This window comes from Leptodactylus fuscus, chromosome 6, assembly GCF_031893055.1.
Source record: "Leptodactylus fuscus isolate aLepFus1 chromosome 6, aLepFus1.hap2, whole genome shotgun sequence".
Taxonomy (NCBI): Eukaryota; Metazoa; Chordata; class Amphibia; order Anura; family Leptodactylidae; genus Leptodactylus; species Leptodactylus fuscus.
Genome location: NC_134270.1, coordinates 166,850,833 through 166,922,921, shown reverse-complemented (window position 1 = coordinate 166,922,921; position 72,089 = coordinate 166,850,833). Strand labels below are relative to the sequence as shown.

The following is a 72,089-nucleotide window of genomic DNA, read 5'->3' as shown; positions in this document are numbered from 1 at the left end:
GGGAGCTCCGTCTTTGAAAAGATCTGCTATTTTGTAACCTTCTAATTTAGTCCAGAAATTAGAGTCTGCGAATAACTGTTTCTTTAGGATCGCAGGGACTGCAGAGGCCGGTGTAATAGGAGAAATTTGTGGCGACAGCAAGGGACCGTATTGTGACCATGTTTCACATGGACCACGTAAAAGCGTATTGAAGGATGAGTTTCTCATCAACTTTGCTTCTGGGGCCCAAAGCATTTGTTTATACGTTGAGCCAAAATGGGCTCTTTCCAACGCAGTCAAAATCTGGTCTCTTACTGGGAATGCCATGGACATCCATCTGGAAAGCTGGACAGATTTGTAGTATAATGACAGGTCTGGGAGTGATAGGCCTCCTTTGTGTTTTGGCCTTGTGAGTAATTTATAGGACATTCTAGGTGGTTTATTGGACCAGAGGTACTTATTTGTCAGGGTTTTTATAGAGTGGAAGAAGCTCTTCGGCAATGCAATAGGGAGCATCTGCATGTGGTACAAAATTTTTGGGGTAACATACGTTTGGAACAGGTTCCTTCTGCCTATCCATGAGATGCATGGTAAATCATATGTATGGAGTGATGCTTTAATTTCTTTGAGCAAAGGGACGAAATTTTTATCATATAGGTCACTTATGTTGGGAGTGATGTGTACACCTAAGTACTTAATAGAGTCGTGTCTCCATGCGTATGGAGAGCGTGTCTTAAGTTGGTCTATTAAGTGTCTCGGGACTGAGATGTTTAAGATTTCTGATTTATCTACATTTATTTTAAAGTTGGAAATCTCCCCATAGGCAGACAAGAGCTCTGACAATTGAGGGAGTCCCTCCATTGGGTTTGAGAGTAAGAAAAGTATGTCGTCAGCAAAAGCCATAGAATATATGTCATGTTGTCCAACTGTAAAGCCCGAGATTTTGGGATGTTGTCTTGTCGCTTGTAGGAGGGGTTCCAGGGAAAGGATAAATAATGTTGGAGACAATGGGCAACCCTGCCTCGTACCGTTTGTTATGGAAAAATATTCGGAGAGAGATCCATTAACTTTAATCCTCGCATGTGGTTGCGAGTTAGTAGAAAAAATGGCTTCTATAAAGGGTAATGGAAAGCCGAAGGCCTGCAATGCACTTCTCATGTATGACCAGTTTACCCGGTCAAATGCTTTTTCAGCATCCGTTCCAAGTAATAATAACGGAGAGTGTTCTTTCTTAGCTATAGCAATCGCATGAAGAAGTCTTATAGAATTGTGTTTCCCTTCTCTTCCTTTTACAAAGCCAGCTTGTTCAGCGTCGAGCAAAGAAGGGAGCAGATCACTTATTCTCAAAGCCAAAAGTTTAGCCCAAATCTTGATATCTAAATTTAAGAGAGATATCGGTCTATAGCTACTGCATGATAAAGGATCTTTTCCTTCTTTAGCTATCAACGTGATGTGGGCTTCTTGGGTCTGCTTCTGCATAGGTATACCTTGTAGAAGCGCATTGCAAAACCTGGCTATATGAGGAAGTAATTGGGTTTGGAAAGACTTAAAATAGATCAGTGGGAAGCCATCGGGTCCGGGACTTTTCCCGGTGGGAAAGGTGGCTATTGTTTTGGCAATTTCGTCCTCTGTAATCGGTTGTAGGAGTTGGGCCTTAGCTGAGTCAGGGAGAGTGGGGAGATTTACTTTCTGAAAAAAAAGGTCAATCTTTTCTTGTTGGAGTCTTTTGAAGTCTGGTGTTTTGTCAGAGTCTATATTATAGAGTGACTGGTAGTAGGAATGAAAAGCAGATGCTATGCTACAGGTGTCATGTACTACTGAGCCCTGGGCAGTTTTCAGTGCGGCTATATGAGCCCTCATTTTTTCTTTTTTGATTAAAGCTGACATTATCTTACCCCCTTTGTTGCCATGTGCGTATAATTTACATCTGGAGTAAAGTAATTGTTTCGCAGTAGAAAAATTTAAGAGGAGTTTCAATTTTTCCCTTAAATTAGCTAGGTCTGCTTGGGCCAACAGTGAAGTGGATCTTTTATGCACTCTTTCCAGCGAGGAAATTTGTGCTAAAATCGAGTCCATTTCCTTTTGTCTTTCTTTTTTCAATTTGGACGCCTTAGCAATAAGGAGTCCCCTCATAAAAGACTTATGGGATTCCCAGACAAGTGTGGGGGAGATGTCCTCCTTAGTGTTAAGTTGAAAAAAGGCTTCTAGTTCATTCGCCAACTCTGAGCGAATTTCAGGTTTATCTAAAATTGACTCATTTAGGCGCCAAGACCAATTTCTGGGCGAGGGATTGGAGATAGTAAGCACTGTAGTTACGGGTGCGTGGTCTGAGACGCATTTCGAGCCAACATGCGATTGTAAAATATTCGAGACCAAGGACTGGGAGCAAAAAATGTAGTCCAGCCTCTGGTATGTCTGGTGAGGGGTAGAGAAAAAGGTATAATCCTTAACTCTAGTGTTTACTAGTCTCCATGAATCAATTAGATGTAGTTTCTGCAAATTGAGATGTAGCGTATGAATCGCTTTTTGTGAGTGCGTCGTCTTCCCAGAAGATGTATCTAAGTGAGGGTCTAGGGTCATGTTGATATCTCCGCCTAAAACTATTTCTCCCTCAGCAAAGAGTGATAGGTCATGTAGGGCAGCCGAAAGCCAAGTAACCTGGCCATGATTTGGTGCGTAGATGCTAGCTAGAGTAATAGGTTTATTGTCTATTCTCCCCTTCAAGAACAAATATCGTCCTTCTGAGTCCACGTTTTTGCGTACACGTGAAGGGGGTTGAAACATTAATTGCAATTGCTACTCCCTTTGTCGCTGTATCTGGGTGACATGAATAAAACCACTGGTTAAATCGTGATCTAGGCATACGAGGCAGTTTTCCTTGTTTAAAATGTGTTTCTTGTAACAATAGTATGTCTGTATTCTGTGTCCTAGTGAATCTCTCCAACCATCTCCTTTTTTCAGGAGAATTTAAACCATTAATATTGTAAGAAGTGATTACTAGTTGTTGTGAGCCCGGTTTGGAGTGTGCCATTTTATCGAGGGACTAGTATCAAGTGGTCAATGAAGTCTGGGGACCCAGTGAGAAATTATAATGTGTTTATAAGTTATCTATCCAATAGAAAGAGGTGGGAAGGAAGGGGAGGGGGAAGGAGAAGGTGTAGGGGGGAAAGAAAGAGGGTATAAAGGATACGGAGTATGAAAAGGTGAAGTAAAATGAAGATGGCAGGGGGGTATGTTAGATTAGATCTAAGCAATGACTATAAATGATCCGCTGTACTGAAATAAACATATACAAGTGTCAAATAAAGTATTGGTAGTGTACCAAAATGTTCAGGTAAGTTCGTTTAAAGAATAAATGAACCAACAATAAAGGAACGAAGTTAATCCTGATCGGTAAACGAGTCAACCGTTAACCGCCTTAGAGAAGGTATAGAAAGCTAATGAGCATAATGCGGACGGCACAGCTCACTTCCAGAAGACCTGGCAGGATCAACCCGGTAAGTGGGGCTCAGGTCACTAGCCAGACCCCAGGCTTCATAGTAGACATACCGACACCCGCAGCGGGGGTGCCAGGAGGATCAGAAAAGCGCAAAACCCTTTGTTTGCGGTGGTCATGTTTGAAAAGGGTTAAAATCTCCGATTGGTAAAAGCACCGACCGGAGGTTATGGAAAAGGTAACAGCTCTCACCCGCTTCCGATTCCGCCCACTCAGCTAGTGAGCGGGCAGAATTACCATGACGTAGTATTACTTCATGGTGCACTAAGTACTTAGCGCCCATGACGTAATACTACGTCATGGGTCATTAAGGGGTTAACATTGGGATATGTAACTGAAAAATTACTGAAATGTCACTTTCTCTCCAAAGATTTCATTTTCACAAGGGGTTAAAGGAAAAAAAAGCCCCCACAGTTTGTTAGACAATTGCTCCTGAACACAGGGGGGCCACACGGTGGCTCAGTGGTTAAGTACTGCAGCCTTGCAGCGCTGGAGTCCTGGTGTTCAAATCCTGCCAAGGGCATAAAACCATCTGCAAGGAGTTTGTATGTTCTCCCTGTGTTTGCATGGATTTCCATCCCATATTCCAAAAAAAAGACATACTGATAGGAGAAAAATGTACATTGTGAGCTCTACGTGGGGCTCACAATCTACATTTGAAAAAAAAATTAAAAATTGCTCCTGAACTCAGCAATGCCCCATGTATGGTTGTAATATACTGTATGGGAACATGGTGGGGCTCAGAATGGAAAGAGCGCTATTTGCCTTTTGGAGGGCGGATTTTATTGGAATAGTTTTCAGGTGCCATGTCACATTTGCTGAGCCCCTAAAGTATCAATACAGTGGAAACCCCCTAAAAAGGGGAGTACAGGGAGACCTAATGTGTGTGATTTACTTTATGTATTCATTTTTATATTTGATCTAGAGAAAGGAGGAATAATTTATACTTTGAAATTTTAAAATTGTTATATATATATATATATATATATATATATATATATATATATTTATTTATTTATTTATTTTTTACTTTCTAAATTCCAACCTCACAGCCCTACTTGTAACACATTAGAACAGCATGGCATTGGGCTGTTCCATAAATTACAGCACATTCGGGAACCCTGGCCTGTTTTATTGCATCCCAAAGCCTGGGACATGTGTCATTGTTCGAGGAATTTTTTTGCCTCTACATTTGCAGAAGATGTTTTGGGTTGTGGTGTGATGTGGAGCAGGAGGGGATATCACAGCCGGCTCCTCCCTTTCCTGCCCCACCTTTCTCCTCTCGCCCTTCTACATCACTAGACACCCCCTCTTAGGTCTAAGTTATTGTAACCTTCCTTTTGGTTATATTACGTTCCATTCTGCAAACAGCTCACTAGACCTAATCCCATCGGGGTAGAAGATCACTAGACATTTCTCTTCTGGATATTTTAAGGTGAGCGTCACCATTGTCTTCACTTTCTTTTCTCTCCCCCGTTCTATTTCTGGGCACCTTTGATTTTTCTACAGCTGTTACCTGGGATATCAGATGGATTTCCCAGTCCTGCACAACTGTATATTCACCATAATATGCTGCATGTCCTGCCTATATCTGACACCTGTCCTGTCTATATCCGATGCTTGTCCTGCCTAAAGCCAACACCTGTCCTGCCTATATCTGACACCTGTCCTGCCTCTAGCCGACCTCCCACATGTTGTGTTTGTAGTGTTGCAGTAACTCGTGTAGTGTTGAGACATCTTGTTATCAGAAACAGTCTGTGAATTTTCGGAGGTATCTCTTGTTGGTGTTGCTGAACCAGTTGTACCTCGAGAAATTTCCTCATCATCTGTCTCCTCTGCACTTTCTCCTGGGTTGTAGTCACAAAACTTTTTAAAATGGGAGACATTTCGTGTCACTTGATGACCCTGGCGTTGAGCAGTAACCATGGTACGTTTGACGTGTGTGACTTGAAAGGGTTCTGGATGATAAGGGGATGATAACTTGTCACCGGGTCTCAGCCTTTTAACAAGGACCCAGTCTCCCACATTTAGCTGTTTGAAGCGACAACTTCTCTTATCTGCATATCTTTTCATCCTGCCTTTGGCAAGGGAATCATTGAGGACCAATGGAGTCTGGACGTGAACTACTGGGATGTTTGGAAGCTTAATGCGCAAAGGCCTGCCGAAAAGCGCAGTCGCTGGCGGAGTTCCTGTAGTAGAGTGTGGGGTGGCTCTGTACTGTCTAAGGAATCTGTACAATTCTTGCTGCAAATCCTTGTGTTCCATGGTAGCAATCCGAAGAGTTTTGTTGATTGATTGCATGAAGCGCTCCACTTCACCATTGGCTTGAGGCCAGTAAGGAGTTATTTTCCTGTGGTTAAAACCAAGATAAGTTGCAAAAGACTGAAAATCTGCACTATTGAAAGGTGGCCCATTGTCAGTCTTCACTGTTTCAGGTATGCCATATGCAGAAAATATTTTGTCCAGTTTTGGTATGACAGCTCTTGCAGAGGTGGTGGAAACGGGTTCAATGACTGGAAACCTAGAAAAATCATCCATGACAACCAGTAAATAGGAATGATCTGGCAAAGTGCAGAAATCAACACTCACAGCAGTCCATGGATTGTCTGGCAGAGGTGTCATTTGTACTGGTGCTCGGCTATGGTCCACCGTAGTTGCTTGGCAAGGTATACATGTGGCAATAAGTGCTTCCACTTGTTTATCTAGTCCGGGAAACCACACTTTCTCTCTAAGTAATTGTTTTGTTTTAACTATACCTTGATGGGCCTCATGGGCCAAATCGATCAGTCTACTCTGAAGTTTCTGAGGAATGACCAGGCGGTTGTCACGTAGTAGTATGTTTGAGTCAGCTACAGAGAGAGAGTGTCTTGCATTAAAGAAGGCCTGCAAATATGCCGTTTGGCCCTGCGGTTGAAGACGAGTCTCAGCTAGAAAAGAGTTCCAGTTCTTAGACCGAACAGTGTCAATTACCAACTGAAGTTGGGGATCAGAATCCACCGCATGTTTAATTTCTTCTAGGGTCATTGCTCTTGGCACAGAATGGGTAACAATAAAATTCACATGCTCCTCAGCTAAGACAGTGGCAGGCAAGTCGTCTTTGGTAGACTGTGGTGAAGGGTGTCTTGAAAAATAGTCTGCAGGGTTCCCAGCTCCTGCCTCATATCTCAAGTGAAAGCGATAGTTCTGCAGGCGGAGTAGCCAGCGTTCAAGTCGTGGGGGTGGCTTTGATGAATGTTTATTGAAGATTGGAATGAGTGGTTTATGATCACTGACCACTGTGAATGGACGACCAAAGAGGTAAAGATGAAAATGAAGGCATCCCCATACAACTGCGAGAGCTTCCCTCTCAGTTTGAGAATAGCGCTGTTTTGTTTCTGTTAAAGCCTTGCTTGCATAGGAGATTGTGGAGATGCTGCCAGTTTTGGACACCTGAGTTAAAATTGCACCAAGGCCTACAGGACTGGCATCCACAATAAGCTCAGTAGACTTTAGTGGGTCAAAATAGGCCATGACTGTGTCACTAGAAAGACTGGACTTTAGTGTGTCAAATGCTGATTGATGTTCAACTGTCCATGACCAAGGAGTATCCTTTTTAGTGAGTTGTCGTAGGGGTTCAGAAACAGTAGCCAGATCAGGTATGAATCGTCCACAGTATGTGACCAGACCAAGAAAACTTCGAACATCTGAGACATTTTGTGGCTGGCTAGCAGAGGTTATGGCAGCTACTTTCTCGAGGTCTGCAGAAACACCATTTTCAGAAAAAGTATAGCCCAAAAAATTCAATGACGTCTGGTTGAACTCACATTTCGACGGATTCATGGTTAAATTGCAGGTTTGCAGCCTCTGAAAGACTTGTTCTAGGTGATTGTCATGTTCCTCTTGGGTTGTGCCAAAGATAAGGATGTCATCACTGACATTGAGGACTCCAGGTATTCCTGAAAGAACCTGCCTGATAACATTCTGAAAGATTTCTGCAGCTGATGAAATGCCAAAATTCAGCCTCTTGAACCTTCTTAGACCGACATGAGTGCCAAAAGTTGTGATATATCTGGAGTCTGGATGCAATTCAAGCTGATGATAACCAGATTTTAGATCAATTTTTAAGAATACTTTTGCACCATTTAGATCTGTGAGAATATCATCAATGGTAGGCGTAATGTGCCTTTCTCTTTGAATGACTCGATTGGCATGTCGCATATCCACACATAACCTGATTTTACCGGGCTGCTTAGGTTTAGGCGCAACAACAATTGGTGAGACCCAGGGAGTTGGGCCCTCGACACGTTCAATAACATCATCTGTCTCCAGGTCTTGTAGCTCTTTCTCCACTAGCTTGCGGACATGGAATGGGATGCGCCTGTGAGGTTGAACTGACGGCTGGACTGACTGGTCAATGTGTAATTTCACTTGAAAGTCTTTCAGCTTTCCTAGGCCTTGAAAGTGTTGAGGATATTTCTGCATAATAGTTTGGACAGAAGAGTGTGTTACGCTGTTTTCCCAGTTTCACTAGGCCCAGAGATACCGCACTACTGCAGCTGAGAAGAGTCTGCAGAACACTCCACTACATAGAAAGTGTCCGGGATGGATTTCCCATCAGCCGTTAGTAATGCCTGAAATTTGCCACATAGGGGTAATGCAGTAGCTAAACCATAAGGATATATCTTCAGGTTAGTACATTGCAAAGCAGGTTTGTTCTTTAGCTGGCTATAAGTGGCATGACTAATAACATTGACAGACGCCCCTGTATCTACCAGTGTCTCCACCGGATTGCCATGTATTAAGATGACTTGTTTGGGATTAGACATTGCATGCACATTGTGAGACCCCTCAGTCACTGAGAATAAGCAGGTGCTGCTGGGCTCGTCCGCAGGGGACACTGACTGCACTGTCTGAACTTTCTGTGGCCAGGCTTGTTTAGCAGAGAGAGAAGATTGTGATTTTGATCTGCAGACTTTTGCAAAGTGATTTTGCTTCCCACAATTATGACAAGTTACTCCCTTTGCTGGGCAGGGTTTCTGATGAGGATAAGGACCTCCACAGTTGTAGCAGGCTGCAGCCTGTGTGTGAGGCACATGTGGCTTCTGAGTGAGCTTTGCTACAGAAGATGGCTGCTCTGGTATACAGTCTGTGTTCTTTATGAGTTTAGCTTGATTCTCTGCTGCATCATGACTTTGGATATGGGATGTCCCTCACTCCTACCTAAAACCACCCAAACTACGGTAAATAATGACTTTGGAATAAATGCACAAAACACTTTATTTTGGTTGTAAAAATGGCCACAGCTTTATTAAACTCACAGAAGTAAAATAATGACAGAAGGAGTCAGGTGAAGTGCTAGACCATTGGGATTCACGAATACTGTGAGATCCCCAGCTGTCTGACATACAGCACCCGGCCAGACAGCAATAAATAAATAAAGGGGGGCAGCACGCTCCGGCTTGCAATTCTAGCAGAGCCAGTACACTTTAAGGGCACCAACGACCCTGTGCTTAACCACTGTGCCCGCCTCTGGATGACGTTACTATTACGACATCCTTCAGGCTGGCCATTTCTAAAGCTCAGCCTGTTCACCACCATGAGGTTTAACCTCCTCTATTAGTTAAAATAAGTCTACAATAACTTGCCTGCAACTTCCACCTGACTCCTCAACCGCCACAGAAGAGGCCATTTGACACCTTAAATGGACTCGACCGCCACCAAACTGAGTAGGAATGCACTAGCCTCTAGAAACCTTACATACTACAAGCCCCCATACTACCTGCCCGACAATACCAAGCTATGAATGTGGCTGAAAATGCAACAAAAGTGATCTGGCTGTAGTCAGAAACTAGTAAAGAGAAATAGACTATAACACTGAAATTGCCATAAATCAGTATACATGGCGATACCGCCATACCACAAACATGTAATTGCCAACCATATATGCACAGAAGTACCTACATCCCACTTATGAGGTGTGAGGTTCCACTTATGGTGGTAACTGTATACACATGATACAGATGTATATACCATGTACAAGATAACACCTCTTCAAGGAATACCTCTCCCACTAAAAACTAGAACTGTCGATTTACATACATTGGCAACCCTATACCCACTGATACTGCAAGGAAAGACATAGAGAGTATAAAGAAGGGAAGAGAGAAGTACTTGTGGTGCTGCGGCTTCTCCAGATACTACAGCAACCCCAGGTCACTTACTGGAGTGAAATAACCCTCCATTGTTGCTTGATGGGTCATAACCACATTAACAGCAAAACAAGCCATTGAATGATGCTTAGCATGATGAGAAGAAGCCCATGATCCGCTTGAGATACCGTAGTCTCTGAAGGAAGTGAGAAGGCTGTAATGTCATCTCTCAATCATTTTCAGAGCACTTGATGACCTTTACCCTTAGCCGCATGCACCGACCCAAGGGCACCAAGACTGAAAGTAGAAGCTGAAATTTTCGTCTTTGCTGGACATGGAACAGCACCATGCTGATGCTGCCCGTTCCGCAAGGAAGGGGGGGGGGGGGGGGGCATAGACCTATATAACTCCCGCACACAGAGCATGGGGTTATCATGGTAAGCAGTGCTGGGCTCCATTCACTAGCTGGCTGCGATAGACACTGTACGGCACTGGCCGTATCACGCTGTCAGCAACATGAAGAGAAACATGAGTTGGTCAATATAAGTGGTCATATATCTTCACTAAGAAAAGTACAAATCATCAGAAAAGGTCCTTGAAGCCATTAGATTTTTATTAAAACATGTTTTGTTTTGTTGTTTTTTGTTTTTTTAATTTAAACATTTTAAATAAAATGTTTTTCTCTCCCTCCAGCCGCAACCAGCTCCAGCTCGGAGGGTCCTTGAAGCCATTAGATTTTTATTAAAACATGTTGGGTTTTTTTTGTTTTTTTTTTTAATTTAAACATTTTAAATAAAATGTTTTTCTCTACCTCCAGCCGCAACCAGCTCCAGCTCGGAGGGCTCAATTTAGTGCACAGGCATGTGAAAAATGACAGCCATGACCCTAGGGACTTACCCTAACAGGGTCTTCTTAAATTTAATTAGTTTGGCGTAACCAGGGGGTCTGTTACTCTGACGGTTATCCCTCCACACCCAGGGGGCCATACCTCCGATGGTCACCCCTCTACACCAGGGGGCCATACCTCCGATGGTTACCCTTCCACACTAGGGGGCCATACCTCCGATGGTCACCCCTCCCCACCAGGGGGGTCATACCTCCGATGGTTACCCCTGCACTGGGCTACACCCAAGGTGGTTGCCAATTAAAAGTAACTTCAAGGACCCAGTAAAAAACTTATTTAATGTCAATAGTACGAATTATGATGCACAACAATAGCTATAGTTTAGGATTACATTTAGTATTAAGAAAACCCATTAGTAAATAACTATATTACATTCTGTTATACACGTTTGAAGAAGTGGCAACCCCCCCCCCAAAAAAAAAAAAAAAGCAAAACAACTTGTTAGTGTATCGCAAACCACCTGTTACATAGTGGCTTGGAAGCACTTGTATGCATCCCACTCCTAAGCAATCATGTCATTTAGGGTTACATAATAAGGCAAGGCCAGTGACAGTAACAAAGTACAACACTGGCCTAAAAATTGGAGCCCCAGACACACCAGGTCCTCTCTTCTACTCGTACTAGATCACTCAGCTAGTTAGACATTTGTGTACAGTATTGTACTTATGTTGGGACTATGCATGAAAATCCCTTTATATATATATATGTAACAGCATGAAATTAAAGGTGCTCTAAAAGAAACAATAACTTACATGGCTCACCCTAAATACTGTACAAGCAATAATACTAAGTCATACCAGCTCCAGAATAATCCAGAGTCGGTAATAAGGAAAGACCTAGCAGCTGAATTATACTGTTATAGGACCCCACTGAGAAATATCCCATCATATAGTATATACCATAGTAATGGGACCGGCTGCAGTGTATGATGTAACATAACATAATGGTGATACATATACTTATCTGAATACAGACTGTAAATGCTCTTAAGACACCGGCTACATGAAGACTAAGAAATACAATAATCCGGTGCAGTATTTGTCTGATATCCATTGTCTAAGTGTGTTGGGCCCTAATACAGAGGTCATAAATAGAGCAGTAGGAATAACAACACAAGCAAAAATCTGTCTGCCAATCTGTTCCATCACACCAAATTACCCCCAGCCGCAAGCACTGGCTCAGGGGAAACTAACCACCATGTTCCCCACTGTTTACAATTTCAACCAGCTCCAAGAACCCCCCACCAATTATAAATGACCTGTATACAGTATGGCCAGTATATACAGTATGACCTGTATACAAGCCTGAGAAAGTACATAGAAATGATCAACTTTAACTTATCCCCAGCATGGCCAGTATTAGCAGAGCTGGAGACATATACAGGGAGTATCAGTGCGGCCTCCATTACCCTCACCACACTGTACCAGGCTGTCTCTCTCTCACCACAGGACCTCCATTACATGTGTCCTCTCAGCTCCACCATAGACAGACCCTCAGTCCCCAGTACTCATGAACATCCTGTATTATATAGTAGTATATATGAGATATCAGCCATGTCTGCAGTGTCTATGGTAAATACATGTATGGACATGTGTGACTGTATATATCCTGAGGCAATATTGCAGTATATATATATAACAGCAGTGTCTATGGTAAATACATGTGTGGACATGTGTGACTACACATATCCTGAGGTAATATTGCAGTATATATATATATATATATATATATATATATATATATATATAACAGCAGTGTCTATGGTAAATACATGTGTGGACATGTGTGACTGCACATATCCTGAGGTAATATTGCAGTACATATACATACACATATACACACATATATAAATATATACACACATATACACATCAGCAGTGTGCAGTAAATACATGAGGGGACGCTGTAGCTGTATATATGAAATTTCCCCAATGTGGGACTATTAAAGGATTATCTTATCCTGAGAAATATAGTAATATACATATGATATATCAGCCATGTCTCCAGTGTGTGGTAACTACAGGAGGAGACTCAGCCATGTCTCCAGTGTGGTAAATACTGTACATGAGAGGATTCTGTGACTGCAGACATCTTGTGGTAATACTGCAGTATATACAGTATAGTTGGTGATACTACACTAGTAGTGCTGTGTAATGTGGTGACACCAGCGCTGTGTGAGGTGATAAATCTCAGTCTTATACTCCCTGATACAGCAGACATGCTTCATCCAGGTCTTGTGATGAGAAAGAGGATGAAGATGGAGGAGACAGGAAGTGACATCTATTCCTAACTCCTCCCTCCCTACAGTAACACACTAAGCACCATATACTAAAGCAGAACATACACAGATATATACTCCTACTACAGATATATACTCCTACTACAGATATATACTCCTACACAGAACATACAGATATACACTCCTACAGCAGAACATACACAGATATATACTCCTACAGCTGTATATACACTAAAGCTGAATATACACCGATATATTCTTAAAGCTGACCCAGTCTGTATAAATCTACTCAACTACTGCACAAAGAAGAAACTGCAGGAGTTATTGGTTCCCCCATCCCAAAGTCAAGTCCCCCTTTGCTGATGGCTCCGGGGGTGTCTTGAATACGTGCAATGTCCAGTAGCTTTGCTAAAGTCATGGTGGGATCTCTGAGTGCTTGTCTCCTTAACTTAGAGGACACACAACCTTGTATGATTTGCATCAGAATTTCCTTGTCTATATCTGCAAATTCACAGTAAGCTGCAAGTTGTCTTAAGCGGACTTGATATTCATCAATGGTTTCCGTTGCTGACTGTTTTGACTGTCCAAACTTGAAAATTGCAAAAGCTGCCTTTATGTCTGGAGAGAAATGCTTAGTTAGTGCTGCTGTGCATAACTCATAGTCACTGTCCTCCCCTGTATTGGGCAGAGTTGTGAAGATATCATAGACTTGCTCCCTTGCATAGTGTAATAACATGGCTTTTTTTCTTGCATTGTCAGTAATGTTCATTGCTTGCAGGAATATCTCAAAGCGTTTCAGCCATTTATTCCAGCATGCTGCCAAGATTGCTTGGGGCTGGTGCACATCAAATACAGCAAAGGAGGGTAAGCAGGCCATGGCTGGTGCTAGGATTGCAGTCTTGAACACAGTTTTCTGTAGCTGTGAAATAGCTGTAGCTGATGATCCTTAATCCTTGTCGCCAATTGTAGTGTTGTAGTGAGCATGCAGGTCTTCTGGAATAAGTCCACTATGAGTTGGTGACTTTTATAGATCAGAACACTTTATTCCATGCTTCCATCATGGCTCCCTGTCTAACAACTCCTCCCCCTAAACTCAGCTCCTCCATTACTACCTCACTGTTGTTAGGCAGACAAAGCAGAATAAGTAACATACAGAACATACTTATAACAACGCCACAGTGTTACTACTCAAAATTACAGCATTTGTGTGTTTTGTGTCTTTGCCCCCTGCTGAGTCTGTCTGATAACATAGTAAATCTTACAGAAGGAGATGGCACCTTATACTAGCAGCTGTTCAGCAAAAGCTCCTTCTGCCGTGAGAACTCTTGGTCCAAAATCAGACATCCATCTGCAAGGTCAGCAAATGTAATCCAAAGGAGTCAATAACAGCAAATAGATAGAAAGCAAAGACTGTAATTGTAGCTAATACTGAATCATATGAACAAAGTAAGACACGGAACAATCCTGCACAGAATATCTGTCTGTATCTACTGAATAAGCATCTGCAGCTAATAAAAGAGAAAAGTAATCATACAAAGTAAATAAAGGCACAGAGCGTAAGAGCAGATCTTGGCGAGCTTATATTACATGTATGGCAGATAACAGAGAGAGAGAGAGAGAATAACAGGAACCAAGAAATGTCTTACTGATTATCTTATCCTTTGGGAGTCATTGCAGAGATACATTACATTACTTATCCTGTATTATACTCCAGAGCTGCGCTCACTATTCTGCTGGTGCAGTCACTGTGTACATACATTACATTACTTATCCTGTACTGATCCTGAGTTATATCATGTATTATATTATACTCCAGAGCTTCAATTCTCTGTAATGTTACCACATGTCTGATCTCAGAAATCTCCAATGATCAGCTGTTTCTGTTTGGAGCAGCTTTAATGGCCCCAGCACACAGTATTATGCCCCATAGTGGCCCCTGCACACAGTATTATGCCCCATAGTGGCTCCTGCACACAGTATTATGTCCCATAGTGGCCCCTGCACACAGTATTATGTCCCATAGTGGCCCCAGCACACAGTATTATCCCCCATAGTGGCCCCTGCACACAATATTATGCCCTATAGTGGCCCCTGCACACAGTATTATGTCCCATAGTGGCCCCTGCACACAGTATTATGTCCCATAGTGGTCCTTGCACACAGTATTATGCCCCATAGTGGCCCCTGCACACAGTATTATCCCCTATAGTGGTCCTTGCACACAGTATTATGCCCCATTGTGGACCACCCATGAACAATTATTATACTCTGTTATACTTACACCTCCTGGGTTCCAGCACACTCCCCACAGATCTCTTCAACATTGGACCAGAAATCAATTGACCCAGGCTAGCGTTACAAGGCCCTGGCCTGTGCCACGTGACGTCACCACCAGGCCCAAAGCCTGTTTTTTTTTTGTTCCCCAACCTATAGAGATGAGCGAACAGTAAAATATTTGATGTTTGTTATTCATTTCAAATAGCCATTCAATATTCGACTATTTGATCGAATATTGAATACCATTATAGTCTATGGGAGAAAATGCTTCGTTTCAGGCGATCCCACCATTCAACTCAGGAGGGTCACCAAGTCCACTATGACACCCCAGGAAATGATGCCAACACCTCTGGAATGACACTGGGACAGCAGGGGAAGCATGTCTGGGGGCATCTAACACACCAAAGACCCTCTATTACCCCACTATCACAGACTAACAACTACACACTTTCCACATTCAAAAAAACTCTATCAAAGTGGGAAAATACCTGGAAACCTTCTTTCTTCCCCAAATGGATGGACACAAACCCAAATTTAGGCTCAACAAACATTAACAAGCACCCTTTTAAATCACGTTCCCCATGACAACCACGGATGGAATAGGCAATGGGAAATCCTTCAGTCCCCACCCTGAACTGTCATTGTGGGTGTGTGTGTGTGTGTGTGTGTGTGTGTGTGTGTGTGTGTGTGTGTGTGTGTGTGTGTGTGTGTGTGTGTGGTAAGACCTTCCAAAATTCACTTTTCTGGCCCTTAACAGGAGCCCTTCCAAACAAAGTTCCAGGCCCTTAAGCTGAACTACCAGCAGAGATTGAGGCCCTTCAGGTGACTTCAGCCTCTACCTGCAGAGTTTTAGGCCCTTGGAGTGAGTAGAGCCTTGCACCAGCAGAGTGTTAGCCCCTTTAAAACTCTTTGCCCCTAAAACAGCGGTTCCAGAACCATCACTCTCATTGTGTTGGATTGATGCAGTGGATTGGACTGAGGACCCAGACATTGACCTTGATTTTAACTGTCAAATTGATAACGTTTTGGCATCAAGTCCTGGGGGTAACTTTTATTTAGAGGACCGCAAAGGGGGAGAATTGGCTGAAACCACTACTAGCGGTAATGGTTCTCTAATATCGGACTCTACATTACCTCTACAGGGTTCTGATCAGGTGCTAATTGTCCAAACAACATGCTCCAGTACTTTACATGTAGATCAGAAACCACTTTCCCTTCCGAGAGACTGTAAATGGACCCGAAAAGAGGTCCTGGGAGGGCGGAGAAGTAATGGCTGCAGTTGTACTACATTTATATAGCAGTTTTCAGTGTTCTAGTACCAGTGTCCGGTGCTTGTACTGCTTGAGTTATTGGTTGAAATAATGTCACAGAAATAAATGAAAAATCTTGCAGTTTGGGACTTTGGTGTGAGCTGCGACTCCGCCTTCTTCCCAAGTTTGATTTCATTGCTATCTGTTGTTATCTTTGCTTTTGTTCAATAAACTTTGAATTAAAAAAAAAAAAAAAGAAATAAATTAAAAATAAAAGGGGTAGACCCTTAAAAATTGGATTGAGCTGATATAGCCTGACTGAATTTCTGTCTCTCCCAGCTAGGTTTTGGGGTTACACATCCTGGATAGAGATGAGCGAACACTGTTTGGATCAGCCGTTCCGAACAGCTCGCTCCCATAGAAATGAATGGAAGCACCTGGCACACAGACTTTGCCGGCGGCCGGCCGCTTAACCCCCTGCGTGCTGGCCGCTTCCATTCATTTCTATGGGAGCAGGCTGTGAGCGTGCTGTTCGGAACGGCTGTTCTGAACAGTGTTCGCTCATCTCTAATCCTGGATATCTGGATTGAGCGGACATAGCCTGACCTAATTGCTCTGTATCCTTGTTTTGGGGTTACACAGCCTGAAAAGCTGGTTTGCACGTATATAGCAAGAAGTAACTGCAGTGGATTGCTGCAATTTTGAGTGCGGACACCCGTAATAAAAGCTGGTTGGAACGTATATAGCAAGATCTATATACTCCTCTCCCTTTAGTATATAGCTTTGAGAAGAGCTGTTGTTGTTCGGTTTTTCCCTGCCTATCTGAAGCTAATCGCTATCTAGCCCTCAGCAGATCTTTCTCTCCCTATCTCTCACCGGCAAATGACGAATATTGGGCTGGACTATTCTTATAAATTGGAGGTCACATGTTTTCGGCAGCCAATTGGTTTTTACAATTTTTTTCACTGCCTCCATTGTCATAGTTCCTGTCCCTCCTCCCCTGCACAATAATTGGTGCAAAAAACGCGCCAGGGAAGGTGGGAGGAGATACGAATTTTTACTGCGTATGCGGCCTGGTATTCGATTGGGAACGAATAGCTCGAATGGCCCGATATTCTATCGAATATGTATTCGATCGAACGGTGTTCGCTCATCTCTACTAACCTCCCCTGGCCCAAAGATCATTGTACTCTGAGGTCTGAAAGGACCCCAGAGTATAACGCTAACAGTGTTTGTGGTGTTCGCGGTCCCGCAGCCTCACTTACTGATCCCCCCTCCTGATCACAATCGCAGAAGGGGAAGCGCAGGCAGCCATGAGCAGGAGTGGGGATTGGAAAGTAAATAGGGCCCCTTACCTGCTGGGGTTAGTACAACAGGTAACGGCCTATTAAAAAATATATAAATAAAAATCAGGGGCCCTCATCTGTAATGCTGAAAGCTCCACAGTAGATTTTGGGCCCTGGGTTAGAAGATGTTTAAGGCTGTGCCCTTAACTGGCCTGCTCATCAATGGAGGAGAACGGGGACTACAAGTGCCACCCATCGCCCCATGTGAATTGAGTGGTGTCCACCATTCTGTTAACCGTTATGAGACTTTGAGGACAGAAATCTCTGGCAGTCCCATAGAAGTGACTGGAGAGTTGGCCATGTATGTGAACCACTGCTCCATTCACAAGGGGCACTCAGGGCTACTTGTAATCCCCCATTCTCCTGATCACATATAGGATGTGATCTATAAGTTCCTCTATGTGTGACTATCACCTCTGTTTTGCAAACATTAAGCTACAAGACACCCCCAACATCTCAGGATCCATCCCCTTATTGTAGACACCGGCTGCCATATGCCTCAGCCTTATATAAGATGTAGCTGTGATGGGTATTTCACAGACCCCACTTCATCATTTGGTGTAATTCATTATAATATTTGGGGGAATTTTCTAAGTAAAACTGCCCAGAAAAATAAGATCAAAACTTGTATTTTATAACTTTTCCTGGTTCTCATTTCCAATTCTACTAATTCAGCACCATAAGTAGCGGACAGCACCACAGCCTCCAATATAGGGCGTGTGCAGTATACAGACACTATACAATGTATGGCGCTATGAAGACGCCACAACACTCACCCCAATGCTGCAGTCTCTATATACAGCTGACAGTCGGGGAGCGGTTCCAGGTTTCGGGTCACCACCGATCTTCAATCAATGTCTTATTCTAAGGATAGGTCATCAATTTATAAGCCTGGAAAGCCCATTTACTGTGAGTGTCAGCAATGATGCTGTTACCTATAGTCCTCTGTACAGTGATGTTACATCACAGGACCGGGCAGTATGACACCACAGCACAACTGTCAATCATACGGCTGAAGCTCCGCCCACTGGGTCAATATCACACAGCAGAGGTAAGTACGAGATAAGTGAAGATTTTATGATTTCTGATACATGGATGTACTTTCTTTTATTAGAAGACACCGTCATGTAGTGTTTCATTCATACATCTTATACCAGAGGACAACCTCTACAAGACAGAGTAAGGCAGAGGCCGACGACGTCCCAGAGTTACACATCAGATATACAGACAGTAAGACAATTGGTGTTTTTGCCAGCAAGACAGGGACGACACTGAGGTCCACATGAGGTTCCGTTGCATGCTCTGATAATGATAGGATTTCCTAGAGACAAAGGAAACATATTATTAAACAAGGTGCAGAATATTATAGGACTTGTAGGGATCCAGGAGGTGACCTGCCAAGAGCCAAGATGTCTATGGTAGAGTAAAACCATCCTGGCTCACAAGTAGAACAATTAGGAAATACGGAAGGTCAGGAAGACCTCAGCCCAGAAGATTGGGGACAGTGGGCTAAGATGTATTGGGCATAACCATATCTGAGAGTAAGGTTTAAAACGATACCATTATATATGTTACAATTTATGGTACATAGCCCTTTGCAGCCGCACATGGTAGTAAGTCTCTAAGGGGCACACACAAAAGTACAAAAAAAAATTCAGAATTGCTTAAGCGCTTGTCGGAGAACCAGTTACTTCTAGGACCTTGCTCTGTTTGGAAGGAAGTAGGACCGGCACTGGTCCCGTTGCCATCTAAAATTCTCCCCGCGAACCTCCTCCCTTACCTCTCCAGTCAGACCTTGGAACTGTATGAAACTTTTTGGTCTCATCTCCGGCATAAAACGCTAAATGACATTTTCCAGAACGGCAAACCCATCTCTGAGGACTCACTCCGTGCCCTTTGCCCTAACTCAAATCTCACTTTTCTGCATTACATGCATTACAGCCGACTTGCCTCCTCCCTGACCACAGCTCCAAGATTGTATAGAGACCTCACTGTCTTTGAGAAATCCTTGGTGATTGGCACAAGACTCAACAGGAAATTATCCAGCTGTAGATCATACTTAGATTCTCTTACTCCCACATCCGTACCTGGTTACATCCGTTCATGGGAAAAGGAACTTCAAACAACTTTCACGGCCTCAGATATAGCCTTTATTCTTAAACATTCCCAAGGCTTTTCGACATGTGTACGACTACGTGAGATGCATTATAAACTTCTCTCGAGATGGTACAAGACTCCCGAGTGGCTCTTTGCATATAACTTGTCGCCCTCTGATACCTGCTGGAGATGTCAGAAATCTAAAGGCTCCTTCCTTCACTTATGGTGGCATTGCGAACTGATTCAACCTTTTTGGAGAGAAGTTCAAAGCATCATCAGACGGATTACTTCTCAAAAAATCACGCTCTCCCCATCTTTGATCTGTTTGTCGGCACCCCAATCTAATTTCGTGCCTTCAAAAAATAACCTAACGACTCATCTGCTAGAGACAGCCAAGTCCCTTATCCCTCTACACTGGCGTCAATCTGCTCCTCTTTCTATACCGGAATGGCTGAATAAAACTGATCAGATTGCGAGATTCGAAGAACTCTTGAGTTGGAGCACGTTCTCACACGAGAAGTTTCTTTGCACCTGGAGCCCAAGGATCGCGTACCGCAATTCCCATATTTCCACTGACATAGTGCCTTGAATCAGTTGTTTTTTCCTCCTGAATTCAGTACCTACCTCATTTACTCTTTCCTTAGTCACGCAGTTTAATAGTTATCTTCCCCCCCTTCCTTTTTTTCCATATCATTCTACACTTGTCTTCCTTTCCCTTATATCCTGCCTACTACCTTCCTCCCCCCTTCTCCCTTCATTCCTCATCCTTACCATTCAATAGCTGATTGTACCTTATCCATAATCCCCCTTGGTTTCCCCTCCACCTCTCCCCTTTTCTATTGTACACCACTCCAAGAATACTTACCTACTTTCTTACATTGTACTCTGGTTTACTTATTGTATTTCTCCTATGTTTGCAATCTTCCTAATTTGTTTCCAGCACTTATATTTATCCTACCTTTTCAGTATTTCTCTGTATTGTATAAACTTGTTGAAAATGTTCAATAAAAATTGATTTACAAAAAAAAAAAAAAAAATTCAGAATGAGAATTAGCCCCAATAATATTCACTCTAAGGGCTCATTGGCCGTCTACTAGCCCTTGTATTATCATCCAGCACACGGCCCCATAGACCACACGAGCATTGTTATATTAATGGTCCATGAGAACGATCTATCGAAAAATAGAACAAGCTACTTCACGGGCCAAGTTCATGGATCCCTCAATGGACTGATGTCCGGTATACACTCGGCCATGAAAAAAGTCTTCTATCATGGCCGAGTGCAGGGCTTCGCAGTGTGCATGCCCCTCAATGATGTCCTAGCAAGTATAGGAGCGGTAGGATCCCAGTACCTTGGTATATGTGCCCCACTTTATTTACAGGGTTTGGGTTCTGTATTTGTGCGTGAACTAGAGAATGATGTGCATTTAAGAATATTTAAAGAGAACTTGTCACCAGGTGTGAACATCACAATGACATGGAGGATTAAATAGACACTGCCACCTATCGAAATCCATTCAGCCATTCCAAAGATATAAGTCCTTTTGGTGTTGGACCAAGTACATTGGTCCCTACGCTGTGGACAGGTGGATTTTTTTTTCTACATCAATAAAATATCTTGGACAACCCCTTTAAGGCTAAGGCCCTATGAAGAAGCAGATTTTCTTCTGCTCTTTTCTCCCCAAATGTGTGGTTTCTAAAAGTCTCATTCACTGGTTATGGTAAGGGCAGAACATTTGTATGGAGGGATATTTTAGTATAAGGCAGTTACATATAGTCTTTATACATTATGGCAGATTCTCACCTGTGGTGACGCCAAACTCCTGGAAGCACAAAACAGCGAGAACTAAAACATAAAAAACATCATTACACTATTAAGGAAATAATTCCCAATCTGTAACACAATATAACATACAATGGAGTCTACGATGTCCCATCATAGTAACTAGCTAGATACATTTGTATCCCCTTGTCATATGACTAGTTATTGATCTGTATTATCATCCCGTATACTGTCTAACCTGTAAGAATATACAGTATACACTTATACATAATATAAGTACAGCATCGGGCAAAATTTTAAGGACGATGTGGAAAACAATGTTGCGCAGGGAGAACACTTTCAGAAAAAAAATAGTTAATAGATTATTTTTGTTCATTAGCAAAATGAAATGAATGAAGGAAAGAGAAATGTAAATCCCATTAATATTCGGTGTGACCTTTGCCCTTTGCCTTCCATCAGTTCTTCTCGGAACTTGCAGGCAGTTTTTGGCTAGTTGTTCCCGCCATCTTGGAGAACTAAGCCCATCTGTAGATGTAGACTTGCTCCAATCCTTCTGTCTATTCATGTCATCCCAGACAGACTGGATGATGTTGAGATCGGGGCTATATCTGTGGGGGCCGATTCATCACTTCCAGGACTCCTCCTCCAATGGGCAAAGGTCACACCAAATATTGATGGGGTTTGCATTTCTCTTTTCTTCCTTCACTTCATTGTGTTCATTGACTAAAAACAAACTATTAACCCTTCTATTTCTGAAAACATTCTTACCTTGAGGTATCTTTACACACCTGCCGGAAACGTTTCCAGTCCTGATAACCATCTTACTGTTCATAAAATGCATTGTCACCAGGACTAACACTATTGTCCCTGTTCTGCCCATTTAGACACCTTTCATTTTTGTAAGACTTGGACATTGTGGTCTAGTCCCAAGACTGATCCAAGTACAACAGTTGTACATATAAGTATGGAGGTTACAACTCACCCAAAGTCAAAGCGATTGCTAGTCGAAGGCCCATCTTTTCACAAAATTTTCTTTTTCTGAAGAAAAAATTTCAAAAACAACTCATTAGACTTGATATAAGAATTTTATGTGATATGTGAAAAGATTATATACTCAATATCTGGAAGTCAAGACAACTCTGATCAAGTCACCTCTTCTACTTGAGGAAGAATAACCAGTGTATGCCAAGAATATTACAATAAGACCCTGTCTACTGAAGGAGCTTTAATACTTTGAAGAAGCTAAGGTAACAATAGGAGGAGGATGACCAACAAACAGGGTCAATATAGATAATAAAAGGAACTATGAAATGTCTTCAAGAAGTAGGAAGACAACTGGAGACTCAGGATGTTCTTAACATTGTAAGAGATGATAAGAGGAGAATATAGACCATTGTGGAAAAGTGCAATAAGAATAAAGATCTGGGAAGAGTCAAGGAGAAGAAAAGATGATATTCGGTAGAAAAACTCTAAGACCAGTTGCGGAAAGTGTTTATGAAAAGATGAGAAAGTCTTCAAGAATAATGACCTCAGTGAGAAGACAGGATATTCTGAAGAAAAGCTCCAAGAACAATGTCCTGGGAAGGGAAAATATAAGAAATGTATTGGGAAGAACCAAGGAGGAAACTCCACAATCATAGGTATATCTAAGACAACTTCTGTGCACTTTAGTCCTTATCTGCCTTTGTGCTCCTCTGCGCTCCTGATAGGGTTCTGGAGACCCAATGTCTGTTTAGTGCCTTATAAAGAGAAGATGTGTCATGTGGTTGATGATATCTCCTAAGATCATCATGTTATCTGCATTATATCTCATTTAATTAATCTATTAAATTTGCATAATTTGTACAAATGAGTCACTAAGTGAAGAAATATTCCTTGCACCCAATATAGACTGTACCTAGTCTATAGCATATAATTCATTGTAAATGTCCTGAAATTTAGAATTTCATAAAATCACCAATGACACCGGGGGTTGTGGTCACCTAACTACAGCTGTGGGACTTTCCTAAGATTATTGTCTATGTGGCTTCCCTAGTCTTTACCCTTACACAGAGGTCTGGCTTTCACTGTAGTGAGGCCACCTGGTTGCTGCCAAGGGACACCAATTTGAAGAACCAGGATCAGGCAGTGATATATTTAGGTAAAGTCAGGGCTGGCAGAGTTGGTGCACAGTCATGGTACAAGTAGGAGGTCGAGATAGGTAGCGTAGGTTCAGTAATCAGAAACAGAGCGTGGACAGCAATAGAGATGTATGAAGCTCAACAGTCAGATAAATAAGCTGAAGTCAAATACAAAGTGGAACAAACCAGAAACAAACCAGATACCTTTAGACAGGAACTTGCAGGATAATGTGTCCTGAAATGTGTGAGATCATCTAATATAACCAGGGAAAGGCTTGGATTGGTTAGGAACAGGTGGTAGGGTGGGTGGGTGGATGTAGGATGGGTGTAGGGTGGATGCACTGTGGGTGGATGTAGGGTGGGTGGATGCAGGGTGGGTGGGTGTAGGGTGGATGCAGGGTGGGTGGATGTAGGGTGGGTGGATGCAGGGTGGGTGGATGTAGGGTGGATGTAGGGTGGGTGTTTGTGCACCCAGGGAGGAGGATGCAGAGCACAAGGGCCATAACTGAGCAGGCAGCTGTGACCAAAAGCAAAAACAGGCAGCTAGTAGACACAAGCCATCAGTGCAACCCAGCTACAGGGTCGACCGCTATGATATGTATGCCCTTGATAACCTCTAGCAAATAACAAGAGGTTGCCTAAACGAGACCAAGCCTATAATTCTCTCTTATGAACAATTAGTAATTAGTGTATTCTTTATAGTGGAGTTGAGAACTTCCATCGTTGCTACAGGACTACAGACCAGGAAATGGACAGGTTATTGCTCTAGTTTCACGATATTAATCAAGTTTTGTTATCACTTACATCACTTATATCATTTACATAAATTCTATCACCTACATCACTGCAGCCTGATCCATTACACTTATATACCTGCTATTACCAGACCTGCCTATTGTGCACAAGTATGTGCAATACCGTACATTGTAATGGCAGATACAGGATACAAGTCCTGGTATATAATATAACTACAAGACCCCATAGATCAACTTTTTGAAGAAACTACAGCTTGCAAGTGAGTGTAGCAGTCTCTTCAATACTTAGCAAGCCTAGCACCGAGCATTGTATAGTGACTGTGCTTAGTAATTTGAAAGTCCCTTCAATTGAAAGAGGCCATTTAATAAATGAGCAGTGAGTCACTTAGCTAGAGAAGATTTAGCTCCAGCACCAAAACCTCGATGGCGATTATCTGATCACTATGACAATTCTCATATTAAAGGGTTTACAGGTCCCTATAATTGCCATATGGGTTACCAAAATACATGTTATTTGATCCGATCAATGTCAAACCCTCCATGTTCGACTCTAGAACTTAAGAGTAGTCCAAGACTTGGAGTTGGATTATAGGTGTCCGATACCAACCATATGGTTCAGAAAATCGATGGGTAAATAATGGGCTTTGGAATGATCAAATCTACAGAAATACTAAAAAGTGAAAGTATTACATGATACCATTAAGTAAATAATAAAAATGTTGCTTCCTCTCTCTCTCTCGAGACAAATGTTGGTCCCCTTTAAGACGTTCCCTGCTCTATACAGTACAGAAGTGCAACACGACCCTCGATGCTGCAACACAACACCTACAGGGGGAGTGACCCAGACCTCCAATAGCACCATAGCACCCCTATAACCGAGCTAAACCTCCTTGACTTTCATCCACATTCTCCTAAACTTACACCACAGCGGCCAAGACCACCATTTAGCACAAAACCAAGAAAAAAGATTACGAAATTCCTACCTCTTCTTGTGGTCTGTAGGTTACGGTCCTGCGGAGCTAAACAACTCAAGGACGTGGAGGTCAGAGAAATAGTCAAAGTGATTGTGAACAATTGCAGAGAGTTATACAGGAATAGTCTGCCCCTGGTGTATGCTGTGTATGGCTGTATAGAGGGGGGAGGGGTGTACTTTTACTTGTGACATTTTTTAGCATCATAAACTTCCTATTGTGTCGCTGCCTCCATCCTGCCGCACACAATAACCTCTAACAAGATCTTCGGAGTTATGTAACCGGAACAATTACAATGGACGTGATTTATACTGTTGCTTAATGTGGTGAGGACAGAAGTTACATTCATTGTATAGCACAGGGAAGGCAGACAGAGGAACATCATATGTCACGTAGAAGAAATGGAGAAGAGACTGATAGGAATCCAGCAACGTGCAACCGACCGGAGTAATCTGTAGAAGTGGAGGCGGTTAATCTAATCCTCAAAGATTTATCTCAGATTAACCATAAACCAAACCAAACACAACAGAAAGTAGAATATAGTAATAAAAGTGACAGATAAGGACAAGTGTAACTTTGGAACTCATCGACGTCCAAAGGAGGTGAAGATGGGGCAGTCCAGGACAGCGAGACAGCAAATGCAGGACTGTCCAATTGTCCCAAGGAGGCCCCCAATACCATAGGACCGAGTTAACCATTGCCCCATTTAACTATGGTTAAAGTAGCTCTGCATACATACAGAAATAAAATAAAATAGCATTATAAATGATCAAAAGCTATCATAAACTTTGTGATATAAAGGAATAGCATTTACTGATTTTTTATAAACACCAAGCATCCACATTTTTTGTTTATTTACTGTCTACCAAAAATTCACAAAAACGTAATGTTCCTTAAAGCTCCTTGGCCTAAAAGTCTCTTGGTTCCCTTACAGCCAAAGTGGAAAAGTATGTAAATTCATCAGAGTTGATAAGATATCTTATATGTTTTGGGGGCAACACGGAGACTCAGTGGTTAGTACTGCAGCCTTGCAGTGCTGGAGTATTGGGTTTGAATCCCACCAGAAACAGCATCTGCAAGGAGTTTGTATGTTCTCCCCCATGTTTGTGTGGATTTCCTCTCATTCTACAAAAAGATATATTAATAGGAAAAAAAAATGTACATTGTGATTCCTATATGGGGCTCACAAGCTACATAAAAAAAAAGATGCCCTATTGGTCTTTCTGCTGCTATTAGCCCCATTATGGCTGCAGAATATTTTAAATTTTGCTCTGAGGCTGTGGGCATGTACAATACATAACAGTCTGCCTTCACCATAGCCATTATTATTACTACTGGTTTCTTTAAATGTAATTCTCACAGGAGTAACTGTACAATAACTAAGAAAGAGAACCAGGACAGTGTACTCAAAATACAGGTTATGATGCAGCTAAAAAGATACCTGATACAGAAAAAGAGAGTTTTGAATATAATCTAGACAGTTTCTTACCATATACGACTAACATCCCATCAGCTATAACACAAGCAGTTAGTCAGAAGTAGATAGATCCTCCATACACTGACTGTGAGCTGTGAGAAGTTGCAGAATCCTCTCTGAGCAGTGTACAAGGAGGGAGCAGTACACACACACACATATATATATATATATATATATATATATATATATATATAAATTTTGTAACATATAGAGGCTGTAAAGAGAGATCTCCCGTCCCTTTCACTTTCTGCGTTTCAGTCTGTAGGTTTCTAAAGACAGACCTTCCCTAGTAACACTACATTACATTACTCCAGAATAACCAGATCTATTAAATATGAGCAATTTATCTGAAAAGTTAGTGATCATTGATGATGATGCAACTACTGTGTACAGCAGATGTGACATCTCTATATTATGTGATCTGACACAAGGTGAGTGTTAGGACGGGAGCCAGCTCCTCGGCGGTGGTGTGCTGAGGTGCCGCTGTGGTCCTTGTATGTGCCAGCACTGCCCCCAGTCCTGCGGGGGTTAATTCTTCTTCACTTACTAGTCTATATCTGGGTGTGTCCGTCTCCTCCTGCCTTGCTGGCTATTCACTGGCTATTCAGGTCTTCTGGGTGTTAGCTCCACTCAGCGTTCTTGGTGTTTTTTGCTGTTTGACTCTCTGCTTCTGAGTTCCTGACTCTGTTACCTGCCTGCCTTCTGTTGAGACCTCCACCTGCCTCCTAGACCACTTCTCCTTGATCAACAATTCTGTGTTCCGTGACATCCTGTCTTGTTTTGACTTTGCTAACATCTCATCCTTTGGTGACTGTGTGACCTCTTGATACCGACTTGGCTTGTACGACTATTCTACGGTATTGCTGCCATCAATTGAAGAATTCCTGCTACTTCATCCTTATCTGCTTTCAAGCCACCACCTACCTCCACACTTGCTCAGGTGAGTGTTTTTTGGGTTACTGGGTTCTGCTGTGACTTGAGGTACAGTGTGCATTCGGCGCTCTTTGGGCGGTTGCAGTTCTGGCCAAAAGTAACAGCCAAGTTCATCTCCACCATCCGGAGCTCTGGTGAAGACTTCTGGAGGCTTCTTCCACGGCGGTCCAGAGGGTGTTGGACGTTCCGCACTGTTTTACCTCAGTGTGCAGGGGAAACTGGTTTCCCGGGACTAATTATCTGTTTTGCACTGCATTTGGTTCAAAATAGTGAGGACGTGACTTGGCATAGAGACCACTTATCATATATGTGGCAGATGGAAGGAGTGTCACCTGCTTGTGAATCTCCTTGGCCTCCATTGCCAAGATGTTTTTGTCAATACATGAATGAGCTCTCACATTGAAGGCATTGCCATTGCTCCAAAAAGGAGTTCATTTGCATATTGACAGAGGTTCAGCAGACTCTATCCTATGTATCAGACTCCTTTTAAAGGAGTTATGTATAGAGATGAGCGAGTAGTACTCGATCGAGTATCACTCGCTGTTTGAATGTAAAAGTTCGATGCAGAACCAGCATTGATTGGCTGAATGCTATACAGTCGGCCAATCAACGCTGGTTCTTCTCCTACCTTTAGAAGTCTTCTCCGTGCAGCTTCCCCGCGGCGTCTTCTGGCTCTTCATTCACTCTGCCAGGCATCGGGCCTGGGCAGAGCCTACTGCGCATGTCCGCTTGTAGTGCGGGCATGCGCAGTCGGCTCTGCCCAGGCCCGATGCCTGGCAGAGTGAGTGAAGAGCCAGAAGACGCCGTGAGGACACTGCAAGGAGAAGACTGCTTGGAGGATCCAGCCCGACCCTCACTCGTGGACTTGGTAAGTATAATTTGATCGAATGTTGCCTACCCCTGAAACGAGCATTTTCCCCCCATAGACTATAATAGGGTTCGATATTCGATTCCAGTAGTCGAATATTGAGGGGCTACTCGAAACGAATATCGAACCTGGAACATTTTGCTGTTCGCTCATCTCTAGTTATGTACAGTAATATGACCATGCATATTTCAGTGGTCAGTTCCCCTTTTGATAACTCAATCTTTGGGGTTCTTCTCTCTGACCGCTCATAGATGTCAATGATACTCCGCACTGAGAGCTGCTCTTTGTAATGGCTCTATGCTATGTATAATAGAATAGGATCCCCCTAATATGAAGATCCCGTTCTTGCCTAATGGGTGATTTGGACAAATGTTGACTATTGCAGACAATCCCTTTAAGAAATCACATTGCTGTAGATGTTAGTGCTCAAAAATATTCGATGGTCAAGTGTGAAGAACATGTTTTGTGGAAATTATCGGATAAATTAGGCAAAGTAACTTCCTCCTCTATGACATGTTATGGAATACAAAGAATGGTCTAAATATAAATATTATTGTTCTAAACTTCTTCCTATTAATTATTTGGGTTTTTTGTCTCCCATAAATGCTTATAAAACCTGCACTAGAAAGGTGGGTAGTCCAGATCACCACCGATAGGCGTGTTTGGCTCACTTTACAGGTGCCCATAAATTTGTCTAGTTATACAACAGTTTGCAACATTGTGTTCTGAAACTCAAGATTGTAATTGAGCGTGACTGTGTCACAAGACTTTCCATGACCTCAGGCAGAGATCTTCTTCTATTCTCCTGTCATGTAGCTAGAACTTGTAGTTGATTGATTATTCCTTAACTAAATTGTCTTTCTTATATCGCTTCCATCATTTATGAGGCCATCTGGTATAAACAAGTCTATGAAGGTCATTTTGAGATAACAGGTTGGGCGCTCTTGATCCAAATCTCGTTTTCCAGTCAGAGAAGAAGGCTTCCTACTCTAAAGTGTTCCCCGTTCTTGGTGAAATGTCCACCTCTTCGCCTCTCGTGTTCCGTTTGGCTCTCCGGTCGTTCCCAACATTTCTGTGCTATGGAAGTAAAGATACTTGCTCTCAAACTCATTGGGTGGTCATCTGTCCATGACAACCTCATCCAATTGACACGGACATGTCAAAAATTTGAAGTAAAGCCTATCGACGGAAACAAGACAAGAACAATTACTAATCCTATAACTTCAAGCACCTTCTAATTTGGGATCCTTGCCAGGAAATATTTGATGTAATTTTATAATCTAGCTATTTAGATCTGGATCTTAATTTAGATCTGGATCAACCCATTTAAGATCATGGATCTTAAATGGGTTGGAGAAACTGATAACAAATCCTGAAACATGACCCATTGACAATACTTAAGGAATTCTTCTAAAGACGTTTATTGTTAGGATAGGTCAATCATATAAAATTGGTGGTGGTCCTACAATCTGCACCCCTGCTAATATAGTCAATAGGATGGTGCCATATCCTGCTACTAAGTAGACAAGGTAAATGGACCAGTGGGTCAATCCAGTATTCATGGCCTATCCTAACAATTGACAAATAATATGCTAGTCCAAGTAAACTCCTTCAAGAAAGGCTCTTCTAAATAATGCAATAGACGTGAAGATAAGACAGACCACACCAGTGAAGAATCAGGGCTTAACAAAATAAATACCATCAGTAAGAATAAGGAGTTGGAATCCTCGGCTCTTCATCTTAAAGGGTGTGAGTAGATATGAATTCTTGGAATGAGATTTGGATGGAGGAGTCTATTACATTTCAGATAATATCTAACGGTCTGTGTTGGTCTTTGACAAACCTTTACATATTTCAGGGTTCAATGAGATAAGGGGATCCTTAATGATCATCATAAACATGCTGTTAGGATGGGGTCCCGCAGGTTTTACTTCCGGCGCACAGCGCCACCTGCGGGTCGATCCAGCTCTCGCCCTAAGCGTCGGACGGTTTGTGGAGTCTAAGTCCAGCGTTTGGCCTACTGAGCATGCTCGGACTTTTTGAAGACGCTCTGAGGCTAAGTCTCATTCTCCCCCTACTGAGCATGTTCAGACTTTTTGGAGACGCTCTGAGGCTAAATCTCATTCTCCCCCTACTGAGCATGCTCAGAAATTTTGGAGGCACTCAGAGGCTAAGTCCCATTCTCTCCCTAATGAGCATGCTCAGACTTTTTGGAGATGCTCTGAGGCTAAGTCCCATTTGGCCCATACTGGGCATGCCCAGTGAGGTTATGGCCACTGCCCTGTGGGCGGGGACTTGCCTTTATATGGTGTGAGCCGATGTCCGCCAGGTGCTCACACTTTGACTATTAACTTTGAGACAGGAGGTCAGGGCTAAGTTCCTGTGAAAGGCAGGTTGTCAGTTCTGGGATTCTAGATAGGATTCCTGGATACTGCCAGTAGGGAACTATTAGCCTGATTGAACTGTCCAGTAGGATTGTAGCTCCAAAGCTGTTTGTGGAGCCTTTGTGTTGCTGACCAGGGGTGACATTTAACCCTTGGCAGCCTTTGTTGCAGCCAGTTCACATTGGAAGTTTGCTAAACTCACTTGCCAGTGAAGACAACTGGTGTAAGCCTCATTGCAGCTGTTTCACATTAAAGTTGCACAAATACACTTGCCCAGTGAAGCCAACTGGTGTAGGCCTCCTTGCAGTCTGTTCACATTGGGAGCTGCACAGACACATTCACCCAGTGAAGTTAACTGGTGAACGTGTGTTGCTCCCTGTTCACACTAGAGCCGCACAGACATACTGCTGCCCTGCTTAGGCAGACGGCCGCCCTCCTGGGGGTTGTGGACCTCGGCTGCAGCCACTACTGCAGTCAAGAGGTTCTGTTAAGTTATAATTTATGTATATAGACAGATCCTTAACACGTGCTCTCAACTTGTAATGCCTGAGGTGAGATAGAGTCTAAGTGAATAGAGATATCTATCGCCCAAAATCTCACAACCATCGGGAGCAAAGTCTGCTAAAAAGAATGATGTGGTATTGACGAGACTGCGATGATGTTGGCAAAGGTCCTGGTGACGCTAGTTTTATTAGACACCTTCATGGTTATCATGGTCCTAGCTTGGGCATGGTCATTGATAAGGCTACATTCACATGACAGAGATTTTTTAATGGACAGCCAATAGCATTGAATGAGACAATTAACATGAATATTATATTGAAGGCCCATTGTCACGGAGTGTCAAAATATAGGTCATGTTCTATTTCTGGCCATTTCCATGGACTCCTTTATACATGTATGGGGGAGCAGTGGAAATGGTTTTTCTTGGGTATAAGATGGCCATGAAAAATTGATGATTTTTATTACTGTTTTGCACCTTGGCCTTGTACATCAAAACTGGTGCATGGTGCAGATTGTTACTGTCAGCCTCTCCTCCGATGAGGATCATGGTGTCACTAGATGTCCCCACTTTGACAGAAGTTTCCTCAGGTTATGGAATACATAAACAAAACAGCAAACAGGAAAGTCATTTACATATCAGGACATTGAGTAACGTCAAGGAGTAAAGACAATGAAAGACTTATTTACTGGGAAGTGTCTTCAGCAAGATGGATGACCTGAGATATTGGGAAACTGCACCGTGTACATAGTGATTATATAGAGGACGTGAGTCGTGTGTCATGGATATTGTATTTGAGTTTATTCTTGGCTCAACTCACATTTAGATTTTTTTTTCTGCGTGATTTTTTTCTGTTATATATTTTGTTGTTATGTCCCAATCCCCACAATTGGTAAAATTGTAAAATTACATAGCAATATGTCCCTTTCAGCCACATGGTCTACCTCTATGATATGTATATCCTTAATACGCTCTATATTCTGGACCTTCTCTGTATTATTAACATATACATGACATTAGCACATAGCAAGAGGCTGCCTAGACTAAACCAATCCTATAAATCTCTCTCATTAACCATAATTCATTATTGCAATATTTATAGCATCGAGGACTTTCATCATTGCTACAGGACTGCAGAGCAGGAGATGGACAGGTTATTGCTCATGTTTCACAATATTAATCTGATATGCAAAGTACAAGCTTATATCAATTATATGACTTATGTCACATATATCACTTACATCACTGCAGCCTAATTTATTACACTTATATACCTGGCACTAACACACCTGCCTATTATACACAAGTATGCGGAATACGGTACATTGTAGTGGCTGATAAAAGATGTTCCATGATATGCCTTATTCTCTCTAGCATATACCCTAGAATATTCTGAGAACTTTTCTGTCGCCCCTGTATTCTACTGTATGTTACTGCCTGTATAGTTCCTGAGCCAACCACAAAACAAGATATTGTGAAAACCCGGGAGATGAACATATTGGGTGAGCAAATAAAACTCCCTTAAATATAGAGATTTTCAGAGTAGCGCAGGCTGTGACATTATTCATTGGGTGAGCAACAAAAAAAAAATCTTTAGGTTAAGGCCTCATGTGGCGTCCCACTGCAGAAACATGTGTGCAGGAAAAACCGCGGCGGCAACGCATCACAGCGCTGTTTACAGAAAGTTCGTAGAGCTTTTCTCTTTGGAATTCCTGCTTTAGTTATATCTATTAGGAAACAGTCTTTTACAAGAAGGTGTGAATGAGATCAGGGAACATACGTGCAGAAATAACTATATATGTAAGGAACACGGGAGTTTCCTGATTGAGTGCATTTAGTTGCAGTGTTGTGCAAAAGTTTGACAGGTGCGGCCAAGTAAGAATGCTCTCAGAAATAGATGAGTTAATAGTTTATTTTTGTCCATTAAAAATTTTAAACCTAATTTCTATCCATATTTGATTTGAGCCCCCTATGGAAAAGAAGTCCTGGAAGTGATGATGTATACAGAAGGCTGTATTCACACAGAGTAACGCCAGCCGTTTTTTGTGTGCTTTTTGCACATAGCGCCGCGTGTACGTCGCGTTAACGCCGCGCTATTTAGCGGTGGCGTTGCCCGCCGTATATGCGGCGTTAACGCGGCGCTATGTGCAAAAAGCACACAAAAAACGGCTGGCGTTACTCTGTGTAAATACAGCCAAACCCTGATCTCCGCATCATCCAGTCTGTCTGGGATGACCTGAAGAGACAGACGTATTGTGGATATTGTAGACAATTTCCATTTGTGCTACCAAAGGAGGTGTTTTTTTGTATAATATTTCATATCATAAACATCTTGGCTTTGGTATCTCCATTATAGACACTCCTGTGAGTTACATAATGGATGAAACCATGATGGGAGCGATTTACACGGGTTATAATGTGGGTGATGCTATAAGCCTTGGTGGAGCCGTAGTCAGTGCCGAGGAGCAGTAAGGGCAGATAAGTACAAAAGGAACGAGATACATTTCATGTAGATGTACAATGAAAAAAACAAAAAAATCGATAAATAAATAATTGGGCAATTTTCAAGAAATGTTTTGGACTCGGTGGAGGAGCAGTAAGATTCTATACAGTGACAATAATGATTCTTATATGTTGTTCTTTACATCAATAGGGAAAGAAAACATCTCCAAAAAATCTATTTCCACAGGAATCAAAAATAGAAGGAAGAATGTGTCTTCAATTCACAACCGTGGCTTTGGGTAAGATCAAATGTTTACTGTACTTACAAAATTTGGATTGGCGTAAATAGTGAACAAACAGCAGATTAGTATCTAGGAACCGAACTACAACTGAGATGAGGACAGAGAAGGGGCAAAGGGGCTTAGCAGTCTTCATGCCGAATGTTTTCCTGGCTCTTATTTTCATACTAATCATACTTTGATATGAAATATTATCCTATAGTGATCTAAATTAGTTTAGTGGAAATGGGACCTGTTGTTGCACCCACAAGAAAGCTAAGAATAGGGGCAGCATGGTGACTCACGGTGACTCAGCCTTGCAGCGCTGGGGTCCTGGGTTCAAATCCCACCAGGAACAACATCTGCAAGAAGTTTGTATGTTCTCCCTGTGTTTGCATGGATTTCTTCCCAGTCCACAAAGACATACTGATGGGGTGGGGGGAGTACATTGTGATGCCTATATGCCTATATAATAAAAATATTCATTAGTTCTCTCCAGAGTTCTGTAAGATGCTATAGGACTGGTGACTCCAGGGCACTGACGTTCCATTCCTCCTGATGGCTGCCAACTTACTTATTGTTCCCACCGAGCTCTGTGTCCTCTTCATTGCTCAGGTTCCAATCTTCTATCTGTCTGTAGGGAGCATGTGCTAGTCCTTTCTATTTCTTAAAACCTGCACCAGCTAATCTCCACTAACTATATAAGTCTTACAGACAGTATGGTGACCAAGCAAAGGTTTCTACAGTAGATTACTAGTTCCCTGACAAGTTTAAGTTCCTGATTCTGATCTGCTACTGTTTTTGACCTTGACTTGATATCTGACCTTTTCTTTGCCTTCTGTGCTACACTCTGCCGATACCTTGTCTGACATTGGCCTGTTCCTGACCTGTTCTTGATCTGTGCTGCCTACCATGTCTACTTGCCTGACCAATGGGTGCACATAAACTCTTCCTGCCCTGACTTCAGCCTGTTACTTTACTCCTGCTTGGTTGAAACATTCCTTGATGGAGTGTCCGGTGTCCTCCTGCAGAAAAGTCCAGATCACTGTATAGGGGTTAACGGGTGAAAACAAGGGGGAGCGCATAGACAATACTCTCAAGTGTCACACAAAGTCAAACACCGACTGGTTGCTACAGATGTGACCCACAAAGCCTGTAATTAAAGTAATCAAAGAAGGAGGGAGAAGAAGGAGAAAGATAGGTCAGTGATTCCTACGTGTCTACATCTGTCCCCAAGTGGAACTATGGGTTAAATTTACATTAAAGTATAAACTGCTTCATAAATAAACTTAGATTTTTTCTTAATTATCTACTATGTCAATATTCCATGTACTTTATGTTATTTTTATGGTGAATTGTATAATTTTATTTTCCCACCATAATCATTGTGTTACTTGTTTCTTTCCCAGTTCTCAGTGTTTGGTGTTTCATTGACTTTGGCATCACTCCAGGTAACTAATTGTTCTAATGACAGTGAATAAAAATCTACTGATCCAGTCACCACACCATAGATCTTATAGCTGTCAGTATTATTGTCCTTGCCTTTACCTGGTAGGCGTCACTTAAAGGGGTTGTCCAGGCAGAAATGGAAAACCCTTATAACTTTTAAATCAGCTGGGTGCATTGAAAAAAAAAAAAAAAAAAAAGCATACTCATCTGATTCCGATGTTCCGGTGTCCTCCCGCTGCGTCCCAGTTCTTCTGCTCTGGCGGCTTCTACCGAGTCTCTTCTAGAGTTCTGCTGAAGCCACCGATTGGTCTCAACGGTCACACGACAACTGAGGCCAGTCAGCGGCCTCAGGAAGAGAAACTGTTATGTTACAGGTAGTGACATTGCATGCCCTTTTCTGATTGGCCTCAGGGATCATGTGACTGCTGACACCAATCAGCGGTTTCAGCGGAACTCTCAGCAGAGCATTGGGAATAGGTGAGTATGATAGTATGATTTTTTTTTTTTTTTTTTTTTCAATGCACCCGGCTGAGTTAAAAGTATTAGCCATTTTTGCCTGGACAACTCCTTTAAAGGAACAAGACCCAATCCCAGATCTGTACAAGGCACTCATGTACCATTTATAATAGTGGTGTCTTTGCATGTGGTTGCATCCTGTGTAATAAGATAAGAGATAAGATAAGATATTCCTTTAATAGTCCCACAATGGGGAAATTTCAGTGATACAGTTTCATAGACGGTACAGTAGTATATAACAAGAGAGAAACGCATAGAAGCTCATGGCAGATAGAGAAATCCTAGGAATCATAGCAACTAAAATGAAAGAAACAGACACACTGCAGGATCATTTAGTTCTCTGTGCGGAGTGATGTTAATAATAATACAGCCGAATGTGGTTGGAGGACACAAGGAGGGGTCACAGCATGTAGATATAACAGGCAGAAACAGACTTCCATTAATTTGTTTAATTCTATTAAGGGTTTATATCATATATATTGTAGGTTTTACCAAAGGAAATTGTCAGTAGACCTAGACCTCAAGGTGCATATTATCAATTGTACTAAACTTCTTCCCATTAATTATTTGTTTTCTTTGGCTCTAGCAAATGCTTATGGGAACTGCACTGAGAGAGAATGTGCATCTTCCTGTTTTCCAACGTGTTCCCGGGTTATACCGCAATCCACAAATTGTATTACTCTCTGCAGAGACCGTTGTGTGTGTGACACTGGCTATTTATACAACAGTACGGGACATTGTGTTTTACGTAAAGATTGCAATTAGGAGGGATTGTGTCACCAGCGAGACAAGGCTTTCCAGTGCCTCAGGCCAAGATGTTCCTCTAGGCTCCAGTCCCTTGGTTAGAAGTTAGAACTAACCTGTCTTTACCATATTACTTGCATCACAAGTCACTCTTTAGCTGTTGCAAAATTACAGTTACCAACATATTCTGACAGTCTAAAATGGAAATTGAAGTTCTCAACCCTAAATTGAGGACTAGTGCCCAACAGCAACAGTGCAAGGGAAACAGGAGATGGCATGGTGCCCAATGGAGTCAGTAATGTTCCTTGAGTAGCAATCCCCAACCTGTGGCTCTCGAGCTCATACAAAACCACAATCCCTAGCATGACATGATGGAAGCCATACATCTACAACAGCTGGACAACCACAAGTTGAACTTGTCATCGGAGGACTCAGGTCTAGAAACTGGACAACCCAATTAATATTAGCTTTGCCTATTCTTTATTCTGTACTGAAAATTCATCTTATCGATATTTATATGAATTGTACCCAATAAACTTCTGAACCAAATGTTTTACTTGTTTATTGTGAAATACAAGTATGTGGACCCCCAGTTTGGTGTATCAAGTATGGGGCAAGTAACATAAGGACTTCCATTAAATTTTTAAAATTCTATTAAGGGTTTATATCAGATATATTGTAGGTTTTACCAAAGGAAATTGTCAGTAGACCTAGACCTCAAGGTACATATTATACTCATATAGAACATAAGGGCATTTGGGAAATGAAGACATTAACAAACTGGAATACTTGGGAATAAACGTAACAAAATTGGTTCACCATAGAGTAGTAGGTTTAAATGAAGAATGAAGCGCTGCTAGATATAGAGTCACCCCAAAAAGTAAGGCTATATATGTATAACAAGCTACATGGGTTGTATCAGGAGAACTTAGCTCTCTAAGGTTACCTAGATGTCTGAAGACATGGCATCAAAGTATCTCGGCATTAGTATTATGTATAGACAAAATCTTTTGTCTGAGTCTCCTCTACTCATGTTAAAGATGAGATTCTATGGAATTTTTTGAGCACAAAAATTCTACCGAAGCAACAGCAGACAATATATGATTCTTCTTGCATTGTACTTCTTTAGACACACAGTACAAGGAGAGTCATAAATGTCTAAAGCAGGGGTCCTCAAACTTTTTAAACAGTGGGCCGGAGGCAGAGCAGGTCGCACAGACATCGGGAGCGGTGCCCTCCAATAGGTAAAGTGAAGTGCGCTCCATGGCCTGGCCCGAGCTCCCCAGGAGCTTCATTATAAATGCATGCCTGCCGGCGTTGTCGGCGGGGCCAGACAGAAGTGCTTGGTGGGCCGCATGTGGCCCACGGGCTGCAGTTTGAGGACCCCTGGTCTAAAGGAATAGACTAACCTTAGAACGTAGAATTATGCTGGCCAAACCTTTGATGGGAATGACAGACCATCTATATCGGTATTGTGGCCTCTGAACTCTCTTTTGGTTCAGGTTGGGGAAGGTCAGGGTGGGGGTTGTTGAATTTCAACATAAGCTATTATTTTGTTCCAAGAGAGATTGGTCACCACCTATCTGGCAGTAGTTTACTCCTCTCTCTATATGACAAAGGAATTGGACTAAAGGGTTTATTTGTCAGAGTAGATCATCAATATCAGATCAGTGGGACTCCTACTTCTGGTAGCTGTCATATCCTGATACTAAGAATACGAAGAATAGGATTCTGGTCCAAACTATGGAAGTGAAGATAAAACTGCACCACTGGAGTTTTGGAACTAACAAATGATATATCAGCCATCTTCAAGAAAAGGAATTGGAGTCTCTTGGTCTTGAGTTTAAAGGGTGGGTGTAGACGTGAATGCTTGGTCATTTTTCATGAAATGAAACTTGGAGTGTCTATTATGCTTCCAGTGATATTAAGGAGAGTCTGATCTGGCCTTAGGTAAAGATTTACAGATTTCAGGGTCCAATAAGCAAAAGGTCATTGTAAACATTCTCTATGCAATTTATACACTTGTAAAGCTCAAGGTTGGGTAGATGCCTCCATCCACAATGCCGCTGGGATTCCATCATACAAGATCCCACATGTACCTGGAGCAAGGTGCCACCAAGAATGATGAGTGGTATCAATGACACCTCGATGATATTAGTAAGAGTCCTGGTGAAACTAGTTTTAATGGTCACCTTTGCCCATTTCATTGTCCTAGTTGTACATGGTGATTGGTAAGGAAACCCTAAGGCTGAGGAAAGTTTAGCCTGTCACCATCAGCCTCTCCTCAGATGACCATCAAGGCGCTTCCAGTTGTTTCCTCTTTGTCAGGCGACTTCTGAGGTTACAATAAAGAAATTTACATATGAGGGCATTGAGTAACATCGAGGAATAATGATAATGACTGACATAATTAATGAGAAGTGTTTTTGGCAAAATAAACTTACCTGAGATATTGGGAAACTGCACCGCGCACATGGTGATTATGTAGAGGACGTGACCTTGTGTGTCAGGAATATTTCATTATATAGATGAGATGATCTCAAAGTCTGTCCCTCCTCTTATACAAGTCCTAGAGTGACCCGTCGGTTACCAGCTACTCCACACGCTCTGTCACAACCAAGACGGACATTACCCTGTATACCCATTCCTGGTCAACATGGTACAGAATTAGGACTTGCTCTGGCTTCCCCTAACTTATACTTCTTTGTGAGACCTACGGTTACACCGTTGCAAAGAGAGACTCCTTCTGTGTCAAGGGAAACAAGTGACTCCATTTCCTTAGAGGACTTTGTACCAGAGACTCCAGACACTCAGGTACTCCCTATTGACAGAGAGGAGGCCTCAAAGCCTGAAACAATTTCTCAAAGGAGATCCCAAAGGGTAAACAAGGGTTAACCCTCAGTTTGCTACAGCCCTTAAAAGAACTTGCCAAGATCAGCCATAGTAGACTGTGCATTTCAGCTGATCATCTGCCTTGGAAACTTTTGTTTATCTTCAATTCAACAAATAAGCCATATACCTGGTGCCATAGTGGCGACACCATGCTTGGACCGCCCAAAGTTCTACCTCTGTTTTTCTTGTTTGGTTCTAACCCATTTAACGTTTATTCCGTTTACTTTGGACTATGGAATATTTAAGCCATTGACTGTTTTCTGTGTTATTGGTAGCCCGAGGACGTGCTACATTCAAGAAGGGAGGGATGTAACCCCCTCACAGGAGTTACTAATGGTTATTTGGCCATAGAAGTGCCTTACATGTTATGATAGTTTGTGTATATGTCGCCATGTTCATTCTGTATTCATTTGTGTAATATTGTTAAGCTATTGTTCTCTGGTTTCACTTGTCCTAGTGAGCTGTGGTCTCCATCGCAACACACGCTATAGTGGGTGGATCTGTAGCTGGAACAGGAAATAGTCATAGCAGAGAAAGGAAGTAGTATTCTGTAAGCAGCCAGTAGTAGTGTGGCAGTGGCCATCTTGTGTGTCAGACACTGTGTGCTGTGAGGATTGCCACAGCAGCAGCAGGGCAGAGAAGCTGTGACAGCGCCCCCATCACTATCAGTAAGAGGACTGGATTACATCAGGCTAAGCAGAGCTATAACCCTGGCAGCCTGCACCGACCTCTACAAGGTAACTGAACTGTCTGCAGTAAACCAGAATCTGGATCTGCAGCCATCTTAGACTCTCTGCTAATACATGGGAAGGTGTCAGCCAGCTACAAGCCACTGTGCCACAGCTCACTGCTACAGGACAAGTGACCAGCAGATGCCTGTTACAATAAAGCAGTGAGGACTTCTACTGATCCTGGCCTGGACATTGCCTTCCTTGCAGCTAAGCCCTGGGCTAAAGCTCTTTGTTGGAGGGAGCACTGGCACCCACATCACCATCTCAGCCCAGGGACCAGCGGGTGTCCCAATACTCCAACTGGCGTCACATCTAACTGACTCTGCCTATTTCCCTGTGCACCTCTCCTGGGAGTTCTGGTGCCTATAAGGTCACCGTGACAGTCCAGCCTCCTGCACGGTTCTCCCGGGGTGGTCGCATATATATATGTATATATGTGTGTGTCTTTTTTCTGTAATATATTTTGGCATATTGTCGTTCCATATTCTGTGCGGTATTTTACACTCCCCTAAAATATAACAAAACTTCTGACTCCCTATTTAGCCGCCCTCTTAGTGCCCCATATACACTCCTAATGACTATGATCATGCAAAAAACAAACAGGGTTGGGGGATGGGGTTATGTTATATACTGCTTACCCAATAGTGTGTGTTATATGTATCATGGTCAGCATACACCCATGTATAATATCACCACCAATGCCCCCAATAATAACATCCTGGTCCCTAAACTACGGCCATACTGCCCCCATGACACCAGCCATAATGTTATACAATACACAGCTGCACATGAAACGTTCTCTGTAAATACGAGAGTGTGATTTACCTCCTAGCACAAACCAGTTTGTAATTTGTTCTTTGGGTGACGTTGTTGGCACCAACCTCTGCGATCTGCCCTGAGGATAACCAGAAGTCTTTTGTAAGATTTGGCCCGATATTAATGCCGCTATTGTGTGCAGGTTACATCCGTGATATAACATAGTAACACACAGTGCATAAGACACAGGCAAGAACTGTTGTACTGGCCTGGCTAATGATGTGAAATATATATATATATATATATATATATATATATATATATATATAAAAAAAAGGGGGTCCAACCCGTTACTAGCATGGTGTACCTAATAAAGTGGCTGGTGTGTGTGTGTGTATATATATATATATATATATATATATATATATATATATATATATATATATATATATATACACTCACCGGCCACTTTATTAGGTACACCATGCTAGTAACGGGTTGGACCCCCTTTTGCCTTCAGAACTGCCTCAATTCTTCGTGGCATAGATTCAACAAGGTGCTGGAAGCATTCCTCAGAGATTTTGGTCCATATTGACATGATGGCATCACACAGTTGCCGCAGATTTGTCGGCTGCACATCCATGATGCGAATCTCCCGTTCCACCACATCCCAAAGATGCTCCTCTATTGGATTGAGATCTGGTGACTGTGGAGGCCATTGGAGTACAGTGAACTCATTGTCATGTTCAAGAAACCAGTCTGAGATGATTCCAGCTTTATGACATGGCATTGCATTATCCTGCTGAAAGTAGCCATCAGATGTTGGGTACATTGTGGTCATAAAGGGATGGACATGGTCAGCAACAATACTCAGGTAGGCTTTGGCGTTGCAACGATGCTCAATTGGTACCAAGGGGCCCAAAGAGTGCCAAGAAAATATTCCCCACACCATGACACCACCACCACCAGCCTGAACCGTTGATACAAGGCAGGATGGATCCATGCTTTCATGTTGTTGACACCAAATTCTGACCCTACCATCCGAATGTCGCAGCAGAAATCGAGACTCATCAGACCAGGCAACGTTTTTCCAATCTTCAATTGTCCAATTTCGATGAGCTTGTGCAAATTGTAGCCTCAGTTTCCTGTTCTTAGCTGAAAGGAGTGGCACCCGGTGTGGTCTTCTGCTGCTGTAGCCCATCTGTAGCCTCAAAGTTCGACGTACTGTGCGGCGTTCAGAGATGCTCTTCTGGCTACCTTGGTTGTAACGGGTGGCTATTTGAGTCACTGTTGCCTTTCTATCAGCTCGAACCAGTCTGGCCATTCTCCTCTGACCTCTGGCATCAACAACGCATTTCCGCCCACAGAACTGCCGCTCACTGGATGTTTTTTCTTTTTCGGACCATTCTCTGTAAACCCTAGAGATGGTTGTGCGTGAAAATCCCAGTAGATCAGCAGTTTCTGAAATACTCAGACCAGCCCTTCTGGCACCAACAACCATGCCACGTTCAAAGGCACTCAAATCACCTTTCTTCCCCATACTGATGCTCGGTTTGAACTGCAGGAGATTGTCTTGAACATGTCTACATGCCTAAATGCACTGAGTTGCTGCCATGTGATTGGCTGATTAGAAATTAAGTGTTAACGAGCAGTTGGACAGGTGTACCTAATAAAGTGGCCGGTGAGTGTATATATATATATATATATATATATATATATATATATATATATACACACACACACACGTGATCACAGTACTACAGCCAACAGTGAAGGTTATTGGGTAAAACTGCACAACTGGACAAAGGTTATAAGACCCTGTTGACACCTCTAGCCTGGACATAAGATGATATACGGTTCGGCATGGAAGTATACAGGTTCTCAGTGGCGTAACTACCATAGAGGCTGCGGAGGCGGCTGTCACAGGGCCCGAGCTATTAGGGAGCCTGGTGACAGCCGCTACCGCTGCGTTTTTTTTTTTTTTCTAATAAGCCGTAACGGGCCCTATTCACTTGCCGATCCTGGCTGGGCCGGAATCGGTAAGTGACACCACGGGCCCCACAAACACTATCATTATACTCGGGGGTCTTTGCAGACCCCTGATGTATAATGATCGGCGGACCGGGAGAGGTAATAAACATAAAAAAAAACACTGTTACTCACCTCTCCACGAGCCTCATGCACTGTTTTGCAATGGTCTCTTCCACCCACCAGTAACCCTTTAATGCCACCCACTTCCTTGTCTTGGCCACCTTAAGTCAATGAAAGAAGAGACAGAAGAATTGGAGTAACACATGGCTGCCTGATCAGACTACACACAGTTTCCTTGAAGTCTCTAACCATGGATACACATAGATCTGCACAGAAGCTATATACATATATATACACTGAATAGTCAAATATATATTTTAAAGATTATTTGCAAATTTGCTTCATCTTCTATTTTTATTTCTGCAGTGAAGCAATGGAAAAACACGGTTGCAAACTTTACACAGGCATTGGATCATTTTTGCATTTCCAAAAATTACTGAAGAAACAGGATATTTATTAATTTTAGAATTTTTGTGTAATTATTAATGTCTTTACATTTCCAGTTCTTTTTCTGTCCCCTGTAGCTATGACTAAAACGTCAGTCCCATTGGCTGCCTGGGGTCATGTGATTATGATGTCACGCACGCTGTGCCGTGCAGAGTGACATCTACTGACTCTCACAGGATAATACATCACTATGGAGGAAATCTTACTCCGGATTCATAGCGCTAGTAGGATGGCTGAGATGATGGAGTCACTGCTCCCTCTAGTGTAGTGAGTGGGGGTAACACATAGGGTGTAAGAACTTCTGACACACACACTAATAGTCCTTACTCGAGATGAGCAAGTACTTTTCGGATCAGCCGATCCGAACAGCACGCTCGCATAGAAATGAATGGATGTAGCCAGCATGCGGGGGGTTAAGCGGCCGGCCGACGTCAAAGCAGAAGTACCAGGTGCATCCATTCATTTCTATGGAGCGTGCTGTTCGGATCGGCTGATCCGAAAAGTACTTGCTCATCTCTAGTCCTTACCAGACAACTTAACTTTTATTATTTTTTAATTAAAAAGTGACTAAATGTCAGTCCCTATATAGCAACAATGAAGTCCCTATGGACAATTCAACGCCCAGGGAAGGCGGAAAGAGACAGTTTCTGTTAGGGGGAATGATGCCAATATTACCCTCTTTAAGTGGCTGCTTACAAACAATGCCCCTTCTATATAGCAACAATGGCCGCACGCTGCCTCAACAATAAATCTATTTAGGATTCGCTGCACAGTGCCTCACTAGAGCTGAGGTAAACCTCATACGGCACAGCTTAGCGACTGTATGGTCAGCTATCTATGTTGGGTCAATATGTTCAGTGTAATCAATGCACTGGCTTTGTGTCGGAGACCCCTTTCCTTTCTAAGTAGACCTGCATTCATTTAGCGTCACTCCTAACTCCTCATTCCAACTCCTCAACGCGTTTCCCTCAGTAGTTCATCAGGAGGATTGGTTAAAAGACAAAGCGTCCTAATAGTAAGAAGTTGTGCGGTTAAAACCGCAGTTCACGGGGCCACGGTGCTTGCTTTGGGGACGGTATCCCTGACGAGGGCAGGGCGCAGGTGTGAACCTGCACCAAGTTCTGTTGTTTTCTCAAGGAGACAAGTCTACAGAACATTTAAGTTGCCATATTAAAAAAAAATTGTAGCACACTCAATTTGTCACAAACTGGTTTGCACATCCCTTTTAGTAGGTTCTCCTACATCCATGTTGGACCAGTCATCCTTACATACACTGACTCACTAAATCAACAAAAAATTCAAAAACACTTTGGCAACCATTTTATTTCCATTAGACTCGTCTCCATATCATTGGACAAGGTCAGTTTACATGTTGCCAGTTGTTATAGGACATACAGTCCTATGAAAAAGTTTGGGCACCCCTATTAATCTTAATCATTTTTAGTTCTAAATATTTTGGTGTTTATAACAGCCATTTCAGTTTGATATATCTAATAACTGATGGACACAGTAATATTTCAGGATTGAAATGAGGTTTATTGTACTAACAGAAAATGCGCAATATGCATTAAACCAAAATTTGACCGGTGCAAAAGTATGGGCACCTCAACAGAAAAGTGACATTAATATTTAGTAGATCCTCCTTTTGCAAAGATAACAGCCTCTAGTCGCTTCCTGTAGCTTTTAATCAGTTCCTGGATCCTGGATGAAGGTATTTTGGACAAACAATTCAAGTTCAGTTAAGTTAGATGGTCGCCGAGCATGGACAGCCCGCTTCAAATCATCCCACAGATGTTCAATGATATTCAGGTCTGGGGACTGGGATGGCCATTCCAGAACATTGTAATTGTTCCTCTGCATGAATGCCTGAGGATTTGGAGCGGTGTTTGGACATTGTCTTGCTGAAATATCCATCCCCGGCGTAACTTCAACTTCGTCACTGATTCTTGAACATTATTCTCAAGAATCTGCTGATACTGAGTGGAATCCATGCAACCCTCAACTGTAACAAGATTCCCGATGCCGGCATTGGCCACACAGCCCCAAAGCATGATGGAACCTCCACCAAATTTTACAGTGGGTAGCAAGTGTTTTTCTTGGAATGCTGTTTCTTTTTGGACGCCATGCATAACGCCTTTTTTTATAACCAAACAACTCAATTTTTGTTTCCAAAATGAAGCTGCCTTGTCCAAATGTGCTTTTTCATACCTCAGGCAACTCTATTTGTGGCGTACGTGCAGAAACGGCTTCTTTCTCATCACTCTCCCATACAGCTTCTATTTGTGCAAAGTGCGCTGTATAGTTGACCGATGCACAGTGACACCATCTGCAGCAAGATGATGCTGCAGCTCTTTGGAGGTGGTCTGTGGATTGTCCTTGACTGTTCTCACCATTCTTCTTCTCTGCCTTTCTGATATTTTTCTTGGCCTGCCACTTCTGGGCTTAACAAGAACTGTCCCTGTGGTCTTCCATTTCCTTACTATGTTCCTCACAGTGGAAACTGACAGGTTAAATCTCTGAGACAGCTTTTTGTATCCTTCCCCTGAACAACTATGTTGAACAATCTTTGTTTTCAGATCATTTGAGAGTTGTTTTGAGTAGCCCATGATGCCACTCTTCAGAGGAGATTCAAATAGTAGAACAACTTGCAATTGGCCACCTTAAATACCTTTTCTTATGATTGGATACACCTGGCTATGAAGTTCAAAGCTCACTGAGGTTACAAAACCAATTTTGTGCTTCAGTAAGTCAGTAAAAAGTAGTTAGGAGTATTCAAATCAATAAAATGATAAGGGTGCCCATACTTTTGCACCGGTCAAATTTTGGTTTAATGCATATTGCGCATTTTCTGTTAGTACAATAAACCTCATTTCAATCCTGAAATATTACTGTGTCCATCAGTTATTAGATATATCAAACTGAAATGGCTGTTGCAAACACCAAAATATTTAGAACTAAAAATGATTAAGATTAATAGGGGTGCCCAAACTTTTTCATAGGACTGTATATAGGGCGGATTAGCCACTTTTGGGGCAGTCCTGAGGAAGGACACATTTCTTGGTGTCACACGGGATCCAGTATCCTTCTTTACAGTGGCAGCCAGGTTGACATTCTTTGGTGCATGTTATATTCGGATTGAAGTATCTGGCACAGGATTGTGTACATGTATTGGCACATCCTTCCTTTGTTTTGTTCCTGCCACAGCAGTCTTCCGGGTTCACACACTTTCCAGAACCATCGTCCAAAGTGCTGTTCTGGCAGAAACATCCTTTTTCACATTCATAAGAACATTTAATATAAAGGGAATTACAGCTTTGTAGACCGGGGTTACCACAAGTTGTATATTCTTTGCCTATTACACAAAGTTCATTGGTGACTGCAGAAAAGAAAAAGATTAATGATCATTTCCATTGGTATAACTAAAGTCTTTTGGAGCCCAATACAAATTTTGACTACAGCCACCGACCCCATCCCTACAGTGTATTCTTGTTAGCGGAGGTTATAAGGGATACAAGGCGTACATCTCAATGATAGGCCATCTATTAGGTGGATAGTCTCTTTAACCCTTTCACGGCATCCAACATACTATTACTCAGGAGCTGAGTGGCCTTCATAGCTGCCGGGTCTCCGCTGTATTATATGGTGGACGCCCATCGGCAATGCCCATGATCAGCTCCTAAATTGATCGAGGACATTATCCCTCTCAAAGTGGACCAAGGCACCATTATACTGGCAGCACATGGGCACCCGCCATTTTGGTGTGGATCACCATCCCTTGGAATGAGATCTGGAGGCAGCGCTCAATTACCATGACAGCCGAGAGCCTATTAAAGGCTCTCATGTTTGATATAATATTACTCCTATTACAGGCTGCACTAGGCAGCTTGTAATAGAAATATAGGAATTCTACAGAGCATTGTATTAGTGAAGAGACTACTGGGGTTCAAAACCACTAGGGAGTTTAATAAAAAAAAGTTGGACCCCACTGATCTCTAATTGATAACCCCTATTTGGGATTATTCATTGAGCTGTCCACACTCCAGCCTCATGACAACAGTCGGAGAAGTCTACTACACCTCCGGCAGTAGGGATCGGCACTGATCTCTGCTGAATGTGGAATCCTGGATAACCTCTTTAAGAAATATATTTTAGACCCATTTTGCTGAGTGGAGTAAGGTAAATGTGACAACATTTCGGAGTCCGTTTTACGTTGTTAGTAGCAGTCACTTTAACCCTTGACACAGTCTGCTCATTGGAGGAGTCTAGACTCTGTAGGGACTAAGTAGAATCGCATATATAGGAAATGTCATAGTATAATGTAGAATATCACACAGAACATAAGTGAAATACAATGAATATGACTTGTGGGGTTTAATCCTTACAGCCTGTGTATGGTGTCGTTGTTATGATGAGGAGCAGGCCTGCAAAATAAGAAACACATTCTTAGTATAGACGGCATGAAATCCACAGAAGATCTACAATGGAAGGGGGTGTAAATAGTAACCGGAGAAATAGGATATAATGGGGTCAGCAGTCCAACCAGATGAAAGGTATGAGAGGGGTCTAATGACATTATTATACCCCTCCAATCTGAAATTTGTAATCCTTAGTATTAATCCATAAGTAGTGTATATGAGAAAGAAAAGAGTCTTATTGACATTGCCCACCCAGCAGACGTTGAGTGACCATCACCCATTTAGACTCAGAAATAGCACGGCAAGTCTTCAAGGGATTGTCTGTCTGCAAATCAAATTTTTTGATACTGATGACTTGTCCACAGATCATTATGTGATCTGATACAGTCTGACACCCAGACCCCACACAGATCAGCTTTTCTAGCAGCCTTCATCTACCTGAAGCTTCTAGTGGATGGGTGGTTCATATAGAAACTTCCGGTAGATGAAGGCTGCCAGAACAGCTGATCTGTGTGGGGTCTGTGTGCCAGATCCTGACAGATCGCATACTGTTGACCTTCCCTGTGAATAGGTCATCAGTATGAAAATTCAAATTGGTGCTGGACAACCACTTCAGGGGACCTTATTTTGTCTATGATGTCGCTATAGAAGTAGCATTGACCTATGTGGAATTGTTACAGGTGATATGATTAAATTCCTCTATTTGAGATGAATTTGTTGGTTCCACTTTATCAGAGAAGCAAGGAATTGGTTAAAAGCAGCGTGAACTTGTGCTATAGATCATGCTGAGATTTCCTGCTCTGATAGAGGGAGAGAGAGCTGCTAGAGTGTGAGATCTGAACTGTTCACTGCACAGACCTCATGTATGATAGACATTATGATAGATAATATATTTGTGTATGTGTATACGTACAGATATATAGTAGTAGTATACAGATATATAATATATATAACTCACCCAGGGATGACAGCAGGATGACAGATGGTTGCGCCATCTTTTGCTGTAAGTTTCAGACGTTTTCCTGTAAATTCCAAGTTGATTTCTATATAGTGAGATCATTTCTTACAGCTGAAGCTTTGCTATATCTGACATTAGATCTATCCTCCACCATAGAGGTAAATAGAGATAATAATTCTTCTAAGCGTTGACCCATATGGGCTTTCAGTATACTATAGGATGTAACTCAGGGTCATACAGAATAAGCCATTACATGTCTCTACATTACATACTTCAAAAATCAAAGGAGCCCAGAAATAGAAAAGTAGAGAGAAAAGGGGGCAACACGGTGGCTCAGTGGTTAGCACTGCAGCCTTGCAGCACTGGAGTCCTGGGTTCAAATACTGCCAGGAACAACATCTGCAAGGAGTTTGTATGTTCTCCCCATGTTTGCATGGATTTCCTCCTATTCTACAAAGACATATTGATAGGGGGAAAAAATGTATATTGTGAGCCCTATATGGGGCTCACAATCTACATAAAAATATAAAAAAGTAGAGAGAAAAGAGCAGAGCGAGCCAAGAAAGCAGAGGCAATGGCAGCACATGTCTTCAAGCACCTCCACTGCACCACACCCCGGTCATGGAAAGACTTCCTTATATGCCGAGTTAGAAGAGTTGTTTCAGCTCTCGGGGTTGGGTCCATGCTCCCAAGGGTATAATAAATTGTATTGTAAGGGATGGAAAAGCCCACTCCCCTGTTCTTGGTGTCATCTCCATAAGTTATGAGCAGCTTCAACAACAGAGAAGAGGACGTTCCACCAGTCCATGGTTGGGTATCAGGCAGTAATGTCCAATATGTTTGGAAGAAGGCGTAGACTGGATCCACATGGTCTGGTGTTGCCCTACTTGCAAGGTTGGGATTATAATCTCACTATCTATGGGAACGTGTATATTAGGTGACCTATTGGATATTTCTGGGCGTCCTGCTGTCAAGGTCTTACTTATAGTTTTTTTCTTTTTGTTTGTAAGCTTGTTTTTATGCTGTTATGGCATAGGTCAGTGTGACATCAAAGTGTGCAGACCAGGAGAATGTAATAGACTGTCATCCAACATCCGTAATTCTCATCTTACCCTGTCTTCCATCTTCTATCCACAGGTATGTTTCTGCCTTTTGGACCCATTATCTAAATTCCCTCCTGCTTCAACCATTACTCCACCTCTGCCTTCTGTTATCAATCACTTCTTTGGTATGATGTTATCCACTTTGTTGTAACTATATTAGCTTGGAACACGCTGTCTCTTTTCCCTGCTGTGTCCCCCATTTTCTCACCTGTGTTCGATTCGGTCCTGATTCTATCTGCATGTATCCACACCCCTATTCACACCTGATACACATAGTTTGTATAACTGGAAGTACCTAGGTCAGTTTGACCGTGATCAGTGTGAGATCAGAGTGTACAGACTAGAATTAAACAATGAAACAACGAGTAAAAATTTTTAAAGAGGTCTGAATACTTTCCGTATCCACTGTAGGGCAGAATGGGACCAGAAGGGATCTGAAGGTAACAAAAATGAAATGTATCTATTTTGTAACAGAAATGCTTCTCACTATAATCACTGTTGTTCTTCCCATACTTGTAAAACTCACTTTTCCACCCTAAACCATCCTTGTCACTAAGAAAATCTTGATCTTTCCAACCCTCCTACCCCACCTTTTGACTTTCTCTGCACAGCTACTCACAGACCTGCAGACTTTCCGCCCCAGACACAAACAACCCCACCCCGAACCCTCTCCTACCTACACCTGCTGTCCCTCTCCTTGCTACTCCTTACTTCTGGTGACAAGTCTCCTAATCCTGGAACACCCCAGTAAATCTCCACTGTTGGTTCTTCCCACTCAACCTGGCATCACCGCACGGAAACCCCTAAATCTTAAACCCTCTCCTGCCCTTCCCCCTGTGCTCTCCAGTTCACTATGGAACGCTCGCTCCACACACAATAAACTCGACTACATCCACAACCTTTTCATTTCTAATGAATTTACATTTCTCTTTATCACAGAAACATGGCCGACACCCTCAAACACCGCCTCCCCTGCTGCCCTCTCCTATAGAGGTCTGCAATTCTCGCACACTCCCCGCCCTAACAATAAACCTGGTGGAGGTGTAGGCCTTGGCCCCAATCCAACTGCTATCTGCTCTCCCCCCCCCCTTTGATTTGCACTCTGTTCACATCTACTCACCCTCCAACCTCCAACTGGCTATCATATATCGACCACCATGACCTACCGCCGCCTTCATCGACCACTTCACCACCTGGCTAATGCACTTCCTATATACAGACACCCCCACCATCATCATGGGTGACTTCAACATCCCCACTAACACAAGCCACCGGCTTTCAGTCTCCTGTCCCTCACGGCTTCCTTTGGTCTCTTCCAATGGTCCTCCTCTGCCACCCACACAAAGGGGCACATGCTAGACCTCATATTCACCCACCTCTGCTCCATATGCGGCCTCTCTAACTCTCCGTCCACACTCTCTGATCACATCCATGACTTTCTCTGCCCTCTCCTCTGTAATAGACCCCCAACCCCAAAACTAACATGCCCCCACAGGAACCTCAACTGTCTTGACATCCACACGCTCTAAGACTCTCTCCTACCACTTGCTAACATATCCTCACTCAGGATGCAGATGCTGCTGCTGCCTTCTATAATGCCACCATTACTTCAGCCCTTGACTCTGTGGTCCCCTTCACAAACATCAGTGCCTGACTGATCAATAGGTAACCCTGGCACACTGACCTGACTAAAAAACTGAGACATTTCTTAGATGGGATAACCTTGGACTCTGACCTATCCTTCAAGTCACACATCCAAACCCTCAACACCTCCTGCCACCTCCAACTCAAGAACATCCATTGAATCCGCTCTTTCCTCACCACTGAAGCTACAAAGATGCTTGTCCATGCCTTCATTATCTCCTGATTAGATTACTGTAATGCCCTTCTCCTTGGCTTCCCAGCAAATACTCTCGCCCCCCTCCAGTCCACCTTAAACTGTGTTGTTCGCTTAATACACATCTCCCCCTGTTCATCGGCCAATCCTCTCTGCTAATCCTTTCACTGGTTACCCATTGCCCAGCAAACAGATTTGAAGTTCCTAACGCTGACATACAAAGCCATCCACAACCTGTCCCCTCCATATATCTCCAACCTAATCCCCCACTACCTGCCCACACGTAACTTCAGATCCCCCAATGACCTCCTACTCCGCTCTACTCTCATCCGCTCCTCACACAACCGTCTCCAAGATTTCTCCCGTGCATCCCCCATACTCTGGAACTCCTTACCAAGACACATAAGACTGATCCCCACAATCACAGGCTTCAAGAAGGTCCTGAAGACTCCCCTATTCAGGAAGGCCTACAACCCCCAATAACACTACTGTCACCACATCAGAGATGGTCTGATCTACTAAAAGAGGAGTCTTCGGAGCAAGGTAAAAATGGGAGATGAGAATACACAGTCTAGTTTACACCAAATATTACAACCAAGACTAGGAAATAAGTAACATAATATAAGAAAGGAAGAATGGAGGATGGTACTGCCTTTGGTGATGGATTTCCAGTTGTCGAGGAGTGGAAATTGCCCCTATGGTGGACACTGTGATGTCCCTGATAACAGCTGTAGGAAAATCAAAGTTGTCTAGAAATAGAAGTGTAGAGAGAAAAGAGCAGAAGAAGTCAATAGAGGAAGGAACATGGCAGCACTCACCCTCAATATCAAGAATGTTTTGTGATCTTCTAACCAACAAATCTCAATAAGATAAGATAAGATAAGATAATCCTTTAATAGTCCCACCTTGGGGAAATTTCAGGTCTAGTGATCTGTAAGCAGGGTGGAAGGAAATGATGGAAAAAGGGAGACTGCAAACACTTAGACCCAAGAGGGTGGTGACTGGTGATAGAGGGAGGAAGAGCAATACAAGGAGGTGCGTGCTGTGATGTACCAACAGTGACTGCCCCTTCCATTCCTTCCCTACCACACCACACCATTCTCGCGGACAGACTTTCTTGTAGGCAAAGCCAAAAGGTTTGCTGGGATAATGAATGTCTCAGCTGTTTGGATGAAAGTTGCCAAGTTCCCAAATGTGCTAGCCTAAGGAGCTGCTAAGAGGAGGTACAAGAAGCCTAAGCAAAGGCACAGTAGATGAGATCAGGACACGCATTTTAGGATATAAAGATGAGGCAATATGTGAGGGACAAAGGAGTCTCCTCTTCCACATACACCCCACCAAAGAGACAGAATAGTGACCATGTCCAATGCAAAGTAGCCCCAACACTAACAGATGGCTGAGCTGGCTGAGAAAGCTGTGGCACAAAACAGGTAGACAGTTCTAACATCTACGGCCTGTACATCAGCACCTGATGGCCACTGTACAGTGCACAGATCCTCCTAGTATACAAGCTGCAACAGAACAGAAAACCACAGAGCCAGGAAGCCATCAAATCAAACAAGCTTTATTGGCACATCCAAATAGATATTTGGTGGGTATGGGGGGGTGGGGGGGTTGATTTGGGGTATAACAGTCCGTGGAGTTCATCTTCCTCTTAGTTGGTGACCGCTATATGGGGAGGTGGGGTGGGGTGGGTTGTTTGGGCTATAACAGTCCGTGGGGTCTCATCTTCCTCTTGTTTGCTGCAGCTGGACACGTATTGGTGGCTGCCAGTAGCAGAAGTATGTATTGAAAACATATTTCAATGACTTTTCATTGGTTTTTGTTCATCAGTTTAGCCCATTGAAGGCGTTCGGGTTAAATCCGCTCCATCTGTATTACATGATTTCCTAATCCTTACAGTTCTATTCTATTGTTATCTTTTAGTCTACTGCGCCCAAATCCTGTTGGAGATTCGGACCTGACCCTCCATATTGTACATCCTACAGCTTTCTATTAGGGAACCACAAGACATTTTACTATGTGATGGGCCTTATTGTCTCCTGGTCATTTATAGATCATCTGCTGGAGATCAAAGGCTCCATACAAGTCTTGCGATATCCTGGAGATTGTTCCATAATATTTCTGTATGAATTATTAATATCAGACCATGCAATGGAACATTATGTGTATTGCCCAATATCTGGATGGATCTATACTGGCCTAGAAAACTATCCATAAAAATAGAGAAAAAGAACTTCCGTCAGCCATTTTATTGCTATTAGATACATCAGAATACCATTGGACAAGGTCACTTTAGATCTTCCCAATTATTGATAAGACATATCTGCAGTGGTTTAGCCACTTTTGGGACAGTCCTGAAGAAGGACACCTTCCACTCGGGGGGCCAGTATTCTTCTCTACAGCCAGTTACACTTTCTTGGGTCCATACTTGCAGTCTTCAACCCTCACACATTTCCCATACTCGTTTTCTAAAGTGCCTTCTATGCAGTAACATCCCGGCTCACACATCGGCAAGCATCTGGAATAAATGGCCTTGCAGTTTCGTAGACAGGGGTTCCCACATTTGTCATATATTTTCCATGGTTCACAAGTTGTAGAGCCACTGGTGACTGCAAATAGAAATAAAGAAATGAAAACTAAACATCATTTATCTACTTCGAAGTTCATAATATAAGAATGTTTAGGTTCCATCTCTCTAAACTGAACATGAATCCCCTATAAAAATTTAAAAAATTTACATTTTGTAGTTCCATTTTATGATGAAAGCTCGATCCAAACAGGGCCGCTTTAACCATAGGGCCAAAGGTGCAGTTGCACAGGGCCCAATGGTTACGAGGGGCCCCATTTAGACAGCTGGACAGTCATGCAGTGGGTCTGATGCTGCCGAACTCAAACTCATCGGCATCCAGAGGACGCCAATGGAGTTGAAAACAATGGTAATAAATGAGCCATCTACTCCATGTATCTACATCTGGTCACTATCTTTGCTCCTGGTGTCTTGATGACTCTGGGACCAGAGAGAGAGAGTAGAGAAAAGGGGAGATGTGAGTTAAACTGGAGAGGGTCATGGAACTATGGTGGCAACCTGGGGGAACATGAAGCTGTGGGGGCAACCTGGGGGGCGACTTCAAATGGTGAGGGCAACTGCAGGGAACATGAAACTGTGGAGGCAACCTGGGGGGACACAAAGCTGTGGGAGCAACCTGGGGGGGGGACATGACACTGTGGAGACAATCTAAAGGTGGACTTTAAACTATGGGGAAACTGGAAGATGACATTCTAATACAATATCTGAGGGGCCACAAAGAAGTATGACAGGTTAATGCTTGAGGGGCCACAGGGGGCAAGTTAAAGTGTGATACAGGGTCAATTGACTTTGTGTTGGGCATTATTTTGCATGGGGCCACTATGGAGGCATTATAGTGTGCGAGGGCCACTAAGAGTCAGTATACCATGTTGGGGCCACTGAGGGCGCAGTGGGGGGTAGAGGGGTGGGGGCATCCAAACATTTCACACCCTGGGAAGTGCTCTACATACACAATTCTACTGAGAGGGGGAAGGGAAGTGACAACAATTGTGATTCTATTTTATGGCCTGAGTAGTGGTCAGTTTAACCCTTTGTCTTTTACCTGGGGGAGTACAGACTCTGTAGGGATAGGTAATATCACTTATATAGTAAATCACATGATGTAATGCAGAATATCACACACAACAAAGGCTGAATACAATGATCACATCAGTAGAGGAGATCAGGGGCTCCATTTTAGGATCTGAAGAGGAGACAATATGTGAGGGACAAAGGTAGACACCCTTCCACATACACCCCACCAAACAGACAGAATAGTGACCATGTCCAATGCAAATTAGTCCCAATGCTAACAGATGGCTGAGCTGGCTGAGAAAGCTGTGGCACAAAACAGGTAGACAGTTCTAACAGCTACGGCCTGTACATCAGCACCCGATGGCCACTGTACAGTGCACAGATCCTCCTAGTATACAAGCTGCAACAGAACAGAACACCACAGAGCCAGGAAGCCATCTATTACCATGCCCATGTACAGGGAGGTTCTCCTTAGGACTTATATGGATTGTGATAAATGGACTTATAATGGACTACAATATCCAAGAAAAGGATGAACTCTGAGCCCTCAAGACTCCCATGTAGTAATAGCAGAAATCATGTAACACTAGGTAAGGACCCAAACACAATAGGTATATAGGGTTGCTGAGGCAGAGGCTATAGAGGCCGGCACCCAAGTCCTATGGATCCCATCATCGTAGGGTGCCCAACACTCCTTTACTGGGTGAGACACCACCATAGAGGTTATCTGGAGCCACCACTAGGTGAAATGTATCTTCTACAGATTTATATTCCTGTCACTAGCTGTATAATGTGTATTATATTAGCTCCCCCTATTGGTGGCTGCCAGTAGCAGAAGTATGTATTGAAAACATATTTCAATGACTTTTTATTGGTTTTTGTTCATCAGTTTAGCCAATTGAAGGAGTTCTGGTTAAATCCTCTCCATCTGTAATACATGATTTCCCAATTCTTACAGTTCTATTCTATTGTTATCTTTTATTCTATTGCGCCCAAATCCTTTTGGAAATTTGGACCTGACCCTCCATATTGTATATCCTACTTTCTACTAGGGAACTGTGAGAGATTTTACTATGTGATGGGCCTTATTGTCTCCTGGTCATTGATAGGTCATCTGCTGGAGATCAAAGGGTCCATACAAGTCCTGTAATATCCTGCAGATTGTTCCATAATATATCTGTATCAATTATTAATATCAGACCATGCAATGGAACATTATGTGTATCGCCCAATATCTGGACTTAGCTAGACTAGATGAAAAAGAAACAATACTATTCAGCTCACCATATGTTCAAGATAAATCAGTCCTGGAGAGCACGGCATACAGGTGGACTTGGACCCGTCTAGATGAAGATATTGCAAAAGTAAATGAAGCCAGCTACGTCCAGAGTAATGATGAAAAAATTTCCGCAATAAATTAAAATTTAACTTTTATTCCATCGTTTGAATAAAAAGGTTACAAAGCAACCATGGTGTAAAGTCAGGTATACAAAAGCTTTTGTATACCTTACTTTACACCATGGTTGCTTTGTAACCTTTTTATTCAAACGATGGAATAAAAGTTAAATTTTAATTTATTGCGGAAATTTTTTCATCATTACTCTGAACGTAGCTGGCTTCATTTACTTTTGCAATATCTTAGCTAGACTAGCCTAGAAAATCTATCAATAAAAATGCAGAAAAGAACTTCCGTCATCCATTTTATTTCTATTAGATACATCAGAATATTATTAGACGAGGTCTCTTTAGATCTTCCCAATTATTGATAAGACATATATGCGGTGGTTTAGCCACTTTTGGGACAGTCCTGAAGAAGGACACACCTTCCACTCGGGGGCCAGTATTCTTCTCTACAGCCAGTTACACTTTCTTGGGTCCGTACTTGCATTCTTCAACCCTCACACATTTCCCATACTCGTTTTCTAAAGTGCCTTCTATGCAGTAACATCCCGGCTCACACATCGGCAAGCATCTGGAATAAATGGCCTTGCAGTTTCGTAGACAGGGGTTCCCACATTTGTCATATATTTTCCACGGTTCACAAGTTGTAGAGCCACTGGTGACTGCAAATAGAAATAAAGAAATGAAAACTAAAGATCATTTCTATACGAAGTTCATAATATAAGAATGTTTAGGTTCCATCTCTCTAAACTGAACATGAAATCCTTATAAAAATTAAAAAAAATTGACATTTTGTAGTTCCATTTTATGATGAAAGCTCCATCCAAACAGGGCCACTTTAACCATAGGGCCAAAGGTGCAGTTGCACAGGGCCCAATGGTTGCGGGGGGCCCGAATTGGACAACAGGACAGTCGTGCAGTGGGTCTGATGCTGCCCGAACTCCAACTCATTGGCATCCAGAAGACGCCAATGGAGTTGAAAACAATGGTAATAAATTAGCCGTCTACTACATGAATTTACAACGGGTCACTGTCTTTGCTCCCGCTGTCTTGATGACTCCGGGACCAGAGAGAGAGAAGAGAAAAGGGGAACGGGGAAATGTGAGTTAAACTGGAGAGGGTCATGGAACTATGGGGGTAACCTAGAGAGGGTCATGGAACTATGGGGGCAACCTGGAGAGGGTCATGGAACTATGGTGGCAACCTGGGGGAACATGAAGTTGTGGGAGCAACCTGGGGGGGACTTCAAATGAGTTAAACTGGAGAGGGTCATGGATCTATGGGGGCAACCTGAAGAGGGTCATGGAACTATGGGGACAACCTGGAGAGGCTCATGGAACTATGGTGGCAACCTCGGGGAACATGAAGCTGTGGGAGCAACCTGGGTGGGACTTCAAATAATAAGGGAAACTGGAGGGAACATGAAGCTGTGGGAGCAACCTGGGGGGGGGACATGACACTGTGGAGGCAATCTAAAGGTGGACTTTAAACTATGGGGAAACTGGAAGAGGACATTATAACACAATAGCTGAGGGGCCACAAAGAAGTATGACAGGTTAATGCTTGAGGGGCCACAGGGGGCAAGTTAAAGTGTGATACAGGGTCAATTGACTTTGTGATTGGCAACTGAGGGGCATTATTTTGTATGGGGCCACTATGGAGGCATTATAGTGTGCGAGGGCCACTAAGAGTCATTATACCATGTTGGGGCCACTGAGGGCGCATTGATTTGTCCGTGATCAGGAATTTCTAAGTGGTGGGGGGTAGGCATCCAAACATTTCCCACCCTGGGCAGTGCTCTACATATACAGTTCTACTGAGAGGGGGAAGGGAAGTGACAACAATTGTGATTCTATTTTATGGTCTGAGTAGTGGTCAGTTTAACCCTTTGTCTTTTACCTGGGGGAGTACAGACTCTGTAGGGATAGGTAACATCGCTTATATAGTAAATGACATGATGTAATGCAGAATATCACACACAACAAAGGCTGAATACAATGGTCACATCTTATGGGGTTAATCCTTACTGTATTTGCATTGTACGGTTATCAGCAAGAAGAGCAGGCCTGCAAAATAAGAACACAAATTATTGGTATAGACGGAGTGAAGTCCATAGAACAACGAGAGGGGAAGTAAATAGGGTATAATGGTGAAAGGTATGAGAGGGAATAGTCAGGGTAGGTAAGTATCCAGAATATTACACCCCCTCCCACCTACAGTCATGGACATAAGTATTGGCACCCCGGGGGTTGTTTTGGGTGCCTTAGAGGTGTGAAAAGGGATCATGAAATCTGAAGATTACCAAAAAATGTGGGGTCTCAATGTCAGAAGGCTGAATTTGTGTCCTAGGCCGCGGGTCTTCCGGCAGGACAATGACCCCAAACATATTTCAAAAAGCCCCCAAAAATGGATGGAAACAAAACACTGGAGTGGCCCTCAATGAGTCCAGATCTAAATCCCAATGATCACCTGTGGAGAGATCATGGAGAGAAGAGAAGGCGCCCCCCAAATATGAGAGACCTGGAGTAGTTTGCCTAAGAAGAGGGGTCCAAAATTCCATTTGCTTGTTGATGGTTATAGGAAGCAATTGTTTGGTTTTTTTTTTCCAAAGGGTGGGCGACCGAATATTAAGTTGAGGGTACCAGTAATTTTTTTCAGACCAATTTTGGAGAATGGCATAAAATTATATGTATTATATTATATATGCTGTCTCTTCTTGCTACTGAAAGGGCCAGCTTGTGTCTTCCCCAGTCTTCACATATAAAAGTCTGATTCACCTGCCACACCCTTCCTGAGCAACATGATGTAGAGTTTGCTGCAGTCTAGCTAAGGTATGTGGGTGTCTACTGTTGGATTTTCTGTGTTTGACATTGGTATGTTACATATACATATATGTATACATATAATATATATACACAGTATATCTATAAATATAAAACTCACCCAGAGATGACAGCAGTATGACAGATGTCCGCGCCATCGTTAGCTTTAAGATTCAGGCAATTTCCTGTAAATTATTTTGTTACAGATAAAGCTTTGCTATTCTTTGCGATGCCAGTTTTTGCTCCTAGCATACACAATATAGCGGTACAGTATACAACACCCCACAGCAATGTTCTCTATAGTCCCTCTGTATTATATGGATTTATCACACACACTGGGACATTGATATACTTTGGTGTAATCTGCAGCTTTAGTACATACCTCGAGAGTGCACAGAGTCTGATCTTCTGGTGGAGATCCTACCAGCGTACTAGTCTATATACATGGTAGTCTGGGTGTTTTCAGGATGTCACCTATATATGAGACTTATGATATGTCATGGACGTCACCAGGTATTGTGACATAGTCATTCTGCTGAAGACAAATGAATTGCTCACAAACTACATCCTGGTTACAAAAGTCCTGTTTTACTTCATCACCTCTCGATCCAGCGACTGATGTGTTACAAGCACTGTCATCCCATTGAATGTCCTCCGTGTAATATCACGTTTCTCCTGTAGTGGACGCTGTAAGAGTAAAATATAACTCACCAGCAATACCAGCTGCTCATGGGAAGGCTAGATTAAGGTGATATTGTCACTCCATAGGGAGAGACCACCATGTAGGTGTGTGGAGTCTTATAAAGCCATTTACGCTCCACTGTGGGGGATTATGGGAAGAAAATGCAAATATATTTCCCAGGATGTAAATAGGGAAACAGTGCCTCTGTATGCTGTCCTCTATGGGAAGCAGCTCCCTTGAACATCATACCCGGCTTTCTAACAAGCCTTTATTGCAATGATGTGGGGTTTTGCCAAGTCAGTATCATCCCAACTGTGGACGGCGCCGTTTCGATCTGATTGGATCTCATCAGCACAGTCTAGGGAGAACTGACTTGGCAGAGGTGAGAGACTTCCAGACCAGATTATGGGGATATGAATGCAGTTTTTTTTATCCATTTTTATCCACTTCTAGAATTTTATTTTATTAAATTTGATGTAGTTTTAGGTCAAATGTTTGCAAAATTATAGAATATTCTATCACTTTATTTACTTTGTGACTGTACCAGCAGAATAGTGAGTTCAGCTCTGGAGTATAATGTGGAAGGTACTGTATCCTTGGGCTCATTTTTATCTACTGAAACTTAAAATAGAAATAGAAATTTATTATTAGTTGTTATTTGTTCCTTTCACCTTTTTTTTGTCCTATTGACCTCTGTATACTCTGGATTACGAGACTTACACTCAATAGACGTTCCGGTACACAGTGTATACCAATATGAGTACATCCTATTATTATACCAGGAACTAGAAAGTCCATGTTCTACAACAACAATGTGATGTGTAAAGTACAATGATGACTTCATTACTGATTATTATATTGTTACGAGTTTTGCATCTTACAACAGAAGTCGTACAACAAGATTTTGCTTTTGCTAGGGTGGTGAGAGTCAACAAATGACTGATGTGATGACTTATGGAATATTTCTTTTACACAATGATAAGACAGGGAAAGTGTTGCAAGCTCATGACGGCCCCTACCACAATTGTAGAGGTTATTACTGTTATCCTATTGACCCATTACGTATTGCTCTGTGCGACAAACCAGGTACAATAACTGTCCACCGAAGTTGACATCCCATGTTATGGAGAGTTTCAACAGACCATGCACTTTTTGGGTGAACTGCGGCAGTTCTTTTCATACATTTATTGAGACTGTCCACTGTGTATCCAGCCAAGCCCCTGTGCTCTGGTTTACTGAGCCTATTCCTAGTTAAAGGGGTATTCCCACGTCGCATACTCACCAGTCTTCGCTGCTGTAAAATCTTCTCTCTTCCTGGTTTCTTGCGTCATTGGTGGGCGGGGTTTCATATGCAAAGCCATACTGTCCAACTACCGCCAGTTTAGCTCCGCCCCAAATTAGTGTGTAGCTCCGCCCACCACATAGCGTGATCCTATGGGACGACTGAAGGACCTGTGATGTCATCAAAGGTCCTATAACACTTGTAAATCCTAGTGAGCTAAGGGACCCGGTCCTTGTGCCCACCAGCCTCCAGCCTGCTCCACATAAGAAAGCCAAATCCTAGTGAGCAGAGGGACCAGGTCCTTTAGCCCACTAGGATTTAGACTGTTCTATGTAAGAAAGCAGCTCTCATTTCCCCCCTCCTTTATCTGAGAGCAGATAGCTAGGTCACGTGGTGTAGACATAAGGAATAGCTAGAAACACAGGCTCGCTCCCGTGCACTTAGCCCCTCCTCCCTCCCCCCTGAGAGCAGGCAGCTACATCAGTTGACTTTTGAGCAGATAAGTCAAGGGCCGTGTCAACAATGAATTGAATAAATTAAGATAGTGGACAAACAAAGCAGTTTTGCTGAAGCAGTGTATTTAGGAAAAATCTTAAATCCACATTAACAAGCAGTATAGATAGGATCCTTGTGATGGGACGACCCCTTTAAGGATAAAGCCCCATGTAGCGAAACATAGCAAAAAAAAAACATGGTGTTCTAGTACCAGGGTTCCTTCCTCGTATTGTATCAGATCTTCTGACCTTGCCTTCTTACAGAAATTATTGTATGATTACTTACTTATTGCTTACTTCTACCCATTTGACCTTCATCTTACTGGGTTACTACTACAGATGGGTGAACGGATTTTGATGGCAGACTGATTTTGTTAAGCCAAACCTGAAGTGCTATTATTTTACTCTGGGTTCTCTTCAGGTCTTGTTCTGGATCAACATCGTGAGATTTTAGCTTGTATCTGTAACTCTTTTCAACCTTATCTATTATGTAAGCAGTTGGAATAAGAGATTAGGTTTGTAAGGATATGGGTCCGTTATGAATTTTTCAAAAATGCTGAGTGCTGAAAAACCCTTTCAAACCCCAGAAAAGAGTAAACTGAAGCCCAGGGGAGGTGTGGAAAAATAAATGCTCACTTTTCCTCAACTCTAGGCTCCCTCCTGGTCTTCTATGGGCCTCTCCTGGGTGATGACAGTGGCCTCATAGGACTGATCGTGGGGGGATTCCTTTGGAAGATACTATGTCTGATACTACAGTCATGGCCAAAAGTTTTGAGAATGATACAAATATTAATTTTTACAAAGTCTACTGCTTCAGTTTTCCTAATGGCAATTTGCATATACTCCAGAATGTTATAAAGAGTGATCAGCTTAACAGCAATTACTTGCAAAGTCAATATTTGCCTAGAAAATGAACTTTATTACCCAAAACACATTTCAACATCATCGCAGCCCTGCCTTAAAAGGACCAGCTAACATCGTTTCAGTGATTGCTCCATTAACACAGGTGTGGGTGTTGATGAGGACAGGGCTGGAGATCAATCTGTCATGATTAAGTAAGAATGACACCACTGGATACTTTAAAAGGAGGCTGGTGCTTGGCATCATTGTTTCTCTTCTGTTAACCATGGTTATCTCTAAAGAAACACGTGCAGTCATCATTGCACTGCACAAAAATGGCCTAACAGGGAAGAGTATTGCAGCTAGAGAGATTGCACCTCAGTCAACAATCTATCGCATCATCAAGAACTTCAAGAAGAGAGGTTCCATTGTTGCCAAAAAGGCTCCAGGGCGCCAAAGAAAGACCAGCAAGTGCCAGGACCGTCTCTTAAAAGTGTTTCAGCTGCGGGATTGGCCTACCAGCAGTGCAGAGCTTGCTCAGGAATGGCAGCAGGCAGGTGTGTGCATCTGCATGCACTGTGAGGCAGAGACTCTTGGAGCAAGGCCTGGTCTCAAGGAGGGCAGCAAAGAAGCCACTTCTCTCCAGAAATAACATCAGGGACAGACTGATATTCTGCAAAAGGTACAGGGAGTGGACTGCTGAGGACTGGGGTAAAGTCATTTTCTCTGATGAATCCCCTTTTCGAATGTTTGGGACATCTGGAAAACAGCTTATTCGGAGAAGACGAGGTGAGCGCTACCACCAGTCTTGTCTCATGCCAACTGTAAAGCATCCTGAAACCATTCATGTGTGGGGTTGCTTCTCAGCCAAGGGAATCGGCTCTCTCACAGTCTTGCCTAAAAACACAGCCATGAATAAAGAATGGTACCAGAATGTCCTCCAAGATCAACTTCTCCCAACCGTCCAAGAGCAGTTTGGCCATCAACAATGCCTTTTCCAGCATGATGGAGCACCTTGCCATAAAGCAAAGGTGATAACTAAATGGCTCAGGGAACAAAACAGAGAGATTTTGGGTCCATGGCCTGGAAACTCCCCAGATCTCAATCCCATTGAGAACTTGTGGTCAATCATCAAGAGACGGGTGGACAAACAAAAACCTACAAATTCTGACAAAATGCAAGCATTGATTGTGCAAGAATGGACGGCTATCAGTCAGGATTTGGTCCAGAAGTTGATTGAGAGCATGCCAGGGAGAATTGCAGAGGTCCTGAAGAAGAAGGGGCAACACTGCAAATATTGCAACGCTGCATTAACTCATTCTGTCACTATAAGCTTTTATTACTCATAATAGGACTGTAATTATATTTCTGTATGTGATAAAAACATCTGATAAACACATATAAAAACCAGAGGGCAGCAGATCATGTGAAAATATAAGATTCGTGTCATTTTCAAAACTTTTGGCCATGACTGTATGTATCACTGACTTAGAGGCACTACAACTAGCCGCTGAAGGCACCACAAATATAAAAGCAAGATATTGGAAGTGTGAAGAGTTTGAAGCCCAAAATTTTCTCTGGAACCAATAGGAGTATTGTGTCATCCATGAATAGTTCTGTATTGTAGGCAATGATCCATCCATGATGGACTGGTCATCCTTGTACATAGAGGAATCTCGATCTCTCTAGATGTCTTAGTACATTCATAAAAACTATCAATAAAAAATAGATGAAAGGAACATTTGCCAAATATTTTATTTCCATTACACATCTCTATATCATTGGACAAGGTCACTTTACATTTGTCAATGAATAATGAGTTGTTAATGAGAGGATATACAGTAAATGGGATGGTTTAGGGACTTTTGGAGGAATCCTGAAGAAGGACATGTTTCTTGCTGTCACTCAGGTGACGGTATCTTTCTTTACAGCGGCTGATACTTAGAACTACGCGGGTGTTTTCTTGCAGTCTTCGCTTTTCACACAATTCCCTTTCTCGTCAGCATAAGTGTCACCCGCGCAGAGACATATATGCTCACACTGTTGAGTGCACACACTATCCTTGGACTTGCAGCTTCGTTTACAGGAGTTACTACATGGGAACAATGCTTTGCCTGGTTCACACAATATAGGGCCTAGGAAAAAAAAAATAAATAAAGATGACTTTCATACTTTGAAGTTGCTAAAATAGAGATATTTAGATGATGGGCTGCCCACTTTTGGCCTAAGTTTGCCAGGACTAGTCATATTGATCACTGATAGGGACTACTGGGATTGGCCCATTGTAGGTTACCAGACTCAGGGACTCAGGTACAGCTGATCTTCTCGTCCCAAGACACTGGGGTAGATTTATCTGGCATTGAGGGATAATCTTTTGGCGCACGTTTGGCACAAAGCCCATTCTTGCATCAAAAGTGCCCCACAATCCCATTCTACACCCCACTCGCTACATTGTCCAATTGAGGGGGGGGGGGGCAAGCCAGGGAGGGCCTATATTTATTATAGCTCATGCCAGTTCCTAACTGGTGTAGATATATATTCTGGCACAAGGAATGATTTATGAAGAGACCAGATCTTCTTTCTAAAACAATCATTCCCTGCCCCAATTGGGGCGTTTATTAAGACCGGCATATGATACGCCAGTCTTACTAAACCTGCCCCACTGCCTGCCTCCGACTCCGTTCTCTATGTTAATTCTGAGTCTGGTTACTGATAAGAACAGCAAAAACAGCTGACTGCTGGAGGTCCAGGGAGTCAGACTCCTACCTATATGATACTGATGACCTATCCTATGGATATATCATCAATATACCAATATACATAACCAGGAAAACCCCTTTAAAAAAAATTACATTTCATAGCCCCATTTTTGGTAAACATTTCCTACCCTGGCTCACAACCTCCATTCCAATTCTACTGAGTGTGGGAAGAAAAGAGACAACAATTATGAGCCATTTTTATGGTCTGAGCACTGGTCTCCTTGACCCAGGATCTGTTACCTGGGAAAGTACAGATTCTATAGGGACTGGGTAAAAATACTTAATAATTAATGTGATTACATAATGTAGAATATCACACAGAATATAGGCTGAATACAATGATCACTTCTTTATGGGGTTAAATACTTACCTTCTTGCGATTGTGCGATTGTCAGCAGGAAGAGCACACCTGTAAAAATAAAAAAATAAAATTTTTTTAAAAATGGTTAAAAAATGACTCTACTGGGCTAGAAGTCATTTCTGCACTGGCCTCACTGCAAAAATGGATGTGGATGAGGGTGGGGCTTGAGTGTGGATGAGGGTGGGGCATGGGTGTGGTTGAGGGTGGGACATGGGTGTGGTTGAGGGTGGGGCTTGGGTGGGACCAACACCTGGCCATATTCATTATCATTTAAGCCACAAAATGGGGACTACATGACGACAAAATCTATGAATATTGGGATATCATGACCGATGTAAAAACCCTTCCTTATGGGACATCCAGTGCTTGCTGTGTGCTGTAACTATGTATATAGGTTCACCTATTTCTCTGATTTTGTGGGTTCCACAATATAAGAAAAGCAAGGACTTGGTAAAAAGCATCTGACTGGTTGGATGTAGTTTATCTGTAAATTTGTGCTTGAGGCTGTGCTGAGACTTCCTGCTCTGATAGAGGGAGAGAGAGCTGCTAGAGCCTGAAACCTGTACTTGACAACTGCAGAGACCACATTTACTATGAAATACAGGGGGAAAAGAAATATAAAAACTGGTAGAATTATATTATATTATATATATATATCACTTCCAATAGTACACAGATATTGAATATATGCTACTTACCCAGAGCGGACAGCAGTATGATAGATGTTCGTGCCATCTTTAGCTTTAAGGTTCAGACTTTTACCTGTAAATTATAAATTCATTTCATTATCGTGAGAACATATTAGATGAAGCTTTTGCTATTTGCTACTTTCATCTCCCCCATAGAGGTATATAGACATATTGAGTGAATAAATTATCATACAGTATTTGAGGAATGACCTCTAAGGGTTGTCCTTTTAAGAAAGCAGCCCCCCTTCCCCTTCCTTTATGACCAACTGATCAATATTGATGCGCCTCCTCTATTCCTGATAACCGGCCATTACACCTGGCGATATATTCCCCTGCAGCGGCCACTACAGGCTGAATGTGACATTACATGCAGGCAACATTTATAATAATGCATATTGCTTTTGGTAGACCCAGTTTGTAGTGACTTTCAGCTCCAGATCAGTCACCATTGCCTCTATAGGACCTGATTTAACAAAACAAGTAGATGGGTTACGGACCAGCTATGAACGGGCTGCAGATAAGGTTGGCCTCATAACTGGTTCCCATTGGGTGATAAAAATTTAAGAAAGCCCCAGACAAAGCAGTAACAGCAAATAATGGGTTATAATTGATATGGGTGTATCAGGGACCCCTGATAATCTACACAGCAGTAAGAGCTTTGGTACATACCTGGAGGACACACACCTGGAGGATAATCTTCTGGTGATATAGAGAACCTACTAGTGCATTGTCTTATATATGGAGAGTTTGGGTGTATACAGGGTGTGAACGGAAATCCTATATTTGGTTTATAACTTGTCATTGCCTGGTAAGATGCAAATAGTGATTGTAATTATTATAAACTAATTAACACATTCTGGATGAAGCAGATATAATTTGGGAAGATGCAAAGGCATGGCTATTTCTGAAATAACCAGTCATATCACATTTGTCCTGTGGGAGTAAGGGTCCATTCCCACGATGTAACGTGACGCTGATTCTGACACGTAAACTCGTGTCAGAGTCAGCGCTGCAAAACAGAATCCTATTGACTTCAATGGGTTCCGTTTAGCACGCATAACACATTAAAATCAATTGGAGGCTTTTTTTTAACCCATTGATTTCAATGTGTTACGCGCGCTAAACGGAACCCATTGAAGTCAAAGGGATTCTGTTTTGCAGCGCTGACTCTGACACGAGTTTACGTGTCAGAATCAGCGCCGCGTTACATCGTGGGAACGGACCCTAATACAAAGTTTACCAGCTGAGGATCTAAGGTTTCTGAAGCCAGATTTATAGCTTACTACCTGACGTTCCTTGGTATGTAGATGAATGAGACATGATGAGACAACCCTCTTAAAGCTAGGAAGGGGGGATCAGTAGGGTGCTTGTACTGATCCTCCTGTCACAAATCAGCAGGTTTCATAGCTGATATTCCCAACATAATCTACTTGTTCAGTATCTGCAGGGCTTGTTTTGGTGATTTGTATTCTGTGAAGTGGTCTATATACAGTGACTGTACCAGCAGAATAGTGAGTGCAGCTCTGGAGTATAATACAAGATGTAACTCAGGACCAGTACAGGATAAGTAATGTAATGTATGTACACAGTGACTGCACCAGCAGAATAGTGAGTGCAGCTCTGGAGTATAATACAGGACGTAACTCAGGATCAGTACAGGATAAGTAATGTAATGTATGTACACAGTGACTGTACCAGCAGAATAGTGAGCGTAGCTCTGGAGTATAATACAGGGTGTAACTCAGGATCAGTACAGGATAAGTAATGTAATGTATGTACACAGTGACTGTACCAGCAGAATAGTGAGCGCAGCTCTGGAGTATAATACAGGATAAGTAATGTATGTACACAGTGACTGTACCTGCAGAATAGTGAGTGCAGCTCTGGAGTATAATACAGGACGTAACTCAGGATCAGTACAGGATAAGTAATGTAATGTATGTACACAGTGACTGTACCAGCAGAATAGTGAGCGCAGCTCTGGAGTATAATACAGGATAAGTAATGTAATGTATGTACACAGTGACTGTACCAGCAGAATTGTGAGCGCAGCTCTGGGGTATAATGCAGGATGTAACTCAGGATCAGTACAGGATAAGTAATATATGTACACAGTGACTGTACCAGCAGAATAGTGAGTGCAGCTCTGGAGTATAATACAGGATGTAACTCAGGATCAGTACAGGATAAGTAATGTAATGTATGTACACAGTGACTGTACATGCAGAATAGTGAGCGCAGCTCTGGAGTATAATAAGATAAGATAAGAGATAAGATATTCCTTTAATAGTCCCACAATGGGGAAATTTCAGTGATACAGTTTCATAGATGGTACAGTAGTATATAACAAGAGAGAAACACATAGAAGCTCATGGCAGATAGAGAAATCCTAGGAATCATAGCAACTAAAAAAGAAAGAAACACAGACACACTGCAGGATCATTTAGTTCTCTGTGCAGATTGATGTTAATAATAATAATTATAATAATAATAATACAGCCGACTTGGTTGTAGGACACGAGGAGGGGGGTCACAGCTTGTGGATATAACAAGCAGAAATTTTTGCAGAGGTGGGGGGGCATATGCAGCTATCATGATGATAACATGTGGCAGTTCCTTTGGTAGGTGGTGAGATCTCCTGCTCACAGCTGATAGTTCGGTATCTTGCATCAGCCCTATTGTCCTTTTAACCACAAAAAATGCCCCAAATGTCCTTCATCACAAGCCGTCCTCCTTACCACAGTGTTCTACTGCCCCAAGGAAGTCAGAGACCATCCAGGTATACAGGGTGATGCTCTCTGGCCAAGCTTCCATAACTCCTGGGGTAGGTGGGTGATGGCAGGTTCCCAGGTTGTAACAGTGTCTCACGTGTCCACAGTAATAGAAAGAAATACCAGTCAGCTGTAGCATCTTCACACATCAGCAATTGACGCCAGAAATCATCTCCTTGAACGAAGAAGTCCGCATTTCCATGTAGGTTTCTCTTCCATGCCGCATGTTGAGCCATGCTGTCCTAGCTGGGGGGATGGTAACAGGCACATGTGGAAACCAGCTGAACCAGGTCTTGAGTCCATGCTTTACAATGGAAACAAAAGGAACAAAAAACTCCACAGGGTCTTCCATTCGATTTATAGTTGCTAAATTCATAGTGCTAGATTGCTTGGTTACCGGATTCTTGAAGATACAGAGAAAAAGAGTGAAAAAGAAAAGAAAAGTTTGCTCCCAGCTTGGAGCACTGCATCAAAGGCAGCCAGCCTCTCAGGGGGCGGTGCCTAAATACAGGATGTAGCTCAGGATCAGTACAGGATAAGTAATGTAATGTATGTACACAGTGACTGTACCAGCAGAATAGTGAGCGCAGCTCTGGAGTATTATCACAAGATGTAACTCAGGATCAGTACAGGATAAGTAATGTAATGTATGTGCGACCACCCCGGGAGATCCATGCAGGAGGCTGGACTGTCACGGTGACCTTATAGGCACCAGAACTCCCAGGAGAGGTACACAGGGTAATAGGCAGAGTCAGTTAGATGTGACGCCAGTTGGAGTATTGGGACACCCGCTGGTCCCTGGGCTGAGATGGTGATGTGGGTGCCAGTGCTTCCTCCACCAAGGAGCTTTTGCCCAGGGCTTGGCTGCAAGGAAGGCAATGTCCAGGCCAGGATCAGTAGAAGTCCTCACTGCTTTATTGTAACAGGCATCTGCTGGTCACTTGTCCTGTAGCAGTGAGCTGTGGCACAGTGGCTTGTAGCTGGCTGACACCTTCCCATGTATTACCAGAGAGTCTAAGATGGCTGCAGGTCCAGCTTCTGAAACTTCTGCAGACAGTTCAGTTACCTTGTAGAGATAGGTGCAGACTGCCAGGGTTATAGCTCTGCTTAGCCTAATATAATCCTGTCCTCTTACTGATAGTGATGGGGGCGCTGTCACACAGCTTCTCTGCCCTGCTGCTGCTGTGGCAATCCTCACAGCACACAGTGTCTGACACACAAGATGGCCACTGCCATACTTCTCCTTGCTTCTTCTTCCCTTGCTGCTTACAGAATACTACTTCCTCTCTCTGCTATGACTATTTCCTGTTCCAGCTACAGATCTGCCCACTATACTGTGTATCACCAGGGAGACCACAGATCACTACGACAAGTGAAACCAGAGAACAACGGCTTGAGAATATGTCACAAATGAACACATATAAGGCACTTTTATGGCCAAATAACCATTAGTAACTCCTGTGAGGGGGTTACATCCCTCCCTTCTTGAATGTAGCACGTCATCGGGCTACCAATAACACAGAAAACAGTCAACAGCTTAAATATCCCATAGTCCAAAGTAAATGGAATAAACGTCCAATTGTTTAGGACAAAATAAGAAAAATAGAGGTAGAACTTTGGGCAGTCCAAGCATGGTGTCGCCACTATGGCACCAGGTATATGGTTTATTTATTGAACTGAAATTGAACAAAAGTCTCCAAGGCAGACGATCAGCTGAAATGCAGAGTCCACTATGGCTGATCTTGGCATTCTTTAAGGGCTGTAGCGAACTGAGGGTTTACCCTTGTTTACCCTTTGGGATCTCCTTTGAGAAATTGTTTCAGGCTCTGAGGCCTCCTCTCTGTTAACAGGGAGTACCTGAGTATCCGGAGTCTCTGATACAAAGTACTCTGAGGAAATGGAGTCACTTGTGTCCCTTAACACAGAAGGAGTCTATCTTTGCAGCGGTGTAACCGTAGGTCTCACAAAGAAGTATAAGTTAGGGGAAGCCAGCGCAAGTCCTAATTCTATACCATGTTGGCCAGGAATGGGTATACAGGGTAATGTCCGTCTTGGTTGTGACAGAGCATGTGGAGTAGCCGGTAACCGACGGGTCACTCTGGGACTCGTATAAGAGGAAGGACAGACTTTGAGATCATCTCGAGACACTAACTGGGATGGACCTTCTCCATCTTCTGGAACAATTTTACACACTTTGGGGTTATCATGTGGTGCCT

At 42.7% G+C, this 72,089-nt stretch overlaps 1 protein-coding gene across 1 annotated transcript; it reads right to left on the bottom strand.

Annotated features, from left to right (window-relative positions):
* Nucleotides 1–54,577: 54,577 nt before the first annotated feature.
* On the bottom strand, nt 54,578–60,153 carry LOC142210134 (inducible metalloproteinase inhibitor protein-like). Its single transcript, XM_075279161.1, has 5 exons — nt 60,117–60,153; nt 59,201–59,239; nt 57,637–57,835; nt 55,141–55,178; nt 54,578–54,780 (listed from the first exon to the last, which is right to left on the bottom strand). Exons 1-5 carry the CDS (start codon nt 60,151–60,153, stop codon nt 54,578–54,580), a joined length of 516 nt encoding a protein of 171 aa, XP_075135262.1.
* Between the last annotated feature and the right edge of the window lie 11,936 nt (nt 60,154–72,089).

Bases quoted from the DNA above. Each gene is read 5' to 3' on its own strand.
- LOC142210134 (XM_075279161.1), bottom strand. From the start codon at position 60,153: ATGGCGCGGACATCTGTCATACTGCTGTCATCTCTGG. The intron at 59,240-60,116 runs GTGAGTTTTATA...CTTATTTTGCAG, and splicing joins CATACTGCTGTCATCTCTGG to GCCTGCTCTTCTTGCTGATA. The intron at 55,179-57,636 runs GTAACTGGCTGT...CTCTGGTCCCAG, and splicing joins AAGTACGGACCCAAGAAAGT to AGTCATCAAGACACCAGGAG.